This window comes from Hemibagrus wyckioides, linkage group LG21, assembly GCF_019097595.1.
Source record: "Hemibagrus wyckioides isolate EC202008001 linkage group LG21, SWU_Hwy_1.0, whole genome shotgun sequence".
Taxonomy (NCBI): Eukaryota; Metazoa; Chordata; class Actinopteri; order Siluriformes; family Bagridae; genus Hemibagrus; species Hemibagrus wyckioides.
The window spans coordinates 6911258-6983346 of NC_080730.1; the positions used below are offsets into that span (position 1 = coordinate 6911258).

Consider the following 72089-nt stretch of genomic DNA (forward strand, 5'->3'; position numbering starts at 1 on the left):
AGGAAGGTTTTACTTTCATGTAGGCACAAGCAATCGGTCAGATAATGAAGCTCATGGGACAAAGAAAGTGAACATAAAAATGTAATGCATTTACAGCATTCACTCATTACCTGGTCAGGGCCAGTGTGTTATAAAGTAAGCTAGGTTTAGTAGCAATTTAGAAAATATTACAGAGAGGTATGAGATAAAAAAAAAATTACTTTGAAAGGAATTTAAAAAGTCAGCTAAAATAAATAAATAAATAAATACAAACAAACACTTGGTTTAGGCCACACCCACTGGAGGTTAAATACAAAGACCAGGTGCATTACATTGCACCTCTAATACAATAATATAATATGACAAAAGTTATCTAACAATAATAATTAAAATAATAATAAAAATCACATCAAGTTCAGATCACTACATCGGACCTTCTCATAACCGCTATGGTGAAGAACTGTTACACCAATATTGATTCACATAAGGTTCAAACCTGGGCAATAACAAGGTTATATATGTTGATCCAGTCATCATTTCCAAACTGCTGTACAATCCAAGTTAGGTTATTATCTGCAATGTCCAAAAGTAAATGAATTGGACCTGAGGCCACATTTTACTGAACAATAAACATTTTTCTTGATCATGGTTACAGTGGACCTGGAGTCTTATTAATGGAAACATTGAGGCTGAGTCTATCGCAAAGCATACACACATTTACACAAATTTAGGACTGCCAGTTCACATACTGTACTCCATATGGCCAAATGTTTGATGTCACCTGACCCTCACACCCATAGGTGTTCCTTCCCCTTGCATTCGTCACAAAATTGGAAGCAAACTATTATATACAATATCTTTGTATTCTGTGGAATTACAATTTTCCTTCACTTGGCTCCATGAAGATATGGTTTGCCAAAATTGGAAAGAAAAAAACGACTAAAGGGTCCTGCACAGAGCCTGACCTCAACCACACTGAACACCTGAACACTTCTAGGATAAACTTGAGCACTGATTGCACCCCAGACCTCCTCAAACATTATCAATACATGATCTCTTTAATGCTCTTGTGGATGAATAAACACAAATCCTAACCTCCATGCTCCAAAAAGCTAGCGGAAAGCCTTCCCAGAGTAGTGGAGGTTATTATAAAAGCAAAGGTAGACTGGGATGTTCAAAAAGTACATATGGGTTTGATGGTCAAACGCTTTAGAATGTTTTTGGGAGGTGTGAGAAAACCACACTGCCACTGGATGAACATGAGAAACTCCACATAGACTGTAACCGGGAGGTACACAAACTATTGTGTAAAAGTACACTATATTGCCAAAAGTTTTGGGACACCCCTCCTAATCATTGAATTCAGGTTTTGCATTTCAGGGGTTGGGCTTGGCCTCTTAGTTCCAGTGAAAGGAACTCTTAATGCTTCAGCATACAAAGACATTTTGGACAATTTCATGCTCCCAACTTTGTGGGAACAGTTTGGGGATGACCGCTTCCTGTTCCAACATGACTGCACACCGGTGCACAAAGCAAGGTCCATAAAGACATGGATGAGCGAGTTTGGTGTGGAGGAACCTGATTGGCCTGACCTCAATGAATTAGAGTGGAGACTGTGAGCCAGGCCTTCTTGTCCAACATCAGTGCCTAACCTCACCAAATGCGCTTCTAGAGGAATGGTCAAAAATTCCCAAAAACACACTCCTAACCCTTGTGGAAAGCCTTCCCAGAAGAGGTGAAGTGGTTATAGCTGCAAAGGGCGGGTCAACTCCATATTACATTCATGTGCATTTAAAGGTAGATGTCCCAACACTTTTGGCAATATAGTGTATGTATTGGCACTAGTATGGGAATGTAGTTAAGATTCTCTAAAAATGACCAGAAGGCTTGAGACCATCACAGAAGCACTATAGGGTCCTCGTGTCCATACTCGGATTACATTCACTGGTGTCCTGCTAATGAGTCAAGCTTATAAACAGCAATGAGGACACAGTTTTTGGTGAGAACAATTTTTAATACCAGAGTCCAACATACAGTGTCCAGTGACAAATGAAATCAATGCTATTAAACACAGAAAGAAAACAAATCATCTCTGCACTCAAGCATTTATTATACCACCCTTGTCTTGATTATAAGATGTAGTAATTAACCGGAAGGCTTGACAAAGTGTGAGCGATGTCCCTGAATCTGCTTTTAACTCCATGAATTATAGTTGATTCAATTCACACACACACACACACCGTAACTGTTCCAATCAAATTTAGAGTAAAAACGGAGCAAAATTAAATCACACTCAGGGCAGGCTAAAAATGAGCATTACAGCAGAGAACTCTGGCTTACGCAACACACCTGGGGGAAAGGAAAAGTATAAAAAAGCAGCAGGGAAAAATGAACACACAGCTACAGACCCCCCCCGCCCCCCCGATACACCACGCTATGCATTCAAATTAAAAGTTGTAAAGGTGTAGCAATCGCAATGTAATCTCAGTTGATGTAGGCTAATATTTTTCGTTAAGCTAGAAATAAGAGAATTCAGAATACATTCAGGAGCTTTGATTTATACAGGAGAAGAAAAAGAAAATTACCAAACTGCTGACAAATAAGGATAATATGAATGTCAGAGATTAGGACTGACATAACACTGTTCAAAACAAACAAACAAAACAGACTGATGGAATTCTACCAGTTGTGCCATCCTTTATATGATATATGAGAGAAAGAGAGAAACTCAACAATTCCCAGTGATGGTCATGTCACATTTACATCTTTGGTTTTTCCCTCGATCATCTAAAAGCCTTAAACCAGTTTAATGTATAATGAATGAAATTAAACCCTGCAACAAAAAGAAAAAAGCCTGACATCACACTACACATCTTGCTAAGCAAAAAGTTACTGGGTTAATTTGCATCTTCCCATGGTGTAGGAAATCATAAACATGTCTTAAATATGATAAATCAGCATAGAAATAAATTGCAATCTGTGTTAGGATCAAGGCAAACATGCAAAACAGAAGAAATCCCACAGATCAGTAGGCCATGCGGGTAAATCTTAGCATAAAGAACACCGCTAATGTGATCGAATGATCAAAGTCATGAAAACGAATCGAAAGGATATGGAAGCACATAACAGATTATAACAAGAACACAGCAATGAAAATAAAATCAGGCTACATATCTATACATATAAGGGGTTTTATATGTAAATCTATACTGTCCTGCACTCTCCAAAGATGGTTACAAAATACAATACATTATTGTTTTTAATAAAACTGTATCAAAAAGTTTTAAAAAATTAGACGCATATATATATATATATATAATTTCTGATGATAAACTAAATTAAGGAAAAGTTCACTACAGACATTTGATATACTTACCTCTTTGTCTAGGACTAGACTTGTTTTTTCCCCTCGCCCCCTGCCATATTTCAATGCACACACTTCTGGACTATAAATACAGTTATATCCACAGGCAGAAAGACACTATTTATACAGAAGACACTTGCTGCATCGCTGCCAAGGCAAAAAACCCGACATGATCAGTGTTGCATTTAATAAATGATGCCATTGTTTAGAGAATGATTCTTTATTAAAATATTCAGTCTTTATTTTCAGTTATTTTTGAGTCAAGGCATACACTCGATAATCATTATTGAAAAGTAAAAAAAAAAAAAAAAGAAGAAAAAATACAAACAAAAAGAAACCGTGAAACAGGATCAAATCATTCGAAAAGTGAAGCTAGACTGCGCGTCTTTCAAATCATTTAATGGAAACCGTATCAGTACTAAATGGGGAAAGGAGTAGCGAATGCCTGCTGTGACATGTAGGTATAACGACTCTACCCATTTTTACGTTTCCTTGAAAGTACAGCAGCTACATCATGCCATAATATCCTTACGATAAACCGAAACGGCCATAAAACCCAGTAATTTCGAGCATTAAAAAAAAAAAAAAAAAAAAAAAAAATAATAATAATAATAAAATTAGAAAGAAAGAAAGATCAAAATTAGAATGGCACATTTTCTCCATGTCTAGGTCTGGCATGAATCTCTATAGGGACAGAAAAACACATCCTCAAACATTTATCCAGAACATCCATAGCATAACTCGTTTCCATTACGTAGGGATACGATACGTTTTTTTTTTTTTTTTTTTAAGTGTTGTTTGACACCCACCAAAAAAAAAAAAAAAAAAAATAGAAAACGAATTAAAAAAAAACGAACAAAAACAAAAAAGAAATCTAGCAACCCTCAAATTTACAGTGGATTAAAAAAAAAAAAGAAAAAAAAAGGTTCTATCCCTCTGAAGGTTTTTGGCTACCTTTATTATGCTCATCTTTACTAGACATGTGAATAAGGGTAAAAACAGTACAATTAATGTTAAAAGGCAAACCTTATTGAATCAAACAAGCCCATAATTGTCTGCACAACTGTACCTCTAGGTCAAGTTTTTTTTTTCTTTATTTGTAGAATGTCACTATGAAACACTTGCACCTGCAGTCACTTTTTCTTATTGTCTTTATGTATTATTCAAAGAGTTCAGAAGATAAAAAGAGTGCTGTTAGGCAAGTAGTTTGATTTTGAAATAAGTCGAAAAGAAATACAAATGATAAAACAAACAAACAAACAAACAAAAAAAAAGAAAAGCCCATCTAGACACAAAAGCGCTAGGATCGGAGGGTGCATCTTCCAACTGATCAGCAGTAGCCAGACAGCCTGAGGCTGAGGTTGTTGGTGCTGTCTTTGAGGATTATATAATTATACCCCCATCATCACCACTCCAATGGAGAGAAGAAAAAAAGAAAGAAAGAAAGAAAAAAAAAAAAAAAAAAAAAGAGTCCAGTTTTATCAAAATCATCCCAACCCGCCCGATCCAATGTCTCATATTGTAATGCCCCTCCGATTTCCAAAAAATGCAGAGACAACACTGGTTTTGGAACTGCACAAGTTCCCTGTCCTCCACACTGGAGGGATCTATAAACATTAGGGTGGCACATATGGAGGTGGTGATCTGTACGGGGTCATGTTCTTAGGGCGAGACCCTTTACCCTCCATGGGAGCAGAGAAAGGGGGTGGAGGCTGGTAAGGAGGGGCATTGGGGTCCTCATCTTGTAGGCCTGAATACTCTCCCAAAATGTCTTGGTTCAGAGGTGTGGTCTCTGGACTGGCCATATTGGGATACTCTGGTGGTGGGAGAGGAGGTTTTTCCTCTTGAAGGATAAGGGGCATGCTAGAAGATGGAGGTGGCTTAGAGTCATCGAGTTCATCTGCAAAAATGATGGGAACTCCTTTTTTAATGAAGGTTGCTTGGTCTTCAATGGTAAGTTTCCCCTTGCGCTTCTTGCGATAGCAAATCATAGCAATGATGCCTGCAATCAACAGGATCGCTGCAACCACCACAGCCGGTATGACCGTGTGAAGATATACATCGTCATTGCTCTGTCGACCGGCTCCAACAGCTGGTGTAACAGCAGGTGGAACGGGGTCTGGGATCTCACCTGGTGGAACAAATAAGTAGTTGCGGCAGCTACCCGTTCCTTTGATAGTGATGTTCATGGGTCTGAAGTCTGGCTCCATGGCATTGTTGAATATCGGCGAAGGTTTGCCTTCAGCATCGGAGATCCTTCGACTCATGGCCTGAATTTGCTCCTTGGGACATGGGCTTTGTTGGAGGCTGCTGTTGGTCCACTCGATTACAATGGATCCCTTGGTAATATTTTTCAGTGTAATTGAACTAGAATTGCGATCGCCAAACGAATAGGCCAATTTCTTGACAAGAAGGATCTTCTTGTGGATATCATTGGTAACTGAACGAGGATCTCCCTGGAATCGAGCAGCAAACAGGACTGGGGGCTTAACGTTATTTCCAAAGCGACTGACACGGACCTCAAAGGCGTCTGTTGTGTAGAGACCACCTTTGTCAGCTGCCTGCATAAAGTATTCGTGCTTGCCCTCATGCTGCCAGTCTGGTAATCCATAAAGCAACTGGCTTGTGCTGTTGAACTGAATCCAGGAATCTTCACCAACAACATCAGCGTTCTTCCTCAAAGTTAATCTTAACTTGTCTGTTGTTCCATCCTCTCGATCAAAGAATGTGTCAGATGGGATTTTCACCTCAAAGTATGTGCCAATGAATGACTTGACTTGATCAATTGGGTTCCGCAGCTCTGGTCTTGTATTGCCATCGTGTATAACCGAGGAGGTGGTACTTCTGGGTGGCTTGGCTGTGGTCGTCTTCGGTTCCTTCGGGACTGGGGTGGTCTTGGGTTTCCTGGGCTTTTTTGTTGGTTTCTTGGTGGTCGGTGTTGGTGGTGTTACAGAAGGCCCAACATAAATTGGCCTGGTTACTGTGGGTTGGATTGGCATAGTGCTGGTAGTGTCCATAATTTTTGTGGGCTGAGGGGGTCCTATTGTGGGAGTATGAGCAATCGGATCTCTGGTGCGAATAGTAGGTTTCACAGGCAGTGGAACAGGGCCCCGAACAGGTTGTGAAGAACTGTCTGATGTTGGTCCAATTAACCGGGATGTAGGAGTGGGCACAATGCGGCTTGATGGCTCGGGGTATGTTGTTGGAGGAAGCAAGGAGGGCACAGGGGTGGGGGTATTAAGTTGCCGCCGTACTCGTTTAGGTACATGTGGCTTTTTGTTAGCGATGTACCATCCCACCACTGGATATCCCAAATGGGCTGACATTGTCCCTTCCTTTGCTGGAACTTGAACGCTGCTGATGTTGGGAATGTTGCTTTGATCCAAAGCACAGCCAAGTTTCCAGGACAATAAAGCACCATTTTCTACGACTTTTTTGGCATTTCCTGGCCCAGCCATAAAGGCAGACATATCAAATAAGCGATTGTTGACAACGGGCAAGACCTTCATATGCTGAAGTCCTACTCCCGAGAATTTTTTCATGCTGGCCAAAAGCTCAACTCTCTGTTTGGAGCTCATTTTGGTGAGGTCTGCATCCAAAATGACTGTAAGCACAGTAACGGGCTCTTCGTTGCCACAGACAAAATGCTGAGAATCATTGTCAGTTAACTGGATTGTTAACTGAACAGGGTCTGTGTCAGCATGTTCCTCTGGATGAACCTCAATGGAAAACACATCAGGACTCTGCGACACATGGCTTGCATTAGCAACAGACACTGATATATAGTGGACACCCTTGTCTACCTCCAAAGGAAGTCCTTGAAGGGTGCTGCTCACTGGTTCCCAGTGCAACCATGATGGTAGTGTATCTTTTCCTGCCTCTGTAATCTGGAAAGGGAAAAACAACAACAACACAAATTACAAAACCCAGTCATTATACAGAAACAACTGAAAAAGCTAGGACACAGATATTGGAAGTGTGATAGTGGAGGAGTAAATCATCAGTAAATTAAACGTGGAACATTTCAACTGAAGTATGCAAAAGCATCAGTTAAAACCAATTAAATGAACAAAGCCTCTGGCTTGAAAACCTACAATAACAATTTAGCTGATATAAAAACCTCCGACTTTGAAACATGTATTTCGGATATGAAATGATCAAATCATAGACTGGGGTAGTAAACTTTATGCAACTAACTTTAAATGAGTCAGAAATGTACAGTAATGAATAAATCTGTTGATAAAGTGATTGAAATAAACAACATAAAAAAAAAATATATTTCTTCTGCCTCCAACCACCTAAACTGACGGTTGATAAATAATGTAAATATGAAGCTCCAGAGACAGATTATTAGTGCTCTAACTAGTAGACTGTGGGAGCTGTGGCTGTAGCAGCTGGCCTTTTTATTTCCGTCCCTAAACTTTATAGCTGCAAATTGTCCTCCGCCACGCCTTTTTACGCTGATAGTTTTGTTGCACCTCTAAACATCGTTGTCATGTCAATGCTGACCAGTGACCACCTATTTGTTTACATAAAAAGAGCTCAATAATTCAGGAGGAAGTCCAATTACAACTAATCTATAATGCGGTTGATGAATTGTGGGCTTAAAACGTCAACACTGCAGCAGTCAAAATGGTCAATGTGTACAGCACTGTGCCATTCTTAATATATAAATATATAAATATATAAAAGAACACAAGGAGCTATTAGTTATTCCATTTTATAAAACTCCGCTGCTGAATTCTTCAACGTCAGTAGTTAGAAAATTCACATTTATTTTCTAAAATAGTACGGTGCTGTCAGCAGTAACAGGCTTGCAAATCATAAATTAAATACTGACGACTTATAAGGCAGGATCTCGAAAATCTGACGAAATAAAAACGGATAAATAATTAAACAAATGTGTTATATAATCATTTTATATGATGAAACTTATGGCGAGATGGTTATTCAACATTTCTGGAGTGTCAGAGCATTGGAGTAACAGTCAGAGGTAAAGCTAAAAGTTTCTCTCTCAGAAAGTGAGCAAGACAGGCAGCAATTTGCTGTCTTTAAGAGAATACAACACTTTAGGGAATCTGGTTACTGGAAAATAATCTATATGGGGGGTGGGGGGAGTGGGGTTTGACAGTGGATGTGGCCCGATGCACACCAGTTAATCACATCGTCATTGGATATTTTCCTACAACAGCATGTGCCCAACATGTTTTACTCCTTACATATTTTTTAAATACGGGACGTAAAATGACTATTTTAACAGTATTTGGTTTGGACAAGATTCATGTTACTTAGTTCTGAATGAATAGTACAAAACATTACAAGCTGCATATGTTCTCGGCTTCAAAAAGTTTGGGAATTGCCCTTACTGAGTCTCTTAAATCCAAAATATCGGCAACAAAACCGCTGCCAAAACCACATAACCACCACCATTAAGTCTACCACAGTTTCCAAGCTGATGATTCATGAAAGCCGTTCTAAAGAGAGCGAGAGCGAGAGCGAGAGCGAGAGCGAGAGAGAGAGAGAGAGAGAGAGAGGGGTCCCTGCCAAAAACAAGTACTTCTTGAATTAAAAGAAAATGAAGAGGAGGAAATTAAAAAAAAAAAAAAAAGAGTGGCTAGAATAGCAACACGGCATAAGTAAATAACATCTGGGTTTCCTTACAGGTTCTCGTTTTCGTATTTTAGCGGCAGGGATTTTAAGGTTGGAGAAGAGGCTGAGGTACATGCCGGAGGAAGTGAGCGTTCACAAAAAAACAAAAACAAACCAGAAGACAAGCCTCCTGAGACGCTTCCATATCTTAATCAAGTGAAGCCCGTGGAAGAGAATACTCCTGTTGCCCTGACATGAAGGAATTAAAAGGAATAAAATGAAAACTCAGCCATCAAAGATGAATAAAAGGGTCTATTGTCAGTGTGCACGTGTGGGGGAGCCCACAGCAAAAAAAAAAAAAAAAAAAAAAAAGAAAGAAAGAAAGAAAAATATAGAGGGCTTCATTGTTATGGTGGGAAGACAGCTGAAAAGATAAGATTCATAGTTTTGAAGGAGTAGGCTATGGCATGTCTGAGATATGAGGTTGAAATGGAGCCTGTGAAGACACAGGGGGAATTGGCAGAGTGGAGTCTTTTCACTGGAAAATTTTAGGAGGCGGAACCCTTTAGTTTGGCTGAATGGATGTTTTAAAGGAACCGGATCCTCGAGTCTATATTTTCTTGGTAAAATGTGCTCGCACAGAAGTAAAAAAATTTGCCGATATATAAAGATATCATGTTTTCACATTCTCGTAGGCGGCAGCGCTACAGATCATTCTTAGTAGATGATTTATTTCTGATTAAAAGAAAATAAAAATAAATAATGAATAAATAACCGAGGTCAAAAAACTACTTTATTTGCAAAATAAAATTCGTAACAGTTATCAAGAAAGCAATAAAGCGATGAGAGAAATTTTATTCATTTATATTCAGTTAAAATATTAAATTAGTAATTCTCTCCCTGCTAAATTTGGGATTTGAATACGATATTAAAATATTAAATTATAATTATATTAAATCATTACATTCCTCAGGGCAGGAATTTCAGTGCTTCCTTTAAGTTGCGAAACAGACAGTTTAAAGCAAGCGATGGAAAAGAAAAGACAGTATGAAGCAAAAGGTCACGTAAAACGCAGGGTGGAGGGGAGATGGAAGTGCACTCCTATCACCTAGTGCAGATTTAACACGGCCCTACATGGAACACGAGGAGACTAGAAGATTAGACGCGGTTAAAGCCTTATCATTTTAGCCCAAATCGTTAGGCAGAGGGAAAGAAGTAAAACGGAGAGATTTTGTAGATTATATCCACAGAAGTATTTAGAAGAAAGTGGAGCCAGTGAACGACACTTTTTCATGTGTAAACTCTCAGCAGTGCACTCTTGTGGACATGAAGAATAAAGGAGCAAATGAGTTGGCAGCCTCACATACACACTGTGACTTATTTTCCTCTCCCCTTGCCATTTCTGCACAAGACTAAATGGCCGTGTGTGAATTAACTCTGTTCTAAAAATGACTATTCGGGGTTACTGAAATGTTCTGCAAAGGCCACTGGTAAATGACTGTAATGCTACGCTTCCATACAGCACCGCGAAAAAGCTGGTTGCTATGCAAAGGAAATCACAACAAAAACACAAGGCATAACCCCTTAATACAACTGATCTGACTTGGCATGATTTGTATTTAACCATAAACATGGAATGAGTCACATTTCCAAGGTTTTTTTTTTTTTTTTTTTTAATTTATTTTTTTTTTTTTTATTTATTTATTTTTTAATGCAGGCTGCTGGAATACAAAGCTTTCTGCTACTGCACAGCCGAGGCTAATTAGATTTCAGTGCCAGTCTTTGTGTGGAAAAAAGGAGGGGCTGTGGAACGTGGAAGGATCCTGGTGTCGCAGGCGAATACGAAAGCGCTGGAGGAGTGGAGGTTGGGATGAGGTTGGGAGAGGAAAGAAAAGAAGAAGAAGAAGAACGCAAAAACATTTCCAAGAGGCCAGCGATAATAAAAAAAAAAACCCAAAAACAAAAGCATCTGTCACTATTCATCATAACCCCTGAGACTGAGGCACTTGTCAATGGCTTTCTGCTGCATGTTATTCGTGATAACTACAAAAAGACAAAACGGGTCACTTTGCTATTATTTCTAGCATTTCTAGGCTCTGTTCCGCGCAGTCGAGGTATTTATTCTGATCCAGTCCTCTGCAGCCCAACACACTTGAGACAGGAAATCAATCAGGTGCATTAGAGACTGGAACAGCTCAGTACACCATTTGTGAATCTTCCAAGTTTTGCTCAGGAACAAGCTAGTTCTGGCATTAACAGCTGTACACGTAATACAATAGAAACGGTGGAGAGCTGCAGAGTGGACAAATTATAAATCCATTAGCTAGCCTACTAGGCAAGTAAAAGTAAACTGCGCTGCCCAGTCCCATGGTTTAGTAGCCTAGAAACTGACTTTACAGCTAAAGTAATGATGAATGGCAAACTAGTTACCTAGCTATGTGCATTAATTAAGATTAAGGGAAACAAATATATGGTCACTGGTCAGTGTTTCGGCCATAAGCAGTGAGACTGTCTAGCGTGCATCTTCGTTTAACAATAAAGGAGCAAGTAAACTTTACTTTCACCACGGATGTGTTCGTTTACTTGTGTATGTTTTGTACATTTGTAGGATTTAATTTTGCAACCACTAGGTGGCGCTTCTTAGCCAAAACATCCCTGTTCACCTATAGTCAGTGTTTCATGTTTAGCGATTTCATGCACATGGAAGTCACGCTTCACTTCAAAACTTTTTTTTTTTTTTTTTTTTTTGAATTGCGCCCCAAATCTTGACAACATTCACTATATATTCAAAAATATCTGAGACTGGCAACCAAAAAAGATCTTTCATTAGATTGAAAGCGGCAACACTACAGTATACACGTTAGTTTGTTTATGCAGTTGGGGACACAGCAGGACATTGTGCTGAACTGACTCTGCTATTTATACTGGTACTGGACCACACAGGCACATGAACTTCTGAAGATGGGCCACGAGCAACAACACCAAATGACCGCAGGATATGTGCGATGGCAATCTTGCATAAGCAAAGTTAACTTAGCCTTATGGTAACTGTAAGAAGGTTGTAGAACGGCTATGCTCTGCATGTTTTTTTTAAGTGGGATTCTTCAGTTTTCATCTGCCTCAACTGATGTGTGGAAATACTTCATGTGTAGCATGCATGAAAGTTGAGTATATTTAAACAAAGTGAATTATGGTTAAATAAACCGTGTATATACAGATACAAAATTGAAAAAGTCAACTGCTAGTCAATTGCAAGTCATTTTGGTAATAGGATTTTTTTTTCCTATTTGTCCTCTGGGCATCTACATATTTTTTAAAATGAAGTGTAACAAAAACAGCCTGGACACAAACTCTGCTTGTCCTGGGCCTTCGGAGTAGTAATTGGCCTTTCACCCAACCCTGGTGAATATCAGTAACTGGCCTTTTCCTAGCCTTCGTTTACACTTTAAAATGAGGTGAGGTTGGAGAGACAAATCGGTTAAGGTGGAATACGGAAAACAGCAGCTGTACACCACATAAACTGTTGCGTCGCAGCATTCTTGGGCGCAGCTGTCAGAGGAGATTTCTCCAAATGTGCACAAAGGGGCTAGAGGTTTCAAACTTTAAAAATGCTCTTGACGGGCACAAATTATCCTATGAATATAGGATTACACGGCAGCCATGGGAAAGTCTCTGAACGTTTATGTGGGATAGGGAAACACAACGACAAGTTATGTGCTGGGGGTCACGCTTTTACAGCAACTGACATGGAAACGGGACGGGGCAGGGGGGGATGGGGGTCGGGAGTTAAAAAAATGCCCATCCCCTGTTGGGTGGCTGCTAAGCAGGATACACATATTTAATGTCAGGGTGTAATGACCTCTACCTGCTGAGGGCACAACATTAATACACAGACTGATCTAGTAAGGCTGTAGACAGCCATATCTAGATCTGATTATTAGATTTATTTAGAATTAAAAAGAACAGCATGTCCTCTCCCCAGCCTAAACAGCATTTGCACATAGTACATGAGCTATATAAAGTTGGTATTACCAACCCTGATCAGCATGCAGGGTGCGTGCATCCTCTGAATTCTGTGAGAGCACTGGGCCTTAATGTGTGATGCACTCATGGGGTTTATAAGTTGTGTTCTGTTATTAGAGTTACTGCTGCCTTTTATGGGTCGCTACTCAGAAGGGAAGCATGGAATAAGTTTCGAGAAGCGACGCTAGAGGCAATGTCACTTCTCCCGCTGACTTAAGTTTACTGGCTAAACAACGAATACAAATGAATCAGTTATGCAAAAAAATGTGGAACGGCTGATGAAAGGCAGCGGATAAATTATCTGGCTCACCGTAACTTTGCTCCCAGAATCCTTGGCTTTTGTGGGGATCTGCATCTGGAACATCCTTCCCACTACCGCGGAGGAATCGGGGAAGCCGCTCGGTTGCGCCACGGCCGACACTACCGCTTGCGCCTCCTGGAGGTCAGAGAGCACCGCAGAGTGCATGGAGGCCTCCAGCTGTGCCATGTCCCCCAGCACCTCCAAGGTTCCCTGGGGTGATGACGCCTGAGCTCCTGCCAGCAGCATGACTGTCAGTAGGAGCAGCGCTATAGTCCTGCTCCCCAGCCCCAGCATGCGCCAGCAGCCTGCATCCCGGAACTTGCTCAGTTTATTGCGCATACTTGCTTTTGTTGTCTCACTCTGGCACAAAGAAGAATGTCCAGTTGAGGGGGCAGCATGCACACCCCCTGCCGAGGCCCAAAGAACGGATCCTTTTCTTGTTTTTTTAGAAGCGCCCCCAGCTCCCAGGCAAGCCTCTTCTTTTGTTCTCGCTGCTTTCTCTGTTTCCTTGCCTTTTGTCAGAATCTCTTCAGTACTCCTGAAATCCCATTGTTAGAGGTTGCCTCTGAGACCTGGTGAAAGAGAAGAGAATTCATTAGCGTGCATTTCAATACCAAAGGAGACACGGTGATGTCTAGTTAAGGAATCTAAAGCAAGGACAAAATAATGCCAGCCCCCACCAACCACCTAGTCCCCCCCCCCCCAAAAAACAAAACCCCACACACACACACCACTCCACCAATTACTTGCATTTAGTCAACAGTATGACCGATTCTTGATTCCCTCCACTTTACTTTCCTTACTTTCCACACACACACTGTTCACACAGGTGGATAAGTCTAATCTTATTAACATTCACAGCTTTCTCTGTCCTGGCTCGGCAAACTCGTTCAGCCATTACCAAACATGTCCCTGAAAAGCACTCTGCACCAAGCAGACTGTGAAGAAAAATGCGTTAAGACAGGGGGTCAGTCCACTGACCAACTGACTGAAGCGTTTCTGTCGGGGAGGCAGGAATAAATGCATGGCTTTTCCCCTATTGTTTCATAGGGAGGCAGAGACAGAACACTGACCTCTGGGGGTTTATTATTCATACTGGTCCTTTCAAGTAGAGCTCACAGCGAGAGAAGGAGTGCTCGAAAGGAAGGCAGTGGGCAGCAGGGTTTATGCGTTTGAAGAGGGGGATGCAGTTCCAAACAATACAGATGATTTCCCCAGAGGCCCTCCTCTCAGTGCCACTCTGGCCGGGATTCAGACTATGAGGGGAGAGGCGGTAGAAGAGCCGGCTCTCACGCTCCGAGTTATCTGGGCCCCAGTGAGAACAGACCAGCGCTTCTTTAGTACGCTCGTAAAAACAACAATAGCTTTGTACAGTAAGCTTTCCTCTTGATAGCCTGTAGTGTTTTTCCTCAATGCCTGTCCGTTCGAACCAAGACAAAAAAAAATAATCAATCTGTTTTTGAAGTCTGGTTCGTGTTAGCCAGCAAGCAGACACCTGCACTGTGGAATCAAAGAGATATAAACAGAAGAGAGACAGTACTACTGGGAATCTGTGCTGAATAACATAACAGTGTTTTTCAGGTTAGGAACCCCTTTGTGAATCCAGATTAAGAGCTGATGGAACATGATCGGTGCAGTGTAACAGTCATCTGAGCCAAGATCCGCCAGTGGCCGGCCATCATCTACTGCCCCTGCAGTGTGTTCCTGTTAGGATTTTAAACACACTTGCCGCTTGCCAGCCCATTTGTTTCCATGTCAGCCAACACAGAGTCTATCACCGCTGGTGAATAACTAACACCACCACGCTCTCTACTCATTGTCTAGTATCACAATGATAAACCGTGTTGACAGACAGGCTTGTATGGCAAGCCAGCTAATTTTGGGGGGGTTGTTTTCATGCAAATAAAACCAATCGCCCACAAGTGAAGAAGAAAGCTGACGTACCAGCTAACAAATACAAATTCTCAAACTCTTTATCAGCTTAATGCAGTACAGCTGAGTTTCATTCTTTTCCAACACAAGCAGTAAAACATGATGTCAGCCTCAATGCATGGACAAAGGCATTAAGCCTCTTAATGCTTCCAGTGCTTCCTATGAAGAGGCTTGGCAACAGAAAATAGACCGCGAGAGTCCAAAACGACCCACACCAAAGAAAACAAGACAGTTCAGACAGCTGTAGAAGCTGCAAACACTTTCTTCCAGTCACTCCAAATGAGTGAGGGTGCTTGACTGAAAAACGGCCTGCTACAGCTATTGATTAACAAATAACACCCTTAATTCAGGCAATAGTGATGATGGTGATAGTGACAGAGGGAAAGGCCTCAACTCTCTTAATCCTCCATTCACAAATCTGCCAAATGCAAATCCTTCATTCACATGAAGCATCACCGTAATGGATAAGGTCGGGTTATGGTTCGTTTTTCCTCACCTCCATAGAACAGGCTGATAAAATTACGGGCACATGAAAGGATGGGTTCAGACCCATCTCCGGTTACGGATAAAGACCTCCTTTCAGCACTCACAACGCGAGGGCCTAAAAAAAATGATAACCCATCACTAAATTCCTCTTTAGAACAAGAGTCAGCAGAGCAGACTTGACGAGGCTGAGTACATTTCAGCAGAGAAACTAAACCTGATACCTTCCTATCCTATTCTCTAACCATCTTTGCCTCAAGTGCAACATTAAGATTAAGGCCTAAATAAGTTCACATTACCACAGAAGGCAGGCCTCTGGTGGTCAAAAGGTTTTTTAAATGCAGTGAGGTCTATAAAGAGTGCTAGAAACAGAAGCTCTGGTAGCCAGCAGAGTGCTTTCCCCCTGGCACCGTGGCAACACCCTTTGTGCACAATGCTCACGGGGGCTCGTGGTATTGGATAGGATTATAAAGGCAGTGAGTCACTCTGTCTGCAAACGCATTCCACTCAGACAGAGTCACTGAACCAGTGAAGCTCACAGCCTTCATTTCTGGAAAACGAGGACAAAACAACGAATGCCTTGTTGAACAAATCTGTACGAACTTTATCCTCGTGGTAGTTTAAAAAAAATTTTAAAAAAATCCTCCACCTTTTGTTTTGTCATTATTTCTACATTTGCTCAAGCACCCAGAAGCCCTAGCACTGGTAATTAGAGAGGAACAATGCTGAATTTGTTACTGCAATGAGACAGAACCACTTTGACCGCTTGTTTATGTAAGTGCTAAATAAAATACACAGAAGATTGAACCTTTAAGACGAATAATACAATAGTCCTGAATACAGCTCAGTTATGTCATCTGAACAAAAAAACTATAATTTAGCAGTTTACTTCTAACGATAAACAAACAAACATGTTCCCAAATGATGAACAATGACTCACAAAAAAAAAGGCAATGCCTTAAAATGCTAAAGAAGTGAAAACGATCGCAGTTATGGTCCCACTTTACACTTAACAACACTTCATTGACCTGAAACAACAATCTCATTTTCTCAGTTCTGCATCCGTGCGACATTTGTTTGAAAAGAAAATAAATGGGGGGGAAAAAAAAAAAAAAAAAAAAAAAAAGTCGCTGCTTGCTAGAACAACAAAACAGTCGAATAGATTGGAAGAAATGTCAGCTGAAGATACAAATCGCAGTTATTTGGAGGGAACTGATGAATATTTGACATTTAGGTTGTGGAAGACATGCGTGTCTGTAAAGTCAGATGAATATGAAGTATGTTTTAGGCTAGAGTACAGTCCGAAACTGAATGGCATTAGCCGCTTCAGGTTGGAGGTACACTACATCCTTTACTCGAGGGCAGAGCGCCAGTAGCCACTGTGTGGTTCTGAACCCGTAATGTCTCGCACGATAGCCAACTGTTAATGCTCTAGCAGAATCCAGATGGAGGGAGGGGGCAGATTAATGAGGTTTTTCTCTGTTTCGAAATGGTGCAGTTTGGAGACAAATGCAGCCTGGTTCTTTCGAGAGAGGCATTCAAGAGCGATCGAGTGATATCAAAACTCATCAGTCGACAAGTTACAAAGCCGACTTAAGCGAGTGCCAAGCTGTCAGCAACATTTTCCTCCTTTTCAGATAGAAAGAAGAAAAAAAAAAAAGATTCTATTGCAGGACCATATTATTTCGATCATAAGACACATTTTAGCTGCTGCTTGTACAATAGAAAGCAGCTTACATGTACATTCATTTTGCAAGATGGCAAAAATCACTAGTACTTTAACGAAACTTGAAATGGCATCCAACTTATTCATTGGTTCATCTTTAATAACCGTTTTAACCTGGTCAGGGCTGTGGTGTCCCGGAGACACACCCTGGATGAAAGAAAAAAAAAAAAACAACCTGATGCAAGGAACTATGCACATATTCACCACTGGAGCTGTTAGGAATCAAGCAACTAATATTGATAATACAGTTATATGAGAGAGAGAGAGAGAGAGATGAAGAGAGGGAGATGAATAGAGAAATAGAGACAGAAAGAAGGAAGACAAACAGAAGGAAAGAAGGACAGACAGACAGACAGACAGACAGAAGGAAAGAAGGACAGACAGAAAGACGGACAGACAGACAGAAAGAAAGAAAATGGAGGAAAACTGTCACTATTCCTAACTGACCTTCTCGAAGCAACTGTGTGTGTGGTCCACACCCTCAATAGGGTCAGAGGTCATCACAACCCTCCTAATTTGGCAAACATGTTCAGCAGCTCGTTTACTGAGCTGAAGCTTGCCAGGTATTGCAATTTTAAAAATTAATGGAAAAAAAAGTATTTGTATTGACTGAAATTTTTACTGAAAAGCTCGGCATTTGAATCCAGTGCAGAAACTGAAATGAATGCACTCCTCCTCAAAAAATGCTTGGAATGTTGCACAATTCCAAGTATTCAAAGTACATACTCTGCCATCAACAAGCGAAAAATTATATACAATTGCAAAGTGGATCCTTATCTGTGTGTGTGTGTGTGTGTGTGTGTGTTTTGCAGGTTCAATGTTCACTTCTCTGGAACTCCCTGTTTCCTTCTGAACCTTGGTCAGATATTATGCTTGTACACACATCTTCTATTAATGATGAGATGATGTGAGGGGGAAAAAACAAACAAACAAAAAAAAAAAACATGGTGGCTACAAGCACTGAAGTTAGATTACAGCCAGCACGAAATTCTCAAACGCTTCGTGCTTCAAGTATGATTTCAGTGCAGGGCATGCCGGCACGTATGGGATTACATGTCATGTTCAAGCAAATCCTGAATACGACTGCATCTTGGAATTTGTGAGATATAGCAGGAAACTGAACTGTGCGTGAATTCCCAACACCTACAGATGAAATAACTGAAAAGAAAGAAACAAATATGAAAGGACTCTACAGAGAGACAGTCAGAGGTGTAGGGTGGGAGAAAAAGTCACAAGCGGTCTGTTTTTAAATTGAAAGTGCCCTTTGCAAACACGCAGGTCCCCACATGCCTGCAGAGCAAACATGAACCAAGTGACCTGGCAGTAATGGTGATACTTGAGTAAGGGGCGCGGCGGCCATCTTGACTCTTGCGACAATGGGAAGCTTTTACTCTCCCATGGTTCATTACAAAGACTCCTACGAGCTTGTGTTACACAGGCCACCTGTGGGCTGAAGAAACTATAATATTAAAGTAAAAAAAAATAATAATAATAATAATAAATCTAACCTTCAAACAGATTGTGTTGCACTTTCCCCAAAATCCTTCACTGCATTAATCGACACAGAGATAGTCAGAAACTAAATAACATGTAATCAGGAATTAACTAGGTTTACTGCTCATATCCTGCATTTGGGAATGATCCTGTCAAAAGGTTAGAGAAGCCTATCAGGGCCCACACATGCATTTATAATTCAAGGTAAAGCTAAATGAAGCATGGGAAATAGGAAATGTTTAAGCGCTGCAGAAAACATGTACGCTTTGATGAGTTAGCTCTGTTCGAGGAGAGTTACAGCTTATATGGGGTTTACCATATTCCTCTGTCAAGGCTCCTTAGATCTCCGGAATTACATCACCGCAACGCTGTGGTGTGGGGTGGCATGGGAATTAAAACCCGGAGATGAAGTCAAAAATTATTATTATTATAAACCCTTCAGAAATCTGGGGGTATCTCATATAATTACATTTGAGCAAAATGAGAATCCTTTACGTTTCAATCCTGACGCGTCTCTCTGGGGAACTTATTAGAGATGAGCCGCTACCAAGACTAACATCTGGCCTAGATTAGGTCTTTGGAAAAATGTTCTCGAGCGACGAGAAGAGCTTGAAAATGAGATTCAAACCTGCAAACAGGAACGGCTACTTCCAGGCAATAGCTCGGGCTTCGGAAATGTGATCGCTAAACAGCTTTGCCAATCATCCGAATGCTTCCTGAAATAACTAAACTGTTGCCCTGGGGAATATGGAGATCAAATAATATTCCTAATAGTTTCTGAAAATTGGGCTTTATTGACCTTCCAAGGGAATGAGATGGTCAGGAGACGAAAATACACTGACTGCTCTCTTTAAGTTCCTCTTCTCGACAACTTGTCAAAATAAATTATGTTTGCCTCCGAGCACATCTCCGCCAAACGATGAACAAGATGCGCACTGTGACCTTTCAAATTATGTCTGAGCTGCATTCAACGCGCGTTTATCCAGAAATAGCCTGTAATCAAAGTGGTAATGGCCGCTCTGTCTGCACGCCTCTTTTTTAGAAGCGTTTCAAGTGCGTGCTGACGAGCACACTGGGCATGCCATAAACACTAAAGCTGCTCATTTGGCTTGTTTTATCAGGGATCTCAGATGCTGTATGAAGACCACCAGGTGGCGGGAGTGACAGCTGAAACACCAAAACTGCTTACAAAAATCACAGCTCTGGACCCACCCTGAAGTCCGGATAATGCAACAACCTCCGAGTTGGCCTGGTGTGCCTCTTGGAGCTTTTCAAGGTCGATGTGGTTGTAAAAATGGCTCGGTGAGAACAACCTGTTAACCTCCAAACTAAGAGTGGTGGTTTAGAAGCAGGTTATTAAGCAGGGCTGGGGGTATTTCTGGAAATGGTCCATCTTCAAAAATAGGTGGAGGCACATGGTCTTGGGTAGATACAGACATCTATCTAAGACATCACCAAGTCCCCAGGGTGGTGTTGCCAAAGTGGTGATGCTTCTTCATCACTGTTTAGTTTATAAATAACCAGCCCCTTGCTTACACCCCCCCTAAAACCGCAGCGTTTTCTGTTCCACGTAATGGGACAAAAATAGTCTCAGTAAGGTCGAGGCAAAAAAGTCTAGACGCCAGAGGAGACCTTATCTACACAATATATATATATATATATAAAAGGACAGATAATCACTGGTTCTTATAATCGAGGACAAGCATGTCCTCAATCACACTTTCAAATCAGGAGCCATGTAACTCAGGCTACGTGCTGGCTTCTTTGCTTTAATCGCAAGATGGACTCCGTCTCGCTCGCTCGCACGCCTGTTGGATCTGCACCAAGTGGCTGCAGAGAGAGCGAATCCCTGATCCTGTGAATGAGCAGTTCGGCTCACACCGAGGTGATGCTAGCTTGTTCAAGCAGGATTGGCTAACCGCTGCCGCTTCCTCACTTTCACTGATCTGGGATGACACCGCTCAGGATGCCTGAGAAAAGACACCGAGAGAGAGAGAGAGAGAGAGAGGACTTGCTCTTGGGTACAGATGATGGGGGTGGGGGAAAAGGTAAAAGAAAGTGGCTCGTCACGTTTCCTTAGCCAAGGGGATGACAACAGCATTCAGAGCGTGTTCAACAACCAGGCACAGAGTCCTCTTGGGAATTGGACTTGAAGAAAAAAAAAAAATGAATACACTGCCATACTATTTCATCCTTAGTGTCTTTTCTCTCTCTATCTGTATGTGTGTATGTGTATTTGGGAGGGCGTTAGGAGGACAAGACGCTACAGTGCTGAACGACTGTGGGCTGAAAGACGGCACTTCAAAAGATGATCGATGTTTGCTCAGAACAAACCACGGTGCTGTGCTGTGGAAGGAAGCAAATCTATTTCCACCCTCTGTGTGTTTGACACGCACGTATCAAAGCCGCCATGCTCGGGGTGTGAGAATGCTGCTGCGCTTCTGAAGGTGGATTCCATGTGCCGAGAGCAGCATGACGCTACCCCTCCCACCCCACACACACACACACACACACACACACACACACACACACACACACACACACACACACACACACACACACTCTGCAAACTCCTCAGGGAGAAGCAGATGGCTCCACGGAGGCACACAACTTGCGCACGTAACCTGCTAAAAAGAAACACATCTGTGGAGCCCATCTTGGATTAAAGACTTGGGCCAATAAATAGTTCAAACACGCACAGTGGATGTCAACAAAGCCGATGCTAGAGTAAACTCCGAGCATGCCGTTTAAGATGTTTGAATAATAACGCCACCTGTTTCGACAGAGAAAACCTGTTGTTAACCGTGAAGCGGAGTAAAACACGACCTGCAGATACAAGGACCAGCGTGTGGAGAAAGAGAAACTACTACAGTGTTTTGAGACTAAGTACAATAGATTTGTGTTTATATACTCTCATAAAATATAAAATTGTTGCTACTGGAGACAGCGTTTTGTGCTTCTGAAATAAAACTGGTAGGTAGAGGTTTAAGGTTCCTGCTTCTGGGGAAAAAACATATCAAAGATCTGAGGAGGAGGAGGATGAGGAGGAGGAAGGGGAGGCAAGCCCGCAATTTTGTTTACCAGACGCCGTTCAGGTTAAAATAAGGAGGAGGGGTATCCATTATTATCCATCTAAACTTGTCCTTGAGATGAAATAAAAATTTGGGGTAAATATCAGCAGACAGAAACTATTTCATCATAGCGCCAAAGTATTACTATGAAGCCATCTGAGAAAATCATGGCTTCCTTTGTGGAAAACAAGCGGGTGATGCCACTGCTCCAAATGTATAGTAATACACTATAAATACAGGTCTCCGAGTCTCCGCAGCAGACTTAAAAGCTACGGCAAAATACATATTCCCAGCGTAGCAAACACCTGACAAATTGTAGCTTGCACAGGGATGTGTATCCACATCAGCACACATAAGTACATGCTAGTTAGGAGACCGCGTCATGGTTGCCGGCATGCGTCATCTACAAACAAGGCCGTGGAAAAATACAGCAAGTTTCAAACCACAGCAACTCTCGGATCCAAAGTGATATGTTAATGTTGGTGTTTCTATAGCAACGGCTTGTTCACTGGCACTTCATTCAAGACGATCTACCCTGAACTTTCCTCCAATGACTCTTAGCAAGAACATGTCACCTCCTTCAAGTGAAGAAAGCAAAGGTCGCTCATAACGAGGTGTTTAAATGTACTCTATGGTAACATAAGCTTAAAATTCTGTATATATTCTACTGTCAACACTTTAGGATCGGTATCAGCATTTGTTTGGAAAATGCCTGAACAGCAGCTCTTACAAAAAGAAACATGTACAAGGTCAGGTCAGTGTGAGCCGCTGGTGAACGAGCGTGAGCAAAACATCTCCACAAAGCAGGAACAAAGTCGTCCGTTCAGAGGCAAAGCCGCCGCTCGGTGTGAAAAGCAGCCGCTAGTGTTTAAGTGCGAGAAGTAACACGGATCTGCTTGGTGGTATCCACATCTCTGGCCATGTTTACTGGGTCAGCGCTGCCATAGTCGAGAACCAGGTGGAAGATTTCGTGGTTTACTTCCGTCAAACATATAATCTCTTTGTCTCTAGCTTGGATTCTTTGTACTGGCGGACTGCCGGACGCCTGCGTGCTCTCCGTCCGGAAAGTTCTGGACATCGGTGTTGTTTAACATTTTGAGGGTTGCCATGGTAGATGAGCCTTATCTAATGATCACCTCTTCCAGGCTAATACGCAGCCAGGGTTTTCCAGTCCCCTAGACAACAGCTGGCTGTATCGGCGTGGAAAGAATGAGAGTTATTTGGCTGTTTGACTTTTAACTTCAGTTTACACGCTTTAGTGAAAAACAACCATGTTGGAAAACGTTTCGAGAAACGTCCTAATACAGACTGCAAGAAATGAAACACAAGCAGGAAAAACGGACTTGTACAGCAACATACAACAATTAAGAGAAAGAGGAGAACAATTCATCTACAGAATGATTAGTCTACGTTTTCTTCAGGGGGTCAGGGTAAATGCGGCGCCTGCTGTGCGGTGTTATAAGAAGCTTTGGGTTTTAAAAGGCTTCTATTAGGAGGCAGAATCATTTCTTAAATCTCAGAGCGGCTGCATTCCAGGCAGCGTTGGAATTCGCTGGGAATTCACCTGGTGCTCTGAATTTTAACCTCGAGGGTCTCAATCAGGATGCCTGTGTTTAATTGGTAATAAAGCGTCGCACCGAGAGCCTCGGCCGGCTGATATCAAAGTCATATCTCCGATAGATTTGCATTTCACCACGCCACTTCAAAAGCGGGATTGTGGCATTCATTAATCTCTTTCCAGGTAAGACGTTTAGGTTTTAAATGAGTCTATTTTCCAAACAGATACGCGTCAAGGACACGGCACTCAAAAGGATATCAGAGAGCAATCAGGACAAGCAGTCGGCAGAGGAACAAACAGCCTAACCTCGTATATTTATCTGTGAAGATAAGACCCTGCCATGCGTTTCTTTTCTTTCACGTGGTCGGTGGTTAAAAAAAAAAAAAAACGATAGTGGCGTTATGTTTGGAATAAACATCCTTCATTTGATACCCAAACTGTGCTTTGTAAGCTTTGGTATTTGCATGCGCTCCCTAATCTTAGGGTTAATGTGTTATCAATTAACCTAAGCACTTGGCAAATCCCTTTGCTCTAAGGTAAATGATTTCGAAAGAGTCTGGTGTGAAAGCAGGCGCCATTCATATGACTGAGTCTTTTGTTCGAGAACAGGTGGGGATGAACAAGCAGCTCCGAATCTGAATGACACCCCCCCCCCACACACCCCTCCCTGAATGAGCACGTTCACTTTCCCTGCTGTTCACTAGCCTAATCTGTTAAGAAATTGCAGGTGGTCCTTTTTCTTTCGGGACTCTCGGTTTAGAGAACTGTGAGTGCGCCAGCTCCGGGGTTTACCGGTTCACCGAGCTCGGTGCAGGCGACTCGACAATTACCCTCTTACTTACTTACTTACTCCAGCTAGATCACGGCAAACACCCTCTCACTTCAGGAAAAGCTGGGTAATTTGCAGAGGGGTCAAAGAGCTCCTCAAATTCACCGGGCTAGGGAGCTAAAGAAAAGATGAGGAAAGGAAGGAGGGGCCCAGAGAGAGAGAGAGAGATTCACTTCCTTCTGCTCTATTCATGAACCTGCTGAACACAAACTGGGTGTGGGAAACATTAATTGGCATGGTCCACAGCGGTGGTGTAAAATTGCAGCAGTTTAACTAATTATTGATCTGATCACTCAGCCTTGGACACGTAAATAGATCAAATGCCACATCGAGGTTGGTTGATACTCATAATATTTAAAAGTGTACACGAGAATCATCTGGAGGTTTTTTATTATTCAGTTTCCACCCAAAGCAATCAAATCCCCAAGGGCCAAATGCACTCCATGTCAATGAATTCGAAAGTGTTTCTAAAGCAGCTCAGGAATTTTTTAAAATTCCATTAAACTGAAAGGGAAAAGAAATAAAAAAAAAAATGACACAATGGCAATCTTTCCTGTGCCAGGTCCACCATTCCGGCTGTTTAAAAAGGCAAAGCGGCAAGGTTGTACGCCTACTTGCAGCCGTTTTTCTTTTAAAACGTCAAAGCCAAGGTTTTGACGAAAGCGAAGTGGATTCTGATGTCTTAAGACGCGTTTACCAGGAGTGCTGCTAGACGTTTGTGATGTTGGTTCGCCAATTACGCCGACCATATGATGTCAAGCCTGGGGGGAATCTCAAACAAAAAAAAAAAAAAAAGTGCAGCAGATGAGTGAAAAGGTCCTAGAATTTTGTAGGATTTGAGACAGAATGAAGAGAAAAAAGTGCTGTAGGAAGAAAAACATCCCTGGTGTAAAATTAGCTTTTAGTTAAGACTAACATCTCCCTGAGTGTGAATAATTTCAAGACTTGGTCTAGAAGGCTTTCTCTGACAGAGCAGAACTATCTGCAAAATTTAAAGCTTAAGCCAAAATAATGGAAAGCTGGTTATATGAACAGGAAGAACAAGACGGTAATTGCTGTTGCAGGCTTTGACCCATTTCTGGTAGAGACCGTTTTTTTTTCCAACATCAACGCCATCATCCTTTGTGTCGTGGAAGTTTCTTCTGTTTCGGCTTAGACGTGATCAGTAAGACGACTCACCAGACTGTATGATGTGTTTGTGATTTTCTGCGTCTGGTTTTCCCTTGGTGACTTTCTAAAAGTTCTTATACATACTGAGAAAACAATCGTGAGAAGTCTTACTTGAAACTGGGTCAACACGAGTTTGTTCGTAGATTAAAGTCTTGTATTCGGGACTGTTTGCTGAAAGAATTATGCTTCAATGTGTTCTTTCCTCATCGGGGATGGACGTTAAAGAGTGTTGGGTTTTTTTTCCTGCTGTTTCTGGGACTGCAGCCTTTGCAATTAGGGTACAAATTGCTAAAGTATTCTCACAATTTAGGAACTGACAAGCATAATTTATCATTAGAGACCAGCATTTAAAATTGTTTACGCATCAAAACAATTCAGGGAGGTAGTACTGACTGTTTAATAAGTAACAAATTGGTCATTATTAAACAGCAGCATGTCTTTCCTTAATTGAGTTTTGCTCACTTTAGATTTGGTTGCTTGAACTCCTTTACGTCCTTCAACAAGGCAGCAGCCTGAAGCGGTAGTGTATTTAGTGTACTTTGCTCTACGTTCTCCCGTGGTCAAATGATTCTCGCTGAAAATCTGCAGATGGTGCAGTGTTACATGATGAAACTGTATACAGGATGAGACGCCTCCTCGCTCTGAAACTGAACCCTTCGGTTATTTACGAGCGCCTCTACGGAAATCTAGGTTAGTCTGCAGATTGAACCGTGAGCCGCTGCACACTGCTGTGCTGCAGTGCACGGAGCCTCAGAAAGGATGGAGCGGCTCGCGGGAAAACAAACAGGAGCTGTGTGTGCTCGAAGAAAGAGCTTCTTATGCTGCGAGCGCGGGTTCGCCCAGCCACGCCGTCTCTTGATTAGGTTTCCAATCCAATCATGACTCTGCCTTGCAGGTCACGTTATGAAACACGACTCTGTCTTAACTTCCTGGCTGCTGGATTCACAGGACTAGGTGCCTCTAGGTGTACGTGGAGAAGAGACAGGATAATCAGAGATGCACTCCAGATCTGTCAAATGGTAGCACGCGTGCGTGTCAGATGTACGGAATGGTTGGTTGTGGCTACCGCCCTCCCCATCCCACCCCAGCACCCCGCATTTCTATTTTTAAACCCAAGTGGGGCAAAGTTGCACGGCTAACTTTAGCGCTCTACAGGAAAAAGAGGTCACAATTTGCACTCTTGTCTTGTATGCAGTATTACACATATTTAAAATAATAATAGATTACTGCGATATCAAACACTGTACATTCCAGATACTCCGAGTAATTAAAACCTTGTTCATAACAGAACCCTGTTGAGTTCTTCAATCTGATTGGTCAGGAGTTTTCTACATCACTATGACGTCATACTCTACGACTGGCAATAAATCAAACACAAAAGCACACTGCATGGGGTAAAGACTTGGTACTGCTGTTGTACATGTAAGGCATTTGAAATACAAGGACGTTTCAGATGCCATATAACCACTACTAAAGAAAGACGAACATCTGATTTCAGAGGTAGGCATAACCAATACACTAGGCACACCTTTTGCTGTTTTTTTGCTCTTCTGAACACAAGCGCCTTCTTTTTTCCCCCCTTTGTAAGAGACAAAATTAAAACCTGAGGTGTGTTCATCATCGGCGTTATGAAACGAGAACGCACCTGATAGCTGACCAACCACGAGCAGGCTGGAAAACTGCACAATATCGCCGTGATGGATGACTAAATAATACTTTCAGTCACCAAGAAAAACCGGCTGAAAACAAGAAGGCTCTCCAGGATACAAAGTACATAAAAAGCCTGTAGAGGTCTGACACTTATAGACAGATGAGAAAAAGATTCACCTGAACCAGAGTGACACAATGATGAAAGTCTGGAGAGGAAAAAAAAAACTAAAAGGACTGATCTGAAGCACCACCTCATCGATGAAACTCTTGTTTTTATTGATGATGAGACTGTCAACAGCAGCAGCAGGATGAATTCTGGCACATCTTAATTTCTCAGATCCAAGCAGCCTCTCTAAAACACAGTGGGGTATTTTATGTTGTTTTTTTTCCCCACACCCAAGATGTTTAATGCCATTTCTTAGTCACGCCAATCAACTGATCTGAACGCTGAGCTGCAGATCACATACTGAAGTCAAAGCCAAAGGAAAAAAGGCCCCCAAAAAACAAGCCGAAAATAAATGGCCAGGCAAAGCATTACCAGGGATGATGTGCAGCAGCTGGTAATGTCTACAGGTCACAGCCTTCAGGCAGCCATTATAGCCATTGGATTTGCAATCAAGTATTAACACACCATTATTATTTACAAATATGATGATCTGTGTAATTATGTGGAAAACAGGAAACAAGAACAAATATTGGCTTTGCATCCCATATGGTTCACCTACCACAGAAATCTGCCTGAATATTAATTATAAAATTTTCCCAAAATTAAAATGCACTAAAACACCAAACCTATTATTGAAATACAAGTACGCTGTTATTTCACATAATAAGCCTGCCTTTTTATATGATCATAAGTGTTATGCATAGCCGTATGTAACACCGACAAGAAAACCACAAACGAGTGCAATTACAGAGCCAAGAGAGTTGTTTTCAGGACAAACCCAATCAATATGGCTGGCTATCAGCTTCACTACAATACACCGAAGGTGATCGAGGAGCCTCGGGGACTGCAGCAATACCTACTATCGCAATTATACTCAGGACTCTGGAGGAAAATTAGACTCATTTACTATCCCCAACAGCTGGCTGCGCCGTGTGGCGAAGAATCCAGGCACAAACTTTCGCAGTGCACTGTATGTCACACAGAAACACATACAGTATGCGAGACACGAGCTACGGGGAGGGGGGGACTATTCGGAAATGTATGCCTGTCTTCTAATTTTATCCCACCTCCTCTAGTTCTTCCCCAGAGGCCGAAAAGGGAGTTGGCAGAACATGGCTCAGCCTACATGCCAAGGCAGAGATATCGCTCCAAACCAACAGTGCATACACATGCATATATATTATATATATATATATATATATATATATATATATATATATATATATATATATATATATATATATATATATATATATATATATGCGCATGTGTATGCACTGTTGGCTGTGTGTGTGTGTAGATATAGATGCACGTATATACAATACTAGGCCAAACTCATCTATATTCAGAGACGTAAAGCAAGAAAATCAACCCACACTACGGTCAGCTTTCCTTAAAGCTCTAGAGTAATATAAAGAGTCCCAAAAAAATGAAAATCACAGGCAGATCATCAGCCATGTATATTTGTGCATGATGTCCTACGATGTCTAAAATAAACAGACAGACAGACGTGGACAGCTGAGAAAGGAATTCGGTTTCAGTCGTATAACACACGCAATAAATAACTGTCCAAACTACTGATACAGAGACAAACATCTGGAAGTGGTGAGGTTGTAGGTGCTTTACATTCTCTATAACCATTAAATACGTGTGATTCCTTCACATATAAACTAAACAAGGGCTGGATGATGTGGCAAAAAGTCTATGATGCATAACATGTAAACCTTCTAAAGCCACAAAGACTTCCAGACTTCCATCTTTCATGTGCACGCACAAGTACACAAGTATCTGCACTCGAAATACCGCAACATGTAATACAAATACACTTGAAAGACGATCACGCTGCCAGATGATTGTGAAAACGTTTGTATACATATTTCTCCAGCAGTATGCTTTCAGCCATGTGATGTGAGCCTTCTTGAATTGGGAAATGCAAACACAAGGTGACGATATAGAAACGTATCTGTTGATCACACTGGTGAATGAATCCATCCATCAATATGGGGCATAATTAAGCTGTGTGTTTAATATTTACGGATCATAAAGTGCGTAGGGTCTAACTAATCTGTTTAGATAAAATGATTTACGTGTATGACTTTATCCAGATTAAAGCTTTCCTTACATGAAATACAGACACACATACATTACACACATGAGGATTGAGCAACATGCCCTAACTAGAACACTCATCAATGTGATCTCAGTCACACTGGGTGTCATCAATGAAGATGATCGCTTGTATATCCAGAACGTGTTTATCCTATCTAACTAACAAACTAAGCAGCAGCTCTGTGGACGGCGCCGTTCACACACACACAAGACTGCAGGAGATCGCAAGACAAATAACGCCGACAAACATCTCAATAAGCACGGATTTATATATTTATATTTATGTATATATATATATTTACAAAAACAAAGAGGAAGAACAACCGCGCGCCTGTCCTTACTGCGGTCACTCATACCGTATATATCTATAAACATATATATATATACACACACAGCCACTCGCCCAAAAGGAATATTACCTTGCCCTTTATTTACACATCAGAGCTGTGTTTAAGCTTGATCTTCATCTCGAAACAATTTCAATGAAAAGCTCTCTACCACACACACTCCCACAAAACCCCTCACAAGGCCACTGATCTGACCGCAACGTCTCGAAATGTCAAAGCCCCGAAACGGTAAAGGGCGCCGCTGCTGCACCCTCTGTAAACATTCAACCTTACGTCAACGAAAAGTCGACTAGTAGGAGTCATTTCACGATTTGCCCCCCACCAAAATAATAATAAAAAATAACAAAGAAAACCACGGGGTTAATAAAATTGCTTCAGGAAGCTAGCATTTCTAATTCATTTAGAAAATGCTAAGCTTGCTAACTCGAATAAACTCACCTTTGCTAACTCCCTCAGCTAGTCCAGAACAAAAATTAAAAGTTGGTACTCCAACAGTGTTTATATTATTATTTCTTCTTCTTCTTCTTGTCTTTCTAACGTGCCAAACATATACGGTCATTTTAATTCATTCTGTAATTCAGTGTTTATTTATTTACTTATTTGTCCCTCACTATGAACCTAAAACTAGTGTAACTTGCTTCAGTTCATTTCTACCAGAACGTTTAGCAAGCTAATTTCATCCCTACTAAATAAATAAATAAATAAATAAATACCCACCTTAGCTGGCAGGCTAATTCGCATTCCTAACGCGAACACTAGCTTAATAGACAATATGACATTTTAAAAAGAAAAGAAAAAAGACATTGAAATATCCGGGTGGGAAATGATAAGGCATCCGTGATGCTAACAAGCTAACACCTGTTCGCGAGACCGGGAATGAAGTGAGACTAGCTATACGGCTAGCTTAGCTTCGGAGCAGCGAGCTAACCTTCTATATACACATGATACACAAACACAGATCATCCACAAGCTCGCGCGTGAGAAAGAAATAACGTGCAGCTTAAAAAAAACAGAAGGCATAATAACCGGCTTACCTCCTTGTGTTGTTGCCCGACCTTATATTTGAGCTAGAAACATCGTTTTTTTAGTCATTATTTGTCTTTTTCTTTCCTCTGGAGCCGCGTCGCTTTATCCAAGCCCTGCCATATATTAGCTACCGCCTATAATAATGCTCGTGCATAAGGCGAAAACAAATCTCGTGTTGTCTCGGTGTTGCCTCCTAAAAACCCAAGCCGCAAAGTCGAACACTTTCACCAGCCACAAGCGGATCCTTTAAAGCCTTGATCCAAGAGAGAGTGTCAAAGCCTAGAAATTCCCTCGCAATCATTCAGACATAAATAGGAAGAAAAGAAGAAAAAAAAAAACAAAACAAAACAAAACAGGAAAAAGACTAACCGTTCCGAAGCTCGTGCCAAATGCCTTCGGTGTGTCTTCGCTGCGAAACACACGCGCGCGCACACACACACACACACGCACGCACGCACGCGCACACACAAAATAAAATGTCCCAGTATTGTCGTGATGGTTATTCTTCACCCCGATGTCTTCTGTTTCTTCTGCAAAGAAACAAACAAACAAACTCCCTTGCACGTCGTGTTGTCCCCTTTCCTTCCTTCCTTCCTTCAAATCTCTCGGAGCAAATCCACCATTTCAGAAAGCACAGGTTCTCTTTTTTTTGCTGTACACTTTGTCTTTCTACACGAAGCAGAAATGCAAAAAGAAGGGGTTAAAAAAAATAATTAAAAAAAAGAAGCTAAGCTAAAGACTGGCAGGAAAGGACAATCACATGACGGAGATGTCTCAGAGGTGGAGAGCGGCTCTCTCTCTCTCTCTCTCTCTCTCTCTCTCTCTCCAAAGCACTGCGGCGGAGGCTTCTCCTTCTCCTTCTCCTTCTTCTCACCCGAGCACCAATGTGAATTAGTATTCCTCAGCTTTTCCACAGCTCCTCCGCAGACGAGCTGTGTAATGGGAAGTAAAAGCAGCCAGGTTTGGATATACGAGTACTCTTTAAGTCCCCACCTCTGAGAGAGAGAGAGAGAGAGAGAGAGAGGGAGGAGGAGGAGGACGACGAGGAGGAGGAGAACTCGCTTTCACTCCTCCCATTCAAACACTAGGGCTTCTGTGTGTTTTCCACATATACAGTCATACAAGTTCTCCAAAACACACCGACAAGAGGTCTATCTATCTATCTATCTATCTATCTATCTATCTATCTATCTATCTATCTATCTATCTATCTATCTATCTATAAGTAATCAATTCTATGCATAGTCATACAAGTAGTATCTAATGCCACACTGACCATCTGTCTGTCCATCCATCTGTCCGTCTATCTATCTATCTATCTATCTATCTATCTATCTATCTATCTATCTATCTATCTATCTATCTATCTATCTATCTATCTATTTCATAGTTACTGTTACAGTGATAATTTCAGTAATAATTTCTACACATAGTCACACAAGTGTTATCTAATGCCACATTGACCATCTGTCTGTCTATCTGTCTGTCTGTCCGTCCGCCTGTCTATCAATCATTCACTTTTTGTGTGTTTTCCAAATATAGGGTCAGACAAGTTCTCTCAGACACACCGACAAGAGATCTATCTATCCATCCACTTCATAGTTACTGTTACATAGTTACATAGTTACTACACCGACAAGAGGTCTATCTATCTATCTATCTATCTATCTATCTATCTATCTATCTATCTATCTATCTATCTATCTATCTATCTATCTATCTATCTATCTATCTGTCTATCTATCTATCTATCTATCTATACCTCAAAGGTTTTGTATAAGACTACAGGTTGAATAGTTTGCCATGTTTAGGTAAAGTGTGACTTATTTCACAACCACAGAGCTGCATGAACTATTTTGTTGATACGTATCTGTTGAAAGAAATGTATCTATCTATCACTACGGTTATAGATTATAATGCTTATTATTGCAGTTTTTTACACTGAAATGAGTTTCCACTGTCTGTCCGCGTGTCTGTCTGTCTGTCTATCTTTTTTTTTTTTTCAGATATTGCTACTGTAATTATTTCTGGTGCTTATTTTTTATTTTTTTTGACGTATACAGCCATGCGATTTATTTTACTGTCTGCCTGTCTGTCTGTCAATCAGTCAGTTCATCAATTACTGTCAGGAGCAGTTAGACTCATAACCACTGGTTTCTGATTAAAGTCAAGGTTAGATCAGGAACATGTTTTTGGAGGTATACTACTTGACTTAAAATCAATTTGATCAAATAATGAAAAGAAATTGAAACCAAAAGTTCAAAACCAATACAATTTCAGCAATGACACTAACATGATAATTATTAATGATATTGATAAAAGCTACCATATGCATAGAAAACAATATTGGCTGAAGGACCAAACCTTGAAGCATGCCACATGCTATATAAATGTGGATCTGGATGTAAGTGTATTTAGTATGCAGCACTAAACTCTTACAATCTGATGCTCTAAATCTTATATGAAAGAAAATAAACAAGTAAACATATCATGTTTGATATGATTTATGTTTAGTATGATGCATTACAGGTTTGAAAAGATCTGTCATTTGTATACAATTATACATTTTCTTCAAAAGCCACAGAATTATTTTGCTGGTGTTCTGCAATTGTAATCATCTCTAGAAATTCCATAGAGATTTTACAAAATTGCTTAGTGTTTATAGCAAAACTTGGGTGTATTTAATTGTACACAGGAAGTAATGTGGTCGCGTAGCTACACTTCCTGTGCAAAGTGCAAGGTTTTTTCTTATAGCAGAAATATACTTGATAACCTAAATCAACCAAACTAATTATGCAATTGCACATACTTTATAGAAATAAATATAGTACTTACTAAGCACTAATGATGAAGAAATAGTGGGTACATGCAGTAGCTACCATGCATTTTGTCAAAACAAACATACATCACACATGACATTTGGGAAGCTTGTGGATGTGGGAGAACTTTTTATATCATAAGGCTTTAAATCCTAGCACTTTTCATTGTGAGGTTAATTCAAAGAGCAGGATAAAACAACAACAAAAAAAAAAGGAGTGATGAAGACTAAGAGCAGGATGAAAATCTAAAAAGAAAGCACTGAATTCATTTGCATTGAGTGTCCAATATCCTTATTAACGTTTTTCTTTTGGCTGAAAGACATATAAACACGATTACCTACACTCTGAAACTGCAGTAGATCAGCGCATCCCAAAAAGTGGTAAAATTGGTTAGTGTAGAAGTGCCATACAACACAAACACGTCAATCAACTCAAGTATCTGAACCCCTGTTTCTACAGATAAAACACTCACTCTCACTCTCCAACATGCAGGTCGATTCCCAAGACTCCTATCTTAGCGATCGATATTGCTGGGTATGAAACTGGCCATATTAAAGAAAGCACTGGTGACGACTGATCAATAAGGATATGCTTTAATAAGGTCAACCTTCCTCACCTGTTCCTAAGATCCTAGTTACAGGATATAATCTCAAAATGTAAACAGTTGATTGATTCCTGAAGCGCCAATGTCACGCAAAAGAACACAGGTGAAAACAAAATCAAACACGGTATGGCAAGACTCACTTTGATTGGACTTGTCACTTGGAACATGCTTGCTCCCTGTAACCTAGCTGATGTAAGCTAATGGGCAGCCACGATCAATAATTCAGTGATCTTCCACTCAGCAATTTTCTACTTTTATACTCATTTGGCAAGCACTTCTAATTCAATTCCAATGCCATTTACAAGCAGGTAAATATTTGTCAGTATTATAAGCGTATCCCCAACTGACCAGGCAAAAAAGTAGTGTCTAAACCTGATAGGTGGATTAAGTATGGAACAACATGTGCGGTTATATGAAAATAATCCAGGATGGGGTGGTGTGAGCACCTTTACCGCTCCATAGTAGGCTATTTTTGTATAAGTGCATGATCTAGATGTGTTATTCTAATATATATATATATTAAATGGTATGTCTTCCATTTTAAGTATGTGTGAAGATTCTCAGTCATCCAGGTGTGCTTATCGGAAAATTGAATCATGTCAACCGGACTTGTTTCTACTTCGATCGAAATGTTTCACTACTCATCCGAGCAGCTTCTTCGGTTTGATTATAGTTAAGATTTAATGTTGCGGAATGTCTGTGAGACAAGTTAGTTCCTGTTAAACCTTAAGTATTAGCTGCACTGAAAAGTCATTCATTTTCTCTCTCTCTCTCTCTCTCTCTCTCTCTCAGCTTATCATTTTATTGGAAAATCAGAAAGCATATACTCCTGAGGACTTCCTTCCGCTGCTGGAAAACTACAATGTGTTACAAAGATTGAGATTCCGTCCATGAATGTTTAATAAATATCTCCTAACAGCAATAAAAAAATCGTTAAACAAAGCATTTGTTGAAAATCAATTGATTTTTTATATCTATCTCAGATTAGGTGATGCGTCCACCATAGAAATCCCATGTACGAGCTGTTACAATAACAGATTAAAATGAGTGCATTAATATAGACCTATTGTTCACGTTACAGCCAAAAAGTACTGTCCGTGAGATGTGTGTTATACAGAAGTAATGTATCTATCACGTTCTAACCAATCAGATTTGGGAATACAACTGCACGGTGGTATAAGAGCTTCTACTCCAAAAAAAAAAAGAAAAGACCTGATACATAAAGGTTCATTGTTTAATACAGTACATTGGTTTATAAAGAGACAAACTGTATACACAAAGGGTGGATGCTCAGATGCTCTTGGATGTACATCTGCAAGTGTTTTTAAAAGTCCAAAGGAAATCTGCAGAAGAATAATTGGCAAGCCAAGCTTTTTATCAGTTACTGGATTACTCTATGACTCCACAGTGCTGTTAATTTCTCGATTCTGATTGGTCAGAAGTAGTGAATAACCTGTTTACATTAAAGCTCTTGTTATATATTATTGTTCGATAGGAACAGCTATATTAACTAGGCCTTGGACTTGTATAGCTTCACATAAGACTAATAATAAACTGTGTATTCTGACACCTTTCTATCAGAACCAGCATTAACTTCTTCAGCAATTTGAGCAGCAGTAGCTCATCTGTTGAATATACGGGCCAGCCTTCGCTTCCCACATGCATCAACGAGCCTTGGCCACCCATGACCCTGTCGCTGGTTCACCACTGTTTATTCCTTGGACCACTTTTGATAGATACTGACCGCTGCAGACCGGGAAAACCCGCAGTTTTGAAGATGCTCTGATCCAGTGGTCTAGCCATCACAATCTGGCCCTTCGTCAAACTCGCTCAAATTTAAATGTAATTATAAATACAATTTAATAAAAACAATTGAGCAACTGCTCTGGTATGAGAGGAAAAAAAACAACAACGCCAGTTGTGGTTACTGGGAAATATTCATCAAATACATAATGTAGCAGTATATAATCTAAACATCTCCGAGATTTGAAATCAGAAGCTTCCAGTCACTGAGTACAGAACTCCAGCCATTGAGCTAACACTGCTATGGTTGATTTGGATTACTAAACATTGATTCATGAGACGGGAGGTATACGACATGCGGCTCAGCACTGTTACACGTTGGAGGAAATCCACTGAAGTGTGTTTAATTTAAAAGGACAAAGCAATGTCCCCAAGAGCCTTCATGTTCACGGGGCTTCAAATCCTATTTGTTTTTGCACTTAAGGTATTAATAATGATGGAAATGGGCGAAAAAGCAATGGCATTGCAAGCTCCTTGGGATTCTGCTCAAGAGACCACATAGTTTATAAGTGTCCAGATTGGGAATAAAGAAGATCCGCTGTCAAGTTGAAGAACGATGTTAAAACGCAAAGAAAATGAAGCCGTTTGGAGCACCATTTGGTTCTCACTGATAAGATGTATTTTACAAATATGTAGGTAACGTAAAATTTCTTCTCACAACAGCTTCTATGCGTGTATCAGCTAAATAACTTCAAATAGTTATAAAGAAAAAAAAATAGCAATCCTATTTACATCACGCTAAAGCTAGCATTAATTATTAATTATATGCTTCAATTATTGTTGCATTAGTGTGGGAATCCATGTACCATCTTAAAAAAAAATATATATATAATTAATTAATTAAATAAAAAAATTTAATAATGAACTTAATTAATTCCCTCTATAGGGAGATTTAATTCAATTTAATTTATGGGAAATATCTATCAAAAATAGTATAAAATAAAAAAAAGTAGAATAAGATGAAATAATAAAATTGAAATAATTAAATGAATTAAAATATCCAAATATGCCCCCCATCTCTCTCTCTCTATATATATATGTATATATATATATATATATATATATATAAATATATATATATATATATATATATATATATATATATATATATATATACATATATGTGCAATAAATATCCTCAGAGCTCCTCACGAAGTGTCCAAAGTGTCCTTTGTCAAGGTGTCCTATGTCTTGCACATTATAAAAGAAATATATGTATTTAACTGCCAACTATATTATATTGTAGCTGGAACCTTTCCTCTAAAACACAGACAGACAGAATAACCAGATTACGCTATAGGAGCCCATGATCATCTGCTCAGCTGTTCTATCTTCAGCAGTCCATATGGAATTAAGTGTAGATATTATTTCTGCACCGTGGGAGGACACACACACACACACACACACAGACACGCACACAGAGTTATGTAAGAATACAAACACAAGACTCAGACTGTAGGAACTTGCTTCCAGCTGTCCAACTTTTATTAGCTTCAGGACACAGAGGTCACCCATATCACTGTAAACAAAATAAGCAAGAAGTATGATTTATTTTTTTTCATTTGCAAGACTACTTTACTATATCAGTCAGTGTAAATAATGTTTCTGTAGGCTTATTTTTTGCTATTTGTTCCCTGTAAGTTAGCTCACAAAAAGCAATCAATGAAACAAAAGTCTAAGTAATCGATAACAGTACACTATGCATTTAGTTTGACCTTCTGGACTGCTCAAGTTGTTCAATAATCTCGCAGGTGCTGTAGAATTATCACTGATTATCAGTGATCTTATCAACACGCATTACTTCACAGATTTGTGTACCTTTTTTTTTTTTTTTTTTTTTCGCAAGATCTTCTGCGATGTTTCCTGAATTGATCTGTTTCCTGGATTATTCATTTCCTTCATCATATCTTTTTTTTTTTTTTTAATTTATATATTTAATTTTTTTATGGATAAGCCCCTCATGTTCAGTGATTATTGGTGTTTAAAATCGAAATGATGCAAACTTCCTTCCTTTCATTTAATAAGCAGCAGAAAGCTCCAAGTCAGTGTGTGCAGCCTGAGTTGTGAAGTCTCATGAATTTTTAATGCTTTGGGTTTTTGCGTCTCTAATCATGGTTGGAGTCAAAGTCTACTTTTTCTCTGTGCTATATATACATACATACATATATATATATATATATATATATATATATATATATATATATATATATATATATATATATATGTATGTATATATTCATTGCATATGAGTTATTTGCAAGGAAAGGTAAGCATGCAAGACAAGAAGACGTTAAAGATGTACATGTGTGTGTGTGGTGTGTTTGTGTGCGTGCTTCGTATCTTCTTCAAGATTTAAAAAAAGGTAATAGTAACATTTTTAGTTCAATAATTTAATATGTTAAATTTAGTATAAGCAATGAAATCATATTTTGATAAGAAACTTAATATCGTTTATGGAAACTATATACGTGACATGTTCTCTTAAATCTAACTTCATATTTATTTTTTTCATTGGACCTTAATATTATAATATAATATAATATAATATAATATAATATAATATAATATAATATAATATAATATAATATAATATAATATAATATAATATAATATAATTTTTTTTGGTATATCATTGTATGCCATTTTCAAACAAGATTCATAAAATAAAATAAAATAAATTAATAATAAAAATAATAAAAAAATAAATAATAATAATAATAATAATAATAATAAAAAGGGCTATATGATTAATAATAATAAAAAAAATCCGATAGTGATTTCTACATTCTGAAATAATGTAGTTCTTTTGATTTAGAAAATCCAAGATTCAAATTGAAAATGTATTTATTTATTTATTTAGTTAGTTAGTTTGTACGTTGCATGGCTATATGTTAAGCAGGAGCAGAAGGAACAAAAATCAACATAAAAAAATCCAATCTATTTAATTCATTAAGGGTTTTTTTTGTACATTTTCAAATCAAGAAGGTATTAAATAAATGTTTTGTAAGACAAAAAAAACACTTATTTAAAGTGTTTATAAACGTATAGCTTAAAGAACTAAAAAAGGGGGAAATTAAAAATAATAATTAAAAAATAATTATATATATATATATAATTTATATATAAAAGACAAAAATAATTCTTTAATGGTAGGTAGCTTTTCAAAAATCATTTTCTAGTCTTTTCAAGTCTTTTCTAGCATGATGGTTATTTTGTAGCCACAGTGTGTGTATTTACAAGTTAAAATGTTTGTACTACTGCAATATAATTCAGAAATGTTTGTATTTGGAGACATTTGGAGACAATTTAAGAGGCATTTTTGTGTGTGTAGGAATTACTCACACTTCTCTGTGGCACTAAATGTTGCTTGTAGCATTTTTTACAAATGTTTAGTTCTTGTTTCAGTTCAGAGTCAGTTCTTGTTCAACTGGTTTGTAAACTTCCCTGTCTGTAGAATTTGGAGTTCATTAGTAGAACTTCAGTAGTGCTGTGGTAAATGTGATGAATCAGAAACCAGAAATATCTCAGAAGACAGAAAAACATGAATGTCTAAATGTCAAATGAATAGACAAGCACAACCCGAATGGCAAAATTCTTGTTCTTGCCAGAAATGACTTCAACACAGTCTAATGTGTACGGTTGTTGTTATTTATTATTATTTTACATCGTAAGACTATACAAGAGCAGAAACCAAGCCCATAAAAACCTGGTATGATACACTAAAATCAGAAATTCATACATTGGTTCGATATGATTATATTAACACAATTTGTTTTATATGCATCCTATTGTTGTCCTTGTACTTCCATGTATTTTCAAAGCCCTAAATAAAACCTGACACCTGAACCAAGTATCAAACCCATTTCATAATATAACTGCTTTACATTAATTCTACATTATATTACCATACTCATGCTGTTAAACTCAGTCTTGTAATTAAAAACCTAATTAAGTATATTACATTTAGTATAAGCAATGAAATCATATTTTGATGAGAAACTTCATATTTTTTTTATGGAAACTGTACGTGACATGTTCTCTTAAATCTAACTTCTTATTCATTTTTTTCCACTGGAATTTAATAGTGTAGCATTTTTTTTATTTTTTGGGGGTATTTCATTGTATACCATTTTACAAAAAAGATTCATAAAATAAATAATAATAATAATAATAATAATAATAATAATAATAATAATAATAATAATAAAGAACAGAAAATATTTAAAATACATTTATACATTTATTTTTTTTTTACTTTGTTCGTTAAAAGTAAAATAAACATAAGCATAAAATGCATTTCACAAAATAAAATGTACCTTTATTTTTACATCAAGGCCAAATCACAGGTATTAAAGGTCATGTCATATATCAATGCATCTATTTTAAACTCACACCATTCCATAATACACTACTTTAATAAACTTTCATAATAGTAGCTGAAATATAGATGAAAAGACTAACACGCTGAACCACTGAATATTCAGTTCTATACCCTGATGTGTGATTTGTAAACAACATATTAATCACAGTATGTTGAGGTAGGTGGTTTTCTTTCCCCTGCTTTCATGGCATTGCATCAGGAAGTCATACACAACACACTTATTAACATACTGCTCAGAATCTCTGTGTGTTGCCGATCACATGCGGCATTTTTAAAGCGATTCGGATCCTAGAGCACTCGGCATTATGACGAATCAAGAGTAGTCTATAGGCAAGGAGAGACATTAAACAGTAGGAGACCATGTTGATTATGGATATTTATTATCATATATTATATATGAGTGGTATAATTTGAGTCTAATATTAAATCTAAATTGAGTTTCTAAGCTTCAGTTTATTTAATTAAATGCAAGCTTTCGTTACATGAGAGGGTAAGGCAAGAATCTAACTGGAAAAACATTCATTCATTCATTCTTCAATAACTAAGAACTTGATCCTGGTCATCATTACAGTGGATCTGGAGCCTAATCCCAGGAATATAAAGCAGGAATATACTATGGACAGGATGCTAGTCCACTGTAGCCCAACTGGCAACTCTAGGGTCAACTTATCATAACCAATCTACCTTTTGAATTTGTTTTTAAGAGTTAGGATGAAACCAGAGGACACAGAGTAAACCCCGATGGAAACTCACAGTAACTCTGAACTGAATTGAAGCTTAGAACTGAACCCTGGACCCTTGAGGATTGTGCCAGCAATGAGATTATAGTATGTGAGGAATAACACATGACAAACATTAGTGATATGCTAAAACCGTCCACGGTGGGTTGGGGTACACGTCAATACTACACATACAGCCCCCCCCCCCACACACACACACTCACACACAAAACTACTTCCTTAAATGTTAAATAAATATATCCTAAAAAATGCCATTGCATACAAGTTTTACTTTTTTAAACAACACATTATTATTATTATTATTATTATTATTATTATTATTATTATTATTATTATTATTATTATTTTAAAAATCCATTTATTATTAGTCATCCATTGTCCATTTTTTAAAGTGAGATCATTAATATAAACCTATTGTTCATGTCACTTTCCTAATCCTGCTGTTGCAGAAATAATGCCATACTTCTGACCAATCAGATGCATGCATTCAGCAGTGCTGTGGTTTTACAGTATTGCAATTCCTAAAAATACATCCTGCAAAAAATAAATAAATCAATAAATTAATTAATTAATTTTGTACGGGTACAGCAAATGAGTTTGCAAATAAGTCCAACATGGAAAAAAATCCTTGAATTCAAAAATATAAGATAAAACCTGTATGCGAATAGTGAACATATTGATGGAAAGTTAAATAAAAAAGACAAATAATAATTATAAAATATATATATATATATATATATATATATATATATATATATATATATATATATATATATATATATATATATATATTATAATATACCATATATACCATATATATATATAAATGGACTTACATAAAATCAATTTTTTTAATGATTTCTTCATTTTTAATATTTTTTTAAACAAATGTACTTTTTTTAAAAAAAAGCCTATTTTAAATTTTCTATTTATATTGTAATTTTATTGAAATTCTATTTTAGTATATTTTTATTCTTTACTTTATTCTTTATTTTCATTCAGTAATTTCTTATTGATTTTATTTTTATGATGCGGACGGTCGATAATGCATTTCATTATGTGCCGTGATGTGTATGGTTGAATGTGGGACGAATAAAATTAAATGAAAGAAATAAAAGAGTTTCTCCAGTGATGTTAAAGTCACCTGAATCCCCGGTGACTCAGTGAGTGGTTTCAACTAACACTCGATTCTTTAAACCAATAAAATTTTATGCCATACGTATATATTTTCTACTAGAATTCTTGACCCCTATAGCATATGGTCAGCGACTACATGCTCTATGCTTACTGGAATTGGGAATGGGAATGTGTTAGTAGGTGTAACCATAGACAAAAGCATTATTCAAAATAGATACACTACATACAAATTTAATTCATTCTGGAGGTGAGTTCTGAAAGCAAAAATTTGTATTACGATAGGAATTTTCCCATAAGAAATAATGTAAATCCATTCAATCCACCTAAAAATATTACCATTATTACCAATTTTATATTTTCAAGGGTCAAGGGTCCTCACAGGAAGTCATGCCACCAAGCTTGGGCTCTAAAAATAGAATGGACCACCCATGTCACCAATCTGTCAGCAAAGAAAATGCACAAAAATTCACATAGCTTTTGAATGCAGGACATATGAGCAACTTAAGGCGAATTCATAAGGCGAAAATTCATAAGGGAGGGCATTCGTATGCCGAGGTTCCACTGTATGAACAGTATGCTGAGTTTTCATGGGGGATCCCATGACATTGGTGTCTCACTGATATTACATTCACGAATATATATGTAAAGTACAGTAAAAATGAAAGACATTTAAAACACAGATAAAGTGTCCTTAATGACCAGCTAGGTGCAGGTTCCATATAAAAAATAAAAAATAAAAAAACATTAGTAAAAGTGCTCTCTAGTGGTTTAGAAAACCACATTCTGCCCGTTGCAGTCCACAATAACTACACTTTACCTTGAAACATAATCACTAAAATACTAATATTGTATAATTTTTGCATCATTGTGTGAATCCATTTAACATCTCATGCTTGAAACATCCTTCTCCATGAGTCATCCGTTATAGGTTTGAAAAAAAATAAAATAAATGGACGTTTTAGTTTCCCCACACCATTCACTCAACCCTGTTGAACACATTAACCTCTATAAATTATGTGGCATATTCATATGTTCAATGGCAAGTTACATCATCTGTACAACCCGAGGCTCGTGGGAAGGAGAAAATAATGTACTCTTGTTCATTTTGTTTCTTTATTTTCAATGATATTTTGAACATCGTCAACCACGTTACCAAAATTATTATTATGATAAATTACTTTTAATAAATTACTAATTAAACAAATGATTAGAAAGTCATGAAAATGCAGCCATTTCATCAAAGGAACCTTGCCTATCATGAGTTAGAGTTTTTGAAGGTGTTTTCTTATGATATGTTGATTATGAAAGACTAGGTCTAAATGTCACCAGTCACAGACTCACCCACATAATTTTTCTAAAAAGTGCTGTTTAAGTGACATTGGAAATGGCAAGCCTCCTTTACTTCACTATTAAACTGTTTCATAAGAAAACACATTTATACATCTTTGCTCCAAAAAGCTCATTTTGTCTTAAAAGTTTGTCAGAATGCACTGCACAGTAGCCAATTAGTTGCAAATGCAACCTTTAAGATTGTAAAACTTTGGCCAACAGAGTGCAAAAGGTTTCAGACATGCTGTAGGTTATGGGATGTGTTCGGAGCACCTGTGACAGAGATTAGGACGGTGCTACCATGCTGTAAGTTGCAAATGTAGATCAGTACTTTGAGAAGTTGCAAAAGTCAAAAGAGTACACACTTTCAGGCATCACCAACTGAGATGGATATTGAAAAGCATCCCAGGAAGCAGGTGGGTAAACAGCAGGCAAACAATGGCCACTAATCTGCCTGATTACTTCTGTAACACATGCTACCTCACACACACACACACACACAACCCCCAGTCCCACACACACACTCTCCTCATCTACTGCGTATCTATCATCACAATGCTCCCTGAGCACACACTAAAAGAATAGACATCCTCAGGTGCAGGGCAGACAGGACTATGATGTCATCCATCACCACAATGAGTCTCTTAGTGAACATCTGGACGTATGTGGTGAAGGAAAAGCTCTACACTTGTAACTAAAATCGCCTTTTGTTTTGTATTTATAAAGTTCGCTCAATCGCAACACTTATTTTAGCCTTGTCTTACATCAAAATAAAGGGAGAAATTGAACGGTGTCATGATGGAAAATTGTTGTAGTGCCTTTCTAACAGAGCAGTAGTATTGTCATCTCACAGCTTTAGGGATTAGGCTTTGATCCTGAGTTCAAGTTACTGTCTGGATGGTATTGTAATGCCCTTGTCAGCTATGCATGGGTTTCCTCCAGGTTCTCTGGTTTTCTTCCCTAACCTACAAACCTGCCTGAAGGAATTTTGGCTTCTCTAAATTCCTCGTATGTATAAACGCAAAAAAGTGTGTGTGCATGGTGCTCTGTGATGGACTGGAGTCTCAACCATGTTGTATTCCCACCATTCTGGGATAGACACTGGATTCACTGCAACTCTGACCCAGATAAAGTGCTCACTGAAAACAACAGATAATGGTTGGTAGCATTGGATTATGGCAGAATTGTTGCCAACTAAAAGCCGCAGGATCTCCTGAGTTCAGAAGGTTGTCTCTGCTGAATTTCCTTGTTCTCACTATCCTTCCACCTCCCAAGATGGTGGACTGTTGACTCTAAAGTGGTGTGAATTAGTGTGTGCATGGTGCCCTGTACTGAACTGGGATCCCATTCGAGGCGTATTCCCACCTCACACCCATTGTTCCCAGGATATAATCAGGATCTATTGTGACCCTGACCAGGATTGAGTGGTTACTGTAAATGGATGAATGGGTGAATCATTTTGACCCAAGTACAACAGAAGGGTTAGAGACCTTTGACCAAGGGTTGCATTGATAAAGCTCTGGGCCATTACAAGATCAAGGAACTCAAGGACTCCACCTATGTCATGTCCCCTGTGATCTTTCTAAATCTGCCTTAGAATTCATTAGTGTCATTTGCTATGTAAACAGCCATGTGGCAGCATTCTTGGTCCTCCCTTACCTCTTTCCCCTCAGGCTGTGGGAAAGTTGCCAGGAATCCCGCTGACCCCTCCATCAGCCTTGCTCAATCTTTCTCCATTTTGTGTCCTCTGGGCAAAAGGATGGGTTACTACAACTAGTGAATGGGTGACATGCGAATTCCTGTCACTGATCTTTTGTCCTAGAGGCTCCTATAACATCCCAGTCCTGAAAGCACTACTTTCCATCTACCCACAGGAATCCCAGAATCACCCAAGGCCACCCATGATCGTCTTCCACTACAGAGGGCTCATGGGCCTGGATTCCAAGACAGTCTCGACTTACTGATCTCTCATTCTTTCACAACAAGCCTTGTTTAGCCCAAAACAAACTGCTCCTGCCTGCCAAAAGACACAGAATGGCAAAGTTATACCGTCAGGAACTACAAAACAAAACAAGTTTAAAAGTGCAGTCCCTAAGGCCAGAGGCCATGGATGCATTCCAAAGTAATTTCAGCCGGAGAAAGTGTCGTCGCCTCTCGCTGAGAATTATCAGCATCAGGCTTTATATCAGGATGACTCATTATTGACCACAGAAAATTACAGCTCCTGCGCATCAGAGCAGGGTGCAATAGAGGCGTCCTTGCAGCTTGGCAATGCTATACGATACTTCTGCCTTTTGAAAAGTGGAGAAGAAATCCTCCTGGGAGGCTTTGGCGTTTGCTGTGAGTTAAATGAGCCATAAAGTAAACAGTAAGTAAATTGGCTGTAGTGAACCGTTTATGGGAGTTCCTGGCACTAAAAGCAATGTCAAGAACAATGTTGAGCTTAGCTACCCCACAAGTATTCAAGTAGAGCATGTGGACATGACATTATGACCATAATCTAGAAGTGGAGAATACAACTGTGTACATAGAAGCCTTTATTTGTCACATATACATTACAGCACAGTGAAATTCTTCCAGTGCAAATCCCAACTTTGGAGGTTGAGGTCAGTGCACAGGGTCAGCCATGATGCAGTGCCCCTGGAACAGTGAGGGTTGAGAGCCTTGTTCAGGGGGGCCAACGGCAGCAGCTTGGTGGTGCTGAGGCTTGAACTCTGATCCTCCCAATCAACAACCCAGAGCCTTAACCACTTGAGCTACCACTGGCCCCATAGGTAAAGCTGCATCATTATTTACATGAACTTGCCTTTTTAAGCCTCCAAGTACACAAACCTAAAATTAAATATTAAAGTCAAATGTAACCATTTAGTCGGTTTACTCAGTTGTACCATTCCAATTCTACCATTTCTGCCTATTTTCATCAGCCTTTCCATTCTACAGCATTCAGCTAGGGGTCTTAAAAGAAAAACTACCCTCTTCTCTCTTAGACCTCACTATCTCTCCTTATGACATTTCCTCCGAGCAGCGTGCTGTTTGTTCGCATCACCTTTCCGATCAGTTCCCACATCATGGGGTTTCTCCCAGGGAGAGGGCTTATTACTCGGCTGCTAATGCTGTAGGATGGATCAGCTCTGTCTAGAGATGCATTAGAGCTCTGAGGCCAGAGCATGACGCAAAGCTCTGAAAGCGAGAGCATCAAGCTCACATAGACTGAAGACCGTCTGGTAAACAAGCTCCGGATGAACAAGGCTCCAGAAATCGTTAATACAGAGTAATAATTATATAAGACATCTGAAGCCTGCACATAGCCAGCTGGCACTGACTGTTTTACTGCAAACACCAGCAATACAGAATGGAGATTTGTGTCACTAGTAACAACACAGAGTAAATGTTAGGTTTATCATTTTTATTAGTTTGACCCTGGATGCACTTTGGCATATGACAATTGTCAGATTCTGGATAATTACCATATATATGTTGATTCTATGTGATGAAAAGCAGTGACTATCTCTATTAACCTCCTAAGACGCAGACTTTTCTCCTTTGTATTACGCTCGAATTGTATTAGGAATCTACGAGAAGTAGGTCTCTGTAATATACTAGAATCAAATGGAAATGTTAAATTCTTGATTAGAATTAGTCAATTAATTTCCTATAGCAGCAGCTCTAACAAAATAATATGTTCTTTAGCATTTCTCTAGTAACAACTTACATGGGAACTTGTATGATGGACATTTAACAAAGATATTTTTTAGAGCTGTTAATATGGGGAAGTTTTTTATGAGGAGATGTTTATTTAGCATTTTTGAAAGGAGTCTCCAGTGTCCAGTGCTTGGTAACGGTCCAGCAGATCCAGCCGCATCACACCACTCAATTGTATTCCTTTTATTTGTGCTTAACACAATGGGAATACATCTTGACAAGTACTTATAGATATGACAGAAGTGGAAGTTGAATTAAAAATATTGCAATAATGAACAGATTTTCTAAGCCAAAGCTTTTCTGCTCTGTTTGGTATATATATATATATATATATATATATATATATATATGACCTGATCTCTTATTTAGGCCATTACTGAGGATGATCATGCTTTTTCTATTTTCCCTCCACAGTTCAATACTGATTCTTTAAGCTTCCCTGGTCCATTACCTCTCACACCCTCAATGTATCATACAAATCAATAATACAGCCTCCACGCTGAGGTTTTGTGGCTGAGAGACTTAATTGAATGAAACTAAAGTCTCGAAATCATTCGCCATGCCAAATGCGTGACCTCACCATTAGCTGCACTTTCAACTGAGAAAGGACATCTAGAGAAGAAAGGGTTAAATGCAGGGCAAGTTACTAAGCAACATATAATCTCCTTTACTTATCTGGCATGCATGTCATCATTCAAAATGGGGCTCCACATTCTCATTAGGAACATAATTGTTGGGAATGGAGATGGCTCTACATTAACGCAAAAAGTGCATTGACTTTCACAGAGGGTCAAGCCAGCTGTGTAAAGACAGAGCAATCTTAGTGTGAAAACATTAGAATGACAATAATGGATTTTATCCAGCTGAGAAAATGTGCATCATCTGTTTAAAAAAAAAAAAAAAACTGAGTCATTTCATCTTCTATTAAATCTAAGATTTTTCTTTAAACATGAGTTAATTTATTATGCCCTTATCTGCTTTTTCTTTTATCCCTGAGTCCCAGCACAGACCATATATTATGAATAAAAAATGGACAATTATAGAGAATTACTTTTTTTGAATCCCTCCTCCCACCATCTTTCCTGTGAGCGTTCAAGGAGCCCATACAGGCCTAATTTAACATTTCAGCAATTAATCTCTCTTTTTTTTTATTGACCAAGAGTTAATTCATCAGGACTACATTTATTCTATGTGTGTGTTCTGAAGATACGGCGAAAAAATCGCTTAGCGTAGCACAATAATTGGTTGTCTCTGGAAAGAACTAGCTCTCTTCACATGCTGTGGAGTAAACTTTCAACTCAAGAAGCTGGGCACTTAGCACTTTGTGCTTCATGCAGCTATTTATTATGTTTACATATGAAATGGGAATAATTGGCTTGTAGTCGCCTTAGAAGCATGTGTCCTTGGAGCTACTTTCAGCTGAACTATGGAGTTTGTTCGCCAGCTGGGCACACTGCAATAAGAATACAAATTAATGCCTATAGGGAAACTGATGCAATTTCACCTCCAGGATTGTCAGTGAAATTAATGAAGTTTCAAAAATATCGGGTGCAATATGCAGTTTTGTGAACTGCTACGGTTTACTTTCGGGGCTGTTAGGAGTTTTATGTTGCTTTTGAGTGGAGACGGCACAAGCAGCAAGCACAGAATTCCATTATGGAACGTCAGGTTATATGTCATGGGGCATAAACGACAAGGCCATTCATTTATTCAAGCTCAAACAAAAAGTGTGTGTGTTTTTTTATTTTTTTATTTATCTAGTCTATTTCCTTTTGCAAGAACACACTTGCACACCAGAGTTGAAATAGGCGAAAACAAAAACTTGCTTACTTTCACAATTTCAGGCCTTGGAAAAGAAAGGAAGAAAAAAAAAGAAAGAAAGCTTTTCCAAATTAAAAGCATGCTGTACCACGTCGTCAGGGAGATCGCAAGTTCAAATCCTGATGATCTCACAGTCGTGCATAGCCTGGAGCCGTGGAGGAAAATTGGCTGCACTGTCTGCGTATTAGGGATTGCAAACTCAGTCTCCATTGTCAATCATGGTGACATTAGCCAAACGTGGGGTCTCTTGAGGCTCATGTATGTGGAAAAGGGCAGATTGTGCCTAAGTGTAAGTGTGTTAAGCTTCTCTGTGATGTAGCATGAGCAGCAGTTCTAAAAACAGACGCAGTTGGCTGGCTTCATGTGTCTCAGAGGATGCATGTATTATTCTTAACCGTCCCTGGTTGAAGCTGTCATAAGATAAGAGAGAGTTGGAACTTGCAGGTGGTCAAATTAAGGAGAGTAAAGAAAATTCACAGCATAAAACGGAGGTGGACCAGGGTTCGGATCTGGAAAGCACCAATTCTACCTCTTCCATGACCCAAGACTGCTTAATCACAGCTATCTAAGCCAAGTTGGCTCCCATGTCTGCAATCTTCAATAGCATGGGACAGAGGAACAAAAAAGTGAAGGGTTCCAACATTCCAGTCTTTCTTCTCCTCCAGCTCTGAGAGTCTTCCCAAACTGAATCGATGACGTTTGGCCAGGCTGACGGAGATCAATGGCGATTACCCGGAGCCTGGAGCTCTTTGTAATTGCAAAGTGAGGAGAGATTGGCTGAATGCCACCGGGTCCAAGCCACTATTGGGTGGTTATTGTTATTTAGATGTGCTGACAGGTCTGCACTTCCCTGGCCTTTTATGTCATAGTTCCCGATTGTGTCGCTGCGCCCAAGCAAATGCCTCTCCTCCCTTCCCCCTAGTTAATTTTTTTTTCGGAACAATACTGTCTGTCTAGCGAGTCCTATAAATCAGCACTTGTCTGGGCTACTTCTTTAATGCTTGTTACACACTGGAGCACTCGGCAGTAAATTCCCAAGCTGGACAAAGTGCACTGTAAGCTCAGAGAGAGAAGTACGTTCATCTCCAAGAAGGAAGAATGAGTTGAAGCCTTAAATCCGACAGTGTCACTTCGGAGCCAAGCAGACTGCTGTCCAAATCTGACGCCTTGCTTAGACAAGTCAGGAGCGAATGTTTAGCCAACAGGAGGAGTTTCCCACTGGCAACCCTAACTGAGAATCATCCTTACATTTCCTCCTCAAGCTGTTTGTTCTTCTAAGGATGAAAAAAGCAATATGCGGTGAAAAGGTGTAAATTGGAATAACCTGACCAATAACGAGCAAACAACTTCATTTAATGTAACCGTTTTACAGAGCCTTACTTCTGACTCAGACAACAAACCCACACACAGATATTGATTTCTAAGATTTTTCTTCCCAGGAATTGCATTGTTACTCTTATGTTCTTGTCTGCTCTGTTTTTATGACTTACGTGTAGACCATAAAGCCTCTCCGGTTAAACATGAGTGCTCACGATATTCGACTGACTATACAAAAGAAGAAAAACATGAATCATCTCAAGCAGCTAGCTGAAATATGAAGGTTGAAGATTTGAAGGCCAACCAAATAGTTTGCACCAGTTTTCCATACTGTAGGGTCATGTTAAACACCTCAAGGACAACATTAAGAGCATAATTACTGTATTGGGCAATAGGGGTATGTGGAAAAACACAAGGTTCTAAAATAAAAAAGACAAACATAAAGTGTAGCTTGATGATGGTGGAAGCACTGCTTAAGGTTACACTTGAGTACAACATGTTTACAAAGTGTCCTATCCAAAAATCTGCTGGTTTAATGCCACTAGATTGGTGCATTCAACAAAAGTAAAAGTGTGGAAATAAATGGGAACTAGGCTGAACCACTTGTAGATGAATTGAATGGAGTGGAGTAGAGACTCAGCCTCTATTTATCACACATTTATTAGAAATGTAACCAATGGATTAAACTGATCTGGCGACTGCCCATTGACAAGACCGTATTACTGGCAAATTACTCATTGGACCAAATTTTGAAACTGGTGTCCCAAGTCAAGTCAAGAACCTTTTATTGTCTTTTCAACCAAATACCCCCATCAGCCATAACATTATGAGCACTGAGAGGTGAAGTGAATAACACTGATTATCTCCTCATCATGGCACCTGTTAGTGGGGGGGATATATTAAGCAGCAAGTGAACATTTTGTCCTCAAAGTTGATGTGTTAGAAGAAGGAAAAATGGGCAAGTGTAAGGATTTGAGCGAGTTTGACAAGGGCCAAATTATAATGGCTAGACGACTGGATCAGAGCATCTCCAAAACTGCAACTCTTGTGGGGTGTTCCCGGTCTGCAGTGGTCAGAATCTATCAAAAGTGGTCCAAGGAAGGGACAGTGGTGAACCGGCGACAGGATAATGGGCGGCCAAGCCTCACTGATACATGTGGGGAGTGAAGGCTGGTGGGTCAGGGCTGTTTTGGAAGCAAAATGGGAACCAACACCGATATTAGGCAGGTGGTCATAATGTTATACCTGGTCGGTGTATAGCTGACGCAGTACACAGTGAATGTTTCTCCAGGATCCTGGTGCTACATAAAACAACATAGAGCTACAAAATAACAGAGAGCAGGACTGAAAGTAAGTTGTGCCAGCCACATAAAGTGCAACCTAGTGCAAACAATGCAAGACAAAAAGACAATACAAAACAAAACAGGACAGATGCACAAAATACTGAAAATAGTGCAGACCGGTATACATTCTGTTTAATATGTTATACTATGTCCCACAAACAATATAACAAGCAACAAGTCCATGTAAATCGAGACCGAGACTGAAGCTCATTCTCAAATGTCATGCATTGTGATAATCACTGACCTGAAATTTAATCTCAGGATAATTGTAGTACCAGCACCTTTTTTGCCCACCTATAAAAAATTCATCTGAGAAAACTCTATGCTGACAAGACAGACAGTGTAAGAGCTAATTTGCTCTTCAGGATGGATTTGACTGTGTAACTTGCTTGAGCAAATATGCAAACACAAGCCTACAGATTTAATTAGAAATATAGGTAACGTTTACACATCCACTTCCTCCAAATCGCTGTATCTGAAGCGAAACCGGTAGCCGTGATGTTAACACTCAAGTATTTGCTTTGGAAAAATAAAATAATAATAATAATAAAAAAAAAATCCAGTGAGATAGATGCTAATGGCAAATCAATAGAGCTGAGCATTTGCAGAGCTAGTGATGCCGTGTTCAGATTTGTGTTTACCAAGAGAGGGGCCGGCTCACTGATGCATGCACCGGCAGCTCTCAATGTCACAGGGAGCAGGCGTTTGCATGAGTCTGAATGAAAAAAGGCCATTGATTCAGCAGTACACCAACACATGATGATTCTCTGCCAGAGTTCACATACGCATTCCATTATCTTCGGTTCTGAGCATGACAATAATCAAAGTAAAAAAGGGGGGGATTGTTTTGAATTGTACAAATGGCAATGTTGCTTAATGCTGCCATGGGGACTTGGACAAGGTCAGAGTATAATCTTGCTGTCATCTCAGCTGGAAAATAATGCTGCTGAACTTTTAGCATTAAGCAAATTTCTGGTCTCGAGAGGTAATGACTCTTACTCATTATCTGGATGACTCACAATTTATTGGTGAAGTCACTGACCCTCAAAGCATCAATAAGACGTTGGTAATAATATGATTCTTAGCACATCATCAGCTTCTTTCTGGATTTTTACTTATTATTGGCTGCAGTCTGGACACCTGGGTGAAGGTCAATAAGAAGAACAGTTCAGAATGCTAATATATAACAGAATGCTGTTATATGAACAGAAAGAGCACTATTGCTTTTATTTAAGAACATCAGGTTAAGATTAAAGGTGAGCATCAAAGCTATTTGAAATGCTAAACAGATACAAATAGCGTCATTGCATTATACCCCATTCATTCATTCATTCATTCATTCATCCTTAGTAACTGCCTGGTCCAGGTTGTGTTGTTTACATTAGGCTTCTATTTGTTAGAAAATATCTCAGGGAGATAAAAATATAAATAATTTTGATTCCCAACTCTGTGTGCATGGAGTTAGCATGTTCTACCTGTGCTTCAAGGGTTTCCTCTGGGTACTCCAGTTTCCTCCCTAGTCATAGACATGCAAAGGTTGAGGTATCTCTAAATTGTCTGTAGTGTGTGATTGTGCCCTGCAGGGTTGGTTAGTACCCCATCCAGGGTGTCTCACACCTTGTGCCCCAAGTCCCCTGGAAAATGGTTTAGACGCCAAGGTTCACCTTGACCCTGTGTAGGATAAGTGGTACAGAAGACGAATGGACAGACTTGGATTATATCTTATATATATATAATATATATAATATATTTATATATATAAATCAATTTTTACCCTGACAATTCTGTGTCCTGGAGCATGCATTCAGAAGGCAGAACACGTGTGTAAAATCGATTGCGTTATTTATTTTAGAGGAGAATCCAGGAATCATGGTGTCATGAAACAGAGCAGGGGGCAGGATACAGGCAAAAAGGATAATTAAAGGTATTTCCATTATCATGGATCATCCATCATCAAGCAGTAATGCAGGCATGGGGCTAAAATGGAAGTTAACAGGAAACAAAAGACAGGGAACGCAGGATTGTAAGTAATGGATGTCACAAAGACCGAGACTTTGCAAAAGAATATGGATAAAGACAAAATAATGAGGAAAAACTAACAAAGGTATAAACTCAGACAGGGGCACACATTAGGTATCACACCTGAGATGGGATGTGTTACTTGTCACTACTCTCACTCCCACATTGGTTTACAACCAAATGCATTAAAATAGTGTTGCAGAGTTTGTCCTAGAGCTCTGTTACACATCTTATCACTGTTACATTTACAGCATTTGGCAGATGCCCTTATTCAGAGCAACTTTTTATTATAATCTATCTCATTTTTTATACAACTGAGCAATTGAGGGTTAAGGGCTCAGGGTCCCAGCTTGGTGGACCTGGGATTCAAAATTCACATCCTTCCAATCACTAGCCCAACAACTCACCGCTAAGCTACCACATCCCCAATTTAAATAAAAAATATCACACAATAAAAAAAAAAAGATAGGCCATTCTGATTCTGCCATTCTGTACAGCTCTTTCTCTTTATATCTCAGTTGGGTTTTGGCCTGGATGACCGAAAGGATTCTCTTTTTCTTTCCATGAGAGGCTAAAATTCTGCATGCAGCAGCATCAATAACAGGAGCATGAAGATTGAAGGTTTTGTTCCTTACCTTGCAGACCTCCCACTCCCCTCAGGGGCCAATTGTGGCGCATTTCCTTTGATTTTCTTCAAGATGAACAACAGACGATGAGGAAAATGAGGGAATTTGCCTCGGAGCACCAGAAGGCGTTATTACACTCCTACAGGGGGTCATTAGTAACAGCTGTTTCAGTAGGAGCATAGCCAAATCAGTAAATCACTTGACTGTAGGAAAGTCACAAGAATGCTACAAAAACTAATCCCATCAAACAAGTTTGAAAATTTCTAAACATAATCAATATTAACCTAAAAGTTGGATCCACACCAGAATCTAAGCGAGTAAGGTTATTTTCTAAAACCATTCAAAAGGAATTTCATTAACAGTTCCCGTTGTGTGGATTGTTATGAATGGCATGGAAGTAAACTTTTCTTTCTTTCTACCTTGTGGTTCAAACTGTTCAACCTATCCCCTTACTCCATGAAAAAAAGAAGAGGTGGAAAGTAGGCTGCATTAATGCCGGGGTGTATGTTGGCCATATTTTTTAATGCACGGCTGAAAATCAGCTTTCTTCACAGGTGATTTGAGGTTAAGCCCTGCTGAGCCCACCACAGCAATCTTCATGAAATAACTACAAAGCAGCTGCTGGCTAGATAAGGAACCCTATAAAAAAGCAAGTGGGAACCGATTCGACCTCCGAGCTGCTTCTCTTTCCCTGCCTGTTACTAATCTTAAAAAGAAGCAAACCTGGAATTATTAATATCCTCGCACGGTAATCTCTCCAGCGAGGTGCAATTAATCATAGGGTTACAGCCTGGGCATGGCTGATTTCTGGCAGTGTGATTCAAAACAGAGGTACGCAAAAGCCGGGGTGATGTGTATCTTCTTTTCATACATACCAGGACCTTCGTAGAATCGGAGTAATGCTCAATTACGCACAGCAGCCAAAGGCACAGATCCATTTGACATTAAATTATGATTAATTGTAGAGTCCTAGGAAAAGTGAACACATAAAAAATGTCAGGGGAAACATTTAATTATGATTCTCACACTGCTTTAAGAACATTTTAAGCTTGCCAGGGTTAAGCCAGGAATATGCAGCTTAAATTTGCTTGCAACCGGATAGCAAAAAAAAAAAAAAAGCTTAGAGGATTTATACTCTGTGGAATGTCTTTTCATGTCCCTGTCGCCATTCTAGAGCTCTTCTCTCAAGGGTAGCTTGTTCACATGAAGCTTTAGGTGTGTATTCATAAAGCACACACACACAAACACCCAATCACACTCCAGCTTTCCAGTCAAGCTTTCCAGCCACTCATCCCAATCTGTCCCATGCCTTGAGACACAAATAGATTTCCATGGTGGGGAAAACACTTCCTGTGTATACCCAAGAATATCCGTTGGCGTGCTAATTTCGACTGATAAAGTGAGATGGTAGACTCTAACAGGAGCCAGACTATCAGGCGTTCGCCATCAACTATTTACTGTTCGACTGCTAACAGCTACTGATATCTCACTGGGCTCCCTTGGCACTTCGCTATCAGCTGTGCTACGTTTGGAGCAATTATCAGAAATCCAGGCACGCTTGCTAAAAAAAAAAAAAAAAAAAAAAAAAGAGCCTCTGGAGTACCTTTGGAAATTTCAACTAAATAGAGCCAGAATGATAGGGATGTAACATGCTTTTTAAAGTTAAGCAATTTCTGAAGGATAAAACATGCCTTTCAGTCTCATTCCACAGAGAATGAACACACCAGCAGCGATTCACGAGAGAACTCCCATCAATGCACAAGCAATGCTTTCTCCCGATCCTTGAAGTGTACAGATAGTTACAGAAAACAATAATGCTCTGTAAATGTACCAGAGTGCTGTTGAATTGTTGATTCGTTTTGTAGCTCTGCCGGTAGGGATTACTTTACACTTGTACCACATCATCTAAGCCTAATAATAAACAAATAATTGAACAAAACGATCAGGAAATTGTCGACTTCTGTAATGAGATGATTTCGAATAATTATGGAAGGAGTCTCCATTGTCAGCATTTCTGCTAAAGGAAAGTCTTCAGAGGATTTTACAGTTTCTCTGTATGATAAGATCCAAGCTCTCTTATTAATGTCAAGCTAGAAAATGAGTGTTAGCAGGATAGCAGGAACTAAATTGTCTTTTAGATGTTCCACAGCCTTAAGTGCAACTATAAATGGTTAAAAGCATGTCGTCTTGTTGAATAGTAAAATAACATTTGAAAAAAAATATTTCGAAATTCATTTTGCACCACGTCCTCATTGATTGCTTTCCTAAACAGAAGTATTTTATCCCTCACAGGGTGCTGCTGTGAAACTTCTCCAGTCAGTGCCGTAATGCAGCGCCCATGGTGCTCGAATAGTCGGTGAAAGTGCTGCCCTTTTCTCAGATGGATCTGGACAGAGCACGCTTTGTTTGCCTTGACTCCAGTCCAGGAGTGTTACCTGTGGGAAGGTCGATGGGAGGAAGGCAGGAATCCGGAACAGTGGAGTCAGGCTGATTTGAAAGAGCGAGTGAGATGCACAGGGGTGTTCTGCTCCACTAGTCTGAGCAAATAGTCGAGATAATATAGGAATGGGGAATACCTGTCACTCCACGGATTGCTAAAACCAGATGGTCCGAATTAGTCGCAAATTAGACCATGAATTGATTCCTCTTTTCTTTTTCTTTTTTTTTTGGAGTATCTTTGTGCACAAGCTAATTAGGTCAGCATTAGGGAAACTGTAATTGGCATGTTTGCGCCTGCTTTGCTAGGTTTTCGTAATGCGTAGAAAGATGACACGGAAAACGTACGGCGGAAAAAGACGAGTGCGATAGTCTCTCGCCTGCTTAATTTGGACACAGGGCAGCAACTTGATATGCAAGCATCGCATGGCGAATCGGCGTTTTGCCTCCAGCTCGCTTTGCTCTTTCGCTCTTCCCTCAGTTCTCCCCCCCCCACCCTCTTCCCTTCTCTTTTTCTTCCTCTCACTCTCTCATTCACAGAGCTCTCTGCGGTGTGACCTTGAAGTCCCTCCAAGCTTCATTGTCAGTGCGGCATTCAGGATCCGGCTCAGCCTGCACGCCTCCGCTCTGCCGTCGCTCATACATAGATGCGGAAAAGATGTGTTTCTCAACAATATAAATTACACAGTGTGCCGCTGCTTAACCCCCCCACCCCCCCCCACCCCTCACTCCAACCCCCACTTTCTCCAAAAAATGAATACATTTCCCAATTCTAAACACCCAGGATGTTTTTGCTGATTCTCCCATATATCAGTGGAAAGAAAAAAGAAGATTCTTTGTATCGCTATTTCATTATGGTGCATATGCTTTGGACTCATTTATCAATGTGTGTGTGAAGATCCCAGCACACACAAACCCATTTACTCAGTGAATAGGGGCATTCTCTATACATTAATACACAATCCAGAAGGCTGCATTGTAAATACAGTTATCGAGGCCTATCTTTTGCAAAACAAATACTTAAGACACACACTCACACACTTGTCTTAGCCAAGAGCGTTTGCAAACAGTTGCCCTATTGGATTCTGTGCATATGAGATAGCCAATGACGCAGGCTTGTCGAGTCAATAGAAAATACAGAGTGAGTCATGCTCATGTCTCACACACGCTCGCTTCCTCATTCGCTCATGCACTCAAGCACACACACACACACACAAACCTCAGTGCCGTGCACAGAGAAGCTATTCAGCAATGCCAGTGCAATATTCTTCACCCAACCCACCAGCAACACACAGATACAGTGACAGCATCGGATGGCTGCATATCTAAGGAGGAAATTAAGCAAGCTCCGTAGTGCATTTAGGATATTAAACTAAGCCAAGCATGCCGTCTCAAAGAATATTTCCGTCATAATATCTAAAGAGGCCGACCGGCTTTACTCAAAGGGTCAGATTTCTTTAAGGGCTCTTCATATCCAGGCAGTTTTCAATACAAGTCTGGGGATCTTAAACAGAGCTGTTCCGCCATCATAGCGGCTTTCCTGTAGAATACATTTCAGCAAATCCAGTCCATGAAAAAGCCCTTCTTCTTATTATTAGCATTCAGTGTTTGATGGTTTCGAAGCTTTTATGCTAAATCCAAATGGCTCCACAACTTCAATTAAAAATAACTAGAAATCTCTGGCAGCTGGAGAAATCTTCCAGAAGCATAAGTTTGTACCACTGCTGGCTTTTGTTCATGTGATCTTTACAGTCAAGTTAGAAAGCAGGCTAAATAAAATATTTCGACATTATTATTTGGCTGTTTTTGGCTCTTTTCCAGACAAGGCACAATGACGCATCAATGCATAGGTGTATAAAACCCGACTCAAGCCTGTCTTGCAAGTTAAGTGTGTTGAAAGGGTGTAACGAGAATGAGTCACGCTATGGATGGGTGTTTTTTTTTAATTTATAACTGGCCACTGCAATTACCGGATATATTTCCTCAATTGTAGCTTCACAACCCAGATTGGTCTTGATGTATCTGCTTTTAGGCTGTTTTCATTATTCCAAAAGGACATTTTGGTTTCTATCTAAAATACACCTCAGTATTGAGAGAAATAGGTGCCATTTGTGAATATTACACTTCTTCCCTTTAAAAAAGTTCACCTCTTCAGTTGAGTACGAAGATGTATTCTCACAGCAGGGAATAGACATTGTTGGTGCTTCCATCTTTCACATTAATGGCAAGCAAGATTGAGAACAAACTATTCACAGTTTGCCGCTTACATCTAGAGCTGAATTATCCAAAGCTAAAAATCAATAAGGCTTTCTGATGGCAAGCTTCATCTCAGCACATCACTGGACTTGCTAATGATGCTACAACTAGCTATGATAAAATAGTACAAACTTGTTAAAATTGGTATAACCTATCTATCTATCTATCTATCTATCTATCTATCTATCTATCTATCTATCTATCTATCTATCTATCTATCTATCTATCTATCTATCTATCTATCTATCTATCCATCCATCCATCCATCCATCCATCCATCCATCCATCCATCCATCCATATAAACTTGTTAAAATTGGTATTACAAATCTATCTATCTATCTATCTATCTATCTATCTATCTATCTATCTATCTATCTATCTATCTATCTATCTATCTATCTATCTATCTATCCATCCATCCATCCATCCATCCATCCATATAAACTTGTTAAAATTGGTATTACAAATCTATCTATCTATCTATCTATCTATCTATCTATCTATCTATCTATCTATCTATCTATCTATCTATCTATCTATCTATCTATCTATCTATCTATCTATCCATCCATCCATCCATCCATCCATCCATCCATATAAACTTGTTAAAATTGGTATTACAAATCTATCTATCTATCTATCTATCTATCTATCTATCTATCTATCTATCTATCTATCTATCTATCTATCTATCTATCTATCTATCTATCTATCCATCCATCCATCCATCCATCCATCCATCCATCCATCAATCTATCTATCTATCTACATCAGTTGGCTCTATATTCAAAACCAAAAAATTCTGTTTCGATGAACAACAAACCAGCTATGTGTAATATTTCTATGTGCTAAAATATGTTTGCAAAGCTCCCTTATGAGAACTTTATGTAAATGTCTCCTCAATCACATGTACATTTTGACTTAGCATCTAATAGCTCTGCAGAAGACCGATGACATGGATCAATTCTCCATAATACCTAATCCTGTCAGGTCAAAAGACAGCTTAAAGCACATGCATGTGGTTAGATCGCATTTTGATATGTGAGCAAATTTCAGGCCTGACTGCTTGATTATTTCACTGGTTGAAAAGTTCAGCTATAATTTGTACACCTGAACCTGCCATTTCCTATGTCATTTAACTGCTCAGAGGAAGGATGGGTTGCTGTAAAAAGCAAAGTTCCCTTTGAAGTTTTAGAGAATTACTTTCAGCCCACTTTCAGAGGCAAACAAATGATAGACATATTCAAAGAACTCAAAGTTGGATATCAAGCACTGACTTCAAGCAGTTGCAGAAATCAAGAATGACATGTCAGAGGAATGAACCATCGCAGATAAAGAGAAAAAAAAAATCTATGTTGACAGAGTCACACCGTTGCATACCTTCCAAGGACTTTGTGCCAAATGGATTGCTTGTTGCTATCAAAGGCTCAAGAAGCCATCAAGCGACGCAGGCTAGGCAGTCCAGCCGATCCTCTACTCGAGTGTGTACTTTTCTCCGCGAGTTGAGTTAGAATGATTGTGATTTGTGACAAGACGGCACAAGCTCGCTGAAGAGCGGGACAAGAGTGTGTGTGAAGATTGAAGAGAGAAACTCGATTGGAGGGTAGAGTGGCCCAGATGCTGCTAGTGTACTCCTGACTAAAGCTTCTTCAGCTTCACTTTCAGAACCATAGGGCCTCTTTGTCAACAGAATTATAGTCTGGGCTTGGAGTTTCCAAGGGGTCCTGATCTCATTCCAAATGTTTAAAACCCAATTTAAAATTTTAATTTCACCCGAAAATTAAGTCTTCGAAGTGTGATTAGTTCTCACAAGCAGCTGTTGCGCTTTTTTTCGCCAGTTCTTTATTGGAATCTTCACACTATTCTTTCTTTCTTTCTTTTTTTTTTTTAAATGGCTAGTTAGATAGTTCATTTAGTTAGTTAGTTAGCTATCTTTATATCTATCTATCCATCCATCCGTCCATCCATTTTTTAAGGACATATCATCCTGCACTGGTAATACTCAGAGAGGCCTTCTACGCATTTTGAATCTTATTACTTATTAACAAAGCCTTTGAAGTTTTATTGTTCTGACTACTCTGGGTTCCCTGGAGAGCTGCCACTGATGTATTAAAAACGAGGAATCCAACAAGGACTGTCTGTTTTCGGAGATAATGCCCAGAATACCATCGTAAACAAGTTGCTAAATCTCTGAATTCGGACCAAATGAAGGATACAAAACTATAAGAAAAGACCAACATCAGTTTTAAGTAATCCAAAGAACAAATAAGCAAATCACTTGACAAATATCCCTCTAAAAATATAGCCTGGTTTGAACAACTGCCACCTGCTAAAAAGCAAACTGGTAGACCATTCTTGCCCACTGGCAAGATATTTTCAACAAATACCTTACTGTCATGTTATTGTCTAAGAAATAAATTATTCAAGCCAAAAGTTTGGTAGGACTGGTAAAGTGTCAATGCTATTTTTGAGCCATGGAATAGTCCAGAAATCTGACCCCTATTCCTCTTAAAATTGGTGGTCTGGTTTGCCTCAACCAAACAATGCCACTGTCCTCAGGAACTTATCCATGCTTGGGGCGGCATGCCGAGTAATATGATTGGTTCAACTTGTCACATTATGTACAGTTATGGTATAATGAAAGCAGCCTAAAACCTGGTCATTAGGGTTATTGATATATAAAAGCAGACTTTCATAACACGGGAACACTGAAAAATGCATGTTTTGTTCTGGCCTGCATACAAGATCAGCTCCTCATTTGCAGGTATTCCTGGACAATGACATGCCCCGCATTCAAAACACTTGACTGTTGGTATTACAGGAAAAACAAGCCATGGTTCCAAATGTGAAAGCAGACCTGAGATATTGAGCCCTGCCTCCAATCAAGCACAGTCTTAAATAGAGAGTATTCTATATTGTATTCTGACTGTGTGAAAATGCCCTCATTATATAGGACCAGCGGTAGCTCAAGTGGTTAAGGCTATGAGTTGTTGATCAAGGTTCAAGCCCCAGCACCAACAAGCTGCCACTGTTGGGCTCCTAAACAAGGCCCTTAACCCTTTCCACTCCAAGGGTGCTGTATCATAGCTGACCCTGTGCTCTGACCCCAACCTTAAAGAGGTAAAGGTGAAGAAAGAATTTCAATGTGCTGTAATGTATATGTGACAATAATAAAGGCTTCTTCTTATTATTAGCAGTAATTCAGAAATGGTTTCTTTTCTGCCACTTGATGGTTTACCAGCTTGATCTATGCTTTTCATATGCCATCCATCCATCCATCCATCCAATTTCTATCCTACAAAAGGTCACACAGAACCTGGAGCCTATCCCAAGAGATCCAGTTAACAAGGCAGGGGACAACCTGGATGGGGTGCAGCACACTTTGCAATCCTGCACACTCTTGCACAGTATGTACAATTTAAGGATCAGCCTACAGTGCATGTCTTTGGACTGGGGATGAAACCAGATTACCTGGAGGAAACCCTGAAACATGGGGAGAACATGCAAGCTCTGCACACACAGGAGAGATGGAGCTCAAACCCCCAGCCCTTGAGGTGTGAGGCAAACATGCTAACCTCTAAGCCACCACACCCCTCCTTCCACCATTCCTGTGCTAATAATGCTAAAAATGAATGAATTGTAGTAGAGGCCATTTAACATTCATCCACCATCATATCATATTTCAAGCTGCTTCATTCCTAAACTCACAGGGTGGATTGGTTCACTGGTGCCAAAGGACAAAAAGAAGATTAAATTGGGGAATTAATCATCATTTTCAATGCGCAAGTATGGGTGGATGGATTGCAAGATGGAACAAATCCTCTTTTTTTGGCTACAGCCAAGGACCTCATCACTGCGTGATCACTGAGGTCGATTGGGTTCAACACACACTTACCATCTACAGCTCATCCCAAGTCTTCGTATTCAGTTAGCATAAATGCATATTCATTTGGCGTGTAAAAATGCCACTTTCTTCTGCTGTTTTGCTTCCTGCCAATAATGGCATCTTGCCAAGATTGGCCAAGGCAGCAAAACACTCTCTCTCTCTCTCTCTCTCTCTCTCTCTCTCTCTCTCTCTCTCCCTCTCTTTCTGTGTCTCTCTCTCTCCTATCTGCCTTTGCAAAGATCCATTTCAGCTCTAATGCTTGAGCTTGTTTTGCTTAACATTAAGGCTTCACTGTATCTATTTCAAGAATATGATGCAGCTGCTGGCATTCTGTCAGAAATATAGAAAGAAGGAGTGAATAACTACCACACACTGATGAGTGAATTCTGGTTTATGGGGGGACAAATGGCAAGTAGAGGACACCCGAATTGGATTAAAATGTCAGATCTACATTATAAGTTAGACAAACAAGCGCAATGTTGAATCGGATGTTTACAGAAATGTCCCGGCAAAACTATTTTCTATATCAGGCCTGTGCTTGGTGTACTTCTCTATACCACGGGCGCTTTGTTTGGATTTGCACATGTAATCCTCTTTACGGCTTAGAATGCCACAAAGTCAGAACACCTTTAAGTCTTTGAATGCCTGGTAACGAGAGAAAGGGGGGAATAGATAGCTGGAATATTATCCTGTCTTTCAGTAATATCTCACACACTCGTTTTAACGCCAACCTCCTGGCCATCAATTAATAATGGACAGAGAGCGTGGGCGAGCCTGCAGTCATATGCTCTTAGCACTTTGGACGTGCGAGGTAGCTGACAGTCGGTTGTGGAAGGGAGGAGCTGAACTCTGAACAGACAATACAAACAGCACCTGTGGTGTGAACAATATTGCCTTTGGTTTAATGTTAGCTTAGGGAGCCAAGCTCTGTTTCTGGGCCAAAATTAAATAAAGACATGTTGCCATGTGCACTAATATTGTCAAAGGGCTTATGCTGGAGTGTTTTTAAGCATGTGACTATTTTGTTACTTATAATTCAGAAGGGATTATGAGTCCCTTCAGAAAGGATTCAAAAGGGAAAAAATATTTTTAGTGAAAATTAACTATTTGATTTTCCTCATTACAGAGAAAAGATAGACGACTAAAACTTAGGCCAAATTAAACACATTAATACTTTACAAGAATATCAGAGAAAGCATTTCTTTGGGAAAACCCTTCAGATTTACATACATATTTGGTGTAGGACCCCCTTGTGCTACCTACACAGGCATGGACTCCACAAGACTTCTGAAGGTGTGCTGTGGTATCTGGCACCAAGATGTTAGCTGCGGATCCTTTAAGTCCTGTAAGGTGCCAGGTGGCGAGTCCATGGATCGGACATGTTTGTTCAGCAAATCCCACAGATGCTTGATGGGATTGAGATCTGGGGAATTTGGAGGCAGAGTCAACACCTTGGACTCTGTCATGTTCCTCGAACCATTCCTGAATAACTTGTGCAGTGTGATAAGCACATTCTCTTGCAGAAAGAAACCATTGCCATTTGGGAAAACCATTGCAACAAAGTGTCTGCAACCTTTAGGTAGGTGGTATGTGCCAAAGTAACATTCACATGAATCCAAAGACCCAAGGTTTCCTTGCAGAATATTGTCCAAAGTATCATACTGCCTCCACTGGATGTCCACATGATGTAAAAGAAAGAAACATGATTCATAGACCAGGCCTCCTTCTTCCACTGCATGGTCCAGTTCTGATACTCATGCACACCTTATAGGTACTTTTGGCAGTGGACAGGGGTCAGCATGGACACTCTGACTGGTCTGCAGCTATGTGTAGCAAATATGTACAGTATATACATATATATAAATATATATATATATATATATATATATATATATATATATATGTATATATATATTGTAAGAACGTAAAATACACAATATTTTTTTCACTGCAGAAATAGGTCCATGCCACATCTACACCAGAAATAATCCACCATCTTAGAATTAGATCTAACAAGACTTTTGATAAACTGAGCTGCTTCTAAATTTAGTGTCGATCCATAAAAAAGATCAGTTCTAGTATGGGGCCATTATGCAAAAAGAGATCAGAGATTTCTCTAATCCACTGCATCGTAGTATATTTGTTGTCAGGTTTGAGTCAAGTCTTAGGTTGATTCATGTCAAGGTCAGATTTGAAAACTCAAGCAAAGTGTAAATTTCTTTCTCTCATCCTTTTTTTCCTGTGGTATTATGCCAAAAATTGAGATACTTCTGATTCTTCTAAGGGCACAAAATATTGACAAATATTGAGCTTTCAACAAGAAAAAGAAAAAAAAAAAGAATAATGGAATCTTCTGAGACACACACACACACAAACACACACACACACAAATGTGTCTTCGAGGCCGAGTGAGAACAAATAAAAACAGCCAGAAAAGCCAACTCTTTTGCTGAAGCAGTTAAGGCTTGGTGTCAAAGCAAACACAACTCCAACACATGCCAAGTGTGGAGGATCTGACAGTTTGCGCCTCTCCATATGTTCTCTAGCTCTGGCTGCTATGCTAAAAGCGTCTCAAGTCTCTACAAGCGTCTGGACATTCCAGATCAGGTGGATAAATGTCTTTCTCCTCCTTCTGATAGCTATCAGCACACTCTGGGTCTGTCTCCAGCAGACTAGTCTTCTCTGATGTCCCCTTTTGATTAGGGGGTGAGGAGGGAACTGCCTGGTTTCGTGCCTTCACTTGCTTCGGGCTAACATGGCTTGAGAATGTAAATCTCTGGGTCAAGCCTCCCGCTGCCTGTGGCATCTTAATTTCATCATTTCAATTACAGCAGCCCCCCTTTTCAGTCCTCCATGGTGATAAAAGGCACCCATTGACCGTGTAATGTAGCTCGGGACAACACTTTGAATAAAAATCATCCCCACTGATAAGCTTGGCTCCAGTTTGCATTTTTGCACATGTTAAAAAGAAAGCTGTAAGTCATGTTATGTTATAGTTAGCGGTTGCTATTTGTATGCAAATACACGCTTAGGCCTGGGTCAGGATTGGCAACTAGCAAATGTAGTTACTTGTTGTTGTTTTTTTCAAGCGAAAGCATATGTTCACCTGTTTCTATAAGCGTCTACAGTTTTTATGAGAAACTAATAATAATTAATCATTATTATTCTACACTGCTTGCTTGTTTGCATTCCAAATTAGGAGGCAATTCATCTATCTCAACTCCTATGCTAAATATCCATGTTTTGGGGTTTCAGACTTTCATTCCATTTAATTTTTTTCCTTTTTCTTCTCATTCTTGACACTAAAACAAGGTTGTGAATCATGAGTTGCATTAACTTGGTCACATTTTAGATCTTTCCAATGTGTTGCTGCACCTTTGATGCTAAATGGCAAAAAAACCAAATCACAAGTCATAATTATTAACAAGGCAGATATTAATAATAGGGAAGCACTGTTGTCATGACTTAGTGGTTAGTGGTTAGGAGGTTTGCCTTGCGCCTCCAGTGTTGGGGGTTTGATTCCTGCTTTCGTCCCTGTGTGTGCAGAGATTGCATATTATTTCCTATCTTTGGGTGGGTTTCCTTTGAAGTACACCAGTATCCTCCCCAAATCCAAAAACATGGGTGGTAGGTTGATTGGCATCTCTAAATTGTCCATAGTGTGAGAATGTTTGTTTGTGATTCAGCCACGTGATAGTCTAGCACCCACTACAGGGTGTCCCCTGCCTTGTGTACCGAGTCCACTGGGATAGACTCCAGGGTCAATGTGATCCTGCAAGCAGTCAAGTGGTCAGAAGGATAATAATAATAATGATCCAGAGTTTAAGGTTGGTATTAGACAAACCTCTATCATCAAGATAGATCAAGATAAACCAAAGCACATTATATCAACAACATAAAGCTGGTCTATAATTTGCTGCAACACAAGCTCATCTCCTATTAGGAAATCATGTCAGTTAACTTTGTTTCTGTTTATCTAAGGTGTCTACTGAACATCTGTTCACTCCGGGGCCGTTATTCAGCAAATTTGTTTAGGGCTATGTAAAATGGACAGGGTTGAACTTCAGGTCAAACAGCAGGGCTAAAAGCACTCAAGAAACAGCCACTGGCAGCTCTTCACACTCTCTTTTATGATTTTATTGCGCTTGCATTTAGCCACGTCTTTTACACTTCACCCAGCAGGCAACTTAGCATCTGTCAGGTCTTAAAGCTCCATTAAAGAGGCCTTACACACCTTTTAGCCGTGATTAATTTATGAGTGATGGTTGCTTGGTTACCTAGACTCAGATTTAGATTTTCTGATAACAGAAATCTTCGAGAGCAGTTGCATCCGTTAGGGCAGGGTTTTTAAAACCTATGTCACCAGGGTCCCTTTTACCTTGGTAATAAATACCATTGAACTCTTTAGTACTGATTAATTTCATTATTGTCTTTTTACTGAAGACATAGTAGGTCGCTAATGAAATTTCAGTGCTCAGTCAAATAAAGGTAAGAATAAATATAATAGGTTTTATAAAGATAGGCTGTAATTTCCATGATTGTAACTAAATTTAAACAAAATCGATATCTAATCTATCTAATCTATTTCATGGACTTCATTTCCCTTGGAGAACAATTGTGATAGTCTGAATGAACTTTATTTTTTTAAATCTTTAATAAGCAACCTTTTTTATATCCTGGAGAGACTGCTGAAGCGTGTCTGATCCCGCTTTGTCATAAAAATAAACATGAGAGCTGTCGATCATGTGACTTTGTGGGTTCGTTGCTTTGCTGAAAACAAGAAATAAGTTGTAGACAGCTTGGATTGTCTGTTCTGCAAATAGAACCATAGACATAGTGCAAAAGTTCTAGTGATAGTAACTACTTTTATACTGTGTCCCTTCAGGAACAATGTTTTCATTATTCATTATTCAAACAAGTTTTGATCTTGTTTGTTTTTTGCTGTACCTAGCAACCATTTGTGTAAACTGGATTGCAGGAAAGCAGGTTAGCTTGGTTTTCTCTTGGACTATCACTGGTTGTTTCTTTATGGCAATACTTGGTATTTCTCACAGCGGGGCTCAAACTAGAAGGTCTATCACTAAGATAATCAAACATGCTTTAAAATATTGGCACCGTGTCATTTGGGGAAATCATCCAGCTGAGAAAATTGCATCATTGAACCATGTAAGGTACATGAGTGGACACCGCAGGAACACGCAAGTAGCTCCTTGGCAAGTCGTTGCCAAGATCTGAAAGTAGGGCTCCCTAGCATCACAAGAGAAATAGCATTCACCATCATCAAGAGATAGAGAGTTAGAATCCTGATGATGCCACAGCCATTTGTGGCCAGGAGCCAAATAGTGCTGTCTGGGTGGGACAGATAGCATACACTATCTTCCTTGTCACTCACAGCAACCAGCAGAAGAAGAAGGTGGATGCTTTATGACGTAGCTTGATTTGAAGTTGCCTATTAGCTTTCATCCTTTGATCGCTATCATATGTTTGGGGAGAACTGATTGGTGGGTGGGACCAAAAATATATAAATAAAGGCGAAAGGTAGTCACAGAGCCTTTAAATTAGTTGTCTACTGGGGAATCAGGGCTTATATGGTATAGTGCGTGCAATTTTTTGGCAAATTTGAAGTGCCAACACAGATTATGGCACCACAGTAAAGGCTAGTCACCATGTGATAACCTGTGTCAAAAAGAAGTGAACCTGCTGTGAGAATTCACGTTATTTAACCATGTTCCCCTTTTCCTCAGTGCCGTGACAAGCTATGATAATGACTTGGACATTGGGTGAAGGTCCGCGAACACCCCTGCAGCCCTGTCAGAAGTGTAACTAGGCTCTATTCATATTTCATAGCCATCGCTAAAACCTGTCCAAGCCAGAGATGATTAATCCAAAAATCCTTTTATTGAGTAATGAAAAATGCATGAGGACCTACTGAATGATTCGGTTCAACTCCTGGGCAGATGGGCAGTTTAATGTCTCTAGCTTTAATTCAAAACATGCTCACTGCTGATGCCAGTGCATTGCTCTGAGACGTCATGATTGATTCGCATGCATTTCTAATCAGGAGATAAAAGCAAAGCAATAAAGAGCAATACTAATACTCCAATCTTTTAGTATTGGCAATTTCCCAGTGTGCTTGTTTATTCTTATCAGCAATGTTAAAATGTGTCGTTTTTTTCTTTTTAAGAAATTTGGCCTTCACATGAAGAATGGAATGTTCACCAGGAATGTGACGCTTACTTTCTTCTCTTTTTTTTCCCCTCCCTACCTACGTTCTCAAAACATTTCAGGGATGTTTGGATTTTAAATCAATCCTGCCCCTTTTCTCCTTGTTAACTCCCAATATTTCCAATAGTTTTCCATCTCAAGTCCAAAACCTCGTTAAAATCTGCAATGTTATTGCCTCTGTGGAAATGCATGAGGGGTTTTGCTGGAGAACCTCTATGCTTTCAGAGCTGGAATTTTCCCCTGTTCTTCAGATGACACTGAGGAAATGGATTTCTCATTAGGGAATAAGAGTGATGAATTTAAACCCCTCCTCTTCTCTGTACACACAAAGTGACACACAACACAATGTAGTTATTTCATCCTCTGTACTTTTATGGAGCCAGAGCTATCCAGCAGATGAGACGGTTTTCCAACGACTTCAAGCTGTTGAATCAAGTAGCTTACGGCATTTCTGTGCTCATCATCCATTCCTTCAAATAATAACCTTTTTCCAAAAACAAGATGCTGGTATGAGTCTCCAAGATGAAGCCTAATTTTAAATTATTACATGGTTTTACACTGTGAAAGTGGAAATTTTTGGATGATAAACTTGATTCGGTTTCAGCAATGAAACATTGGTGGCCTACACCAATGGCAGTGAAGTAGAGATTATAGATCATTCTAGTAATTCTATCTGTATACAAGCATATAGTCAAACAGAATAGCATTTTCCAAGAGCATCACACATTATAATTTAAAATAGTGAACATTCTGGTACCAAAACAAACAAAAAATTAATTATTGGGGTTGTATATAGAACCCTGGGGTTCTTTACTTAGCTCCAAAGAACACTTTTATGCCAAAAAAGTTTCTATTGTCACAACAGAAATAGTTAAAAAATAGCTAAACTTTGTTTTTTGCATGTATTTACATTATTCTGCTATATTCTGGAATCAAATTTTACATTGCCCATTTGCAGTGTAAAAATAATCTTTGCCCACATTTTTAAAATGATTTGATCTTTAATGCTAATAAATTTTTTGGTTAATGTTTTAATGGCAAGTATTTAAATTATTAGTCTTGAATGCTTTAATGTTTGTTGTTTACATAGTAATATTAATTCTTATAGTTAGCATATTTCTTAAATTTTCAATTATTTCAATTATTTAAATGATCTTTGTATCATGTCATTGATATCTACCCCATGCTTCTCTGTTAAATATTATTTAGTAATGACAATGTAAATATACTATGATTATGAGACACTGCGATAATTAGTGTTTATTCCATCTTGGCTTTTCTGATGAGGCCTTGCTCTTTAATTGGTCTCATGTCTTCAGACAATATGAATTCATCGATCAGAGTTCACCAAACTTGAACTTTGGAACTCTTTGGAAATTTTATACAAACTTTCTGGCATTGAGCTTGAGTTTCCGGTTTCCAGTATTCACAGGCGTATGAATGGGAGCCGATGGAACAAAAAAGTTTAGCGCCTTTAGGGTTAGGATTACCTAAAACCCAATATTCTAATATTTTATTTGTTGGAAATTTCCGAAATCCAATACACTGCTCTTGCTAGTTTGCTCGATCTGTGAGGAATTTTTCACGACATCTGTATAATTAGTTGAAGTCAGATTTAGCTTCCAATGAAAAATATCCTTTTACAACTTTCCATAATATTGGTATTATGTGTACACAGTGTACTAGGGAAACTCCTACATCTAATTATGTAATGATTTGCCTTTTAAACCAGCGGAAATGCGAACTTAAAAAAAGCTCCCTGCACCACACCGCCTCCAGGACTGCCACTGTGTCGGTGGAAAAGGGGCTATGCTAGCCAGATCGGGCCAACCCAAAAGTTGGGAGCGGAAAAACACTGAAATTAATTTCTGTGCTTTATGATTGCCAACGGAAAGGAAATGGACACGAGTTTTTCAAGTTTTGGCAAGCACTGTCCCAAGTAGCTAACTTTGTTATTCTTAAAAGATGAGCCAAATAACTGAGTCACAGTGAAATCAATTCTTCAACGCTTCTCCGCGGATCCATTTCACGCTGCTATTTATCAGACTTGACTATTTTTGGACTGACTTAGGAATTAGATACGTCAATGGTAGCATTCTGCTGAAAGCCACAGCAGCCACACATACACACACGCTCACATACACACACACACACGTGAACAATTTCTTGTATAATGACATGAAGAATTAATGTTCATAAGCACTGTGTGTTGCAATGTGAGCCTCGTCATCGAGTTTGAGAATCAATGAAGCCCAGTGGATTTAGCATAAAAAGACCAGGAGCTTAAGGTAGTTTTTTAATAATGAGAAACGGATAGTTTGTAAGGCAGGAAAATCTAAGAGTGATTGCTGTGCTAATGTGTAAATGCTGGGATTATATTCTGTTATATTCCTAGGCTAGACCAGAGAACAGAGGTAGGAGAAAAAGACACAGAGAGAGAGAGAGAGAGAGAGAGAGAGAGCTCCTGTAGAAGCCTTCGTAGCAGTTGGGACATTAAAAGTGTAGGACAGAGCACATTAATAACAGTACGTAGAACTGCCAGTCACATTAATCAGGCGCTTGCAGAGCGAAGCAGACAGCCAACACAGTCCCTGAGCCCCTGGAGCTCTTTATGTGGAGGTCAGCTCAGTTAGAGAGGGAGAGAGAAAGGAGAGAGAAAGACAGAGACACAAGTCTACATGCCTCTGTAATCTCTGCTCCTATCTCACTTAACACTGCTGTCAAGTCAGCCACACAGCTTCTTTTTTAACCTAGACAGGATGTTCATTTAATATATATATATATATATACGTATATATATATATATTTAATATATATATATATATAT

At 39.4% G+C, this 72089-nt stretch overlaps 1 protein-coding gene across 4 annotated transcripts; it reads right to left on the minus strand.

Moving 5' to 3' along the window:
- Window positions 1–1959: 1959 nt before the first annotated feature.
- On the minus strand, window positions 1960–31796 carry dag1 (dystroglycan 1). 4 transcript variants are annotated; one of them, XM_058373795.1, is made up of 3 exons: window positions 31187–31796; window positions 13266–13828; window positions 1960–7230 (listed from the first exon to the last, which is right to left on the minus strand). In XM_058373795.1, the coding sequence occupies exons 2-3, from the start codon at window positions 13593–13595 to the stop codon at window positions 4960–4962; spliced, it is 2601 nt and encodes an 866-aa protein (XP_058229778.1). In that variant the 5' UTR covers window positions 13596–13828; window positions 31187–31796; the 3' UTR covers window positions 1960–4959. The 4 variants fall into 4 exon arrangements, with proteins under 4 accessions (XP_058229778.1, XP_058229779.1, XP_058229781.1 ...); XM_058373796.1 differs by lacking the exon at window positions 31187–31796 and adding an exon at window positions 30826–31147; XM_058373798.1 differs by lacking the exon at window positions 31187–31796 and adding an exon at window positions 20104–20485.
- Between the last annotated feature and the right edge of the window lie 40293 nt (window positions 31797–72089).

Coding starts and splice junctions, on each gene's coding strand:
- dag1 (XM_058373795.1), bottom strand. CDS start 13,595: ATGCGCAATAAACTGAGCAAGTTCCGGGATGCAGGCTGCTGGCGCATG. Junction 7,231..13,265: donor ATTCTGGGAGCAAAGTTACG/GTGAGCCAGATA, acceptor TTCCCTTTCCAG/ATTACAGAGGCAGGAAAAGA.